Consider the following 72,089-nt stretch of genomic DNA (forward strand, 5'->3'; position numbering starts at 1 on the left):
AGATAAATTAAACAACAATGTACTATGTGTTTTTTATTACTTAGTTCAACCAGTTATCATCAATGTCAACATGTGACCAATTCGAATTCCCCCAGGTGAGGCACGTTGCAATTATAGCAATTTCAGTTATCATCAATGTCAACATGTGACCAATTCGAATTCCCCCAGGTGAGGCACGTTGCAATTATAGCAATTTTCAAATGTAGTGATTTATAACAAAGCACCCTCTTTATTGTATATTTTTATATCTAGTTAGACCTAATCACCCTCTTGGGATGTATGCCTTTATTATGTGGGCCCAAAATCACCTCTAAGGATGCCATGCCTCCCTTCTTCAAGAGATCAAGCTCTCATTTGTATCATCTCATCACAATGATTCATATCAATTGATTATTTGGCCTATGAGTACCATTGCTTGTGTTTATCTTATCTATGGATTCATCTTCTCTTCTCTTTATGATGGTGCTTTCATTCAACTTCTCTCGCTCTCATCTCAAGATAGTGCACTAGTCTATTTGTCAATGGTGCTTTCATTCAACTTCTCTCGCTCTCATCTCACTATCAAGATAGTGCACTAGTCTATTTGTCAATGGATTTACTAGAGATACCATCCACAAACACAAAAAGCATCCCTTGTGTTTACCTTTTTCTTCAATGAAAACCTCTGAATTCTCCATTTTCCTTAAAATATCCACATGTAAGATGGCTCGACCACTAGCCAAAATAGTGACCTATAACAAGACTAAACTCAACCAAACGTAAACAGAAGACTTGGAGACAATTTTAGTTTGAAATAGTACGTTCAAACCAATTAAACTTACTCACATGGCAAACTCATGCGCAAACATATAACCTAATCTGCAACACCATACCACCAAGCAAAACATAAATTTCTTAACAGTGATAGGTAATCTATATTCCATTCAATAGATGGATAAAGAATTAATAAGAGCGAAATCAAGGGTGAAATAATATCCTTTTTCCTCATTAGCATGTTACTTTATAGCAACTAAGAAATCATTTGTATTCATAATCACTATTATTACGCTCTAGGTGCTCATGAATAGTGTTATGATACATCGTACCACGATGTGAACTTAATGTTTTTAAAACGTGGATATTCAGCACATTAAAGGCACTTTAAAGCTAGCAAGAAGATAAATCTTTCAGGAGCTAATAAGAGACCATTTTGAACTCTGCTTCAAAAGGCAATTCAAACGATTTATCATGTACATATTACTAACTCAAATTGCCAATACTTGATGAAGCATAGTGAATTAGAGACACCTTTTGGAAATGTGGATTTTCCACTGCCTAAGTTATGAAAATCAAAAACAAGTATTCCCATGAAACTTCACGCCAATCGACCAGTGGTGGCAAAATTGATGCAAGTCAACTTTCCATGCCCACCCTGATTTTTTTACCGCATTTATGAGTAGCATATAGCAAGAAAATTGTTCACCTTCCGACCAAATTTGTATACAGATTGATCAATCTTTCAAATCCACCTTTCAAGAAAATTCTAATCTGTGCGCCTTTTATCAATTATTACTCGTCCAGATGATATAGTATTTTTTGGGACTGCAACTAATCCAATGTACGAAGGGCTTATTATATTTTGCAACGCAAATGAGCGGGTTTTTTCAGGACTACAATTAACCTGGCGTATGAAAGGTTCATTCTATTTTGCAACATTAGTTAGTAACTTAGTAGGCTAGGTTAGTTCCCTTTCCTAAATGTAAACATTGAATCCAACAAAAAAAACACACCTCAACGCTATTTATGTGCCCAACAAAAACCTTCTTAGAGAATCCTACACGAATAATACTTTCAATCACAATAAAAGTAGTGGTTAGGATGATGGTGAAATAGCAAAAATTAATTTGAAATGACCAAATCATCTGTTAATCGAACATATCCTACATGAGAGAAAAAGGGACTAACTACAAAAAAAATGGTATTGACTGTTTATTTATTCAAAGCCTCAATAGCTGAAGTCAACCTCCATGACAGGCTCTTTAAAATAAGAGCCAAAACTTGAGATTTAACACTGCTAGAAAAAGAGTCTAATACTGAACAAAATGGTTATGCTGAAGACAGTGGTGGATTTAAAACTGTGATCTCAGAAGTAACGTATAACATCAAAACAAAAGAAATTCAGCATACTCTAGTATACACAAGGATTGAAGCTGAGGGACAGACACTTTATGATTCTCTGCATCAGAAGAGCATAAATGCACAAACTCTGGTTCATCCATTGAGTTCATAGAATGTCAAAGATATGAAATCAAAAGGTGCAAATCAATGAATAATAATTGATTTGTTTGGCAATGACTGTACCTGAGAACTCCTTTCTAACACAAAATGAAATCAACCACAGTAGCTATGCAAGCATTTTACAATATTGTATGTATATTAAATCCATCATATCTGATGCAGCAAACTACACAAATATATGGACTTTCCATGTTTCATCCATGCTACTAAAGACACACGTCACATAAATATCACTAGGTATGGAATCATCATGAAGATTGTCAGCATTCCAAAGAATGCAGTTCAAAATTCCATCATAATTATCAAGTCTCATAGCATTTCCTGTGATTTCCTGACAATGCGACTGACCTTCTTCCTGAATTCATCTCTATGATCCCGCCATTCCTTCTAAAAAATGGGAAAACACCACATACAATTGTCAGTAGACTTAGGATTTACGAAAAGATGTGCATCTAACAAGTAGAAACGCCGACAGAAAATACAGCTTAACATTCAAGGAATAGTACTATATTCTTGTTCTAAAACTCCACTCTTTTATCTAAAGAAATCATGATGTTATGACCCCATAAGCCCCATGTAGGCACTCTACATGGCAAACCTACTATTACACACATTTCATCCCATATAAACCCCCATTAGGGCCATAACACGTGCAATTGGTCTAACATAATATAACTCAACTATCTACAGGATCACGATAAGAAACATTCCAAAAAGTACATTTTCATACACTTAAAACAATAAAAAAATCCATGCCCTGACCTAATCAAATTCATAGTTTAAGATATGGTTTATAATATCTGCAAGATAAGAAGTACATTATAGCTTTGTATGTCAAAATAAAACCAGAGTCGCAAATCTAAAGTAGCCATTACTGTTAATGTAAACAAAACACTAAATCCAGGCAACAGTAAGAAGCCAACAATCTTAACCTCCTGGCAAACTCTAGATACAAGTGAAGTTTTAAAAACCAGTCAATTTACTAAAAAACATAAAAAATGAGAACATATCAATGCTATCAGAACCAAACTATTGACCGAACCAGTCAACCCCAAACCGGGAACCAGTCAGAATCGAACCAGAACTGGTTAAAAAACTGGACAAAAAAACCGGTCAACCAAAAAATACATAAAATAATCAAATTTAAATAAAAATAAAAAACATATTTCATTTGCATCCATATAAATCAAAACCAATTATACACAAATATGAAAAAAGTTCTCATTTATATAGCATGCAAGGAACCATATAACCAAAATAGCAAAATCCATCTCTAAACCAAAGATACATCAACAAACAGGCTCTAACAGGCTCTAAATGGCCCCTAGCATCCAAAAAAATCATTCTACAACATTACAACGATGGAGATTACAACTAAATCACTAATGTAAATTCTTTACATGTTATTAGACATTAATCAACTCACTAATAAAAGACTCCTCACTTTAATACTTAACTTTGATTTAAAGTGAATTACAAAATAGAAAATACTTTTTTGAATGGCATCCACACCTTTGACACTAGATCTATGCAGAAGTTCTTGTCCGAAGCTACAAAGATCAACACTCCCCACTGAATGCTTCCTCTAGAGTCTTGTCCCCCAATTCCCCCAATATCCTCTGGGGACTCCTATTCTAAATATATATTTCCATATTACATGCCTCTACCCAAAGAAAAATAGGCAAATCTTGGTCATTTATCACAACGTTGGCCGCTCCGATGATGGACCTATTATTTTTCTCCGCAACCCCATTCTATTGTGGGTTGTATGATGGACCTACTTGGAGAAATCTTGGAGAAATCTTCCTTTATATCTGATTATATCTGATTATCCACCTAAGCCTTCAACTCCCAAAATTGACTAAAACCTCATCCTTAACTGAAGCCTTAAATTTTTGTTTTTCATTTTCATCCTTTTACTTAAATTTTTCACATTACCATTAATTGACTTAGGATGTTTGAGAGTGGTTCCAACCTCATTGGATTTCATATGGAGAAAGTAGAATTTTAGATCCTACTCAAAATCCAGCAGACTTTAAAGTTTTTAGGATTTCAGGATTTGAGAGATTGCAATGTTTCTACAACATTTTGTGATGTATGAGGGTATGGAACTAACATTTAATCAAGATCACCAAGCCCTCTATGTACCTTGATGTTGGTGGTATTGGCTGTTGAGCTCCTCTTTCATGACCCTAGTAAAGATATAAACTTCACTCAATTATCCATGACCCTAGTAAAAATGTAAACTTCACTCAAGCAAAATCATTGATTAGGATGTTAAGCTTTTGCTATCTTATTTTAATGTTCGTAGGGTGATCTTGATGAGGATGATCCCAATATAGGCAATGATTTTGGTGTTATGTAGCTATTTGTTGTAGCATTATTTTCTTTGGATTTCAGAGGCCATTTAGAGTCTCTCTAAATATCTTTGTTAATTCAGATATGGCTTGTACTTGATGATATTTTGATTAAATCTACCCTTGCTATATAGTATATACATGAGAAATTTTGCATATTGTGTATAATAATTTGGATTCATATGGATGCACATGAATTATATGTTCTTTTCAAAGTTTGAACATTTTATGTATTTTTTGGTTGACAAATCTTTTGGTCCAACTGAGGATGTTGTGACCATTTTCCATCAAGCAAACAAGGGGAGATCTGTTGTTTTCATTGCCATGATTCATCTCATGAGATACATTTATTTTTGTTTTGATGATTTTGTATCATTCTATTAGATCTTATGACTCAGGGCAAATATCATATTTCAATGTCGATGTCTAATGTAACACTTGACATCTTATATATTGATTTTATTTTCATATTTATGTAGCAATGTGTTTATTTGATGTTGATGTTGTTTTAGAAGTTAAAACATTGACCAAAAAAATATTATTTTTGTATTTTGTAAAGTTTTCCGATATTTTCCTTGATATTGTCGATAATTTATGATGAAAATAATAGCGAGAAAGGGTTCCCTGCCTTGTGCCTTCATCAAAGGAACCACAACGAGTTTTTCCTTGAGCGTGCACAATTTCCTATGAGTTAGGAGCTAATTCCTAAAAAGTAGGACGAGTTCCTAAAATTTAGGGCAAATTCCTAAAAGTTAGGAGTGCAAGAAGCAGTTGACTAGTGCTAATTAGTGGAAGGTCGAGTTTATTGTTCTCCAGTGTGAGTTATTTTGGGTAAAGGACAAGTTGATTGAGTCAGACTCCTAAATTATAGGAAGGACGAGTTAACACAACCAGTGAGCTTTTGTTAACTAGTCAATCAATAGTTTGAATTTCCTCAAATAGAACTTGCCAGTAATAGCCTAATCGAAGTGCTTATAAGGAGGAACGAAGGCACAATTTGATAATTGTCTTGTGAGCACGAGTTGGTGAGACATGACAATAGAGCTCACGGGTTTGTGAGAAGGTTGCACAGAGAAAGGGTGTGCAAGAGAAGCTTGTGCACAGATTGATAGAGGGCAGCAGACATCAGCAGTCTTGCAAGGGGTTCAAGCTTAGATCAAACAGGAAAGACAAGTGTGTTTTTCAAATTGAAACAATTGTATTTGTAAGAGATCAACTGCTCAGTTTCTATCAATAAAATTCTCAAGCAAGCAGAGTGTTTTCCCAATTGGGTTCCCTAAAAAAAATTGTGTTTTGAATTGTGTGACTATGATTTATGTATGTTCCTATTCCGCTGCAAATTTGAAGTTGAGAAATTCTGTCTTTTAGTGAGAAGAAACTAGTTTTCAGTTTTCAGATTGTTCACTATAGCAGATCAGAATTTCATGGCTTTTCTACATGGTATCAGAGTGTGGATCAGAATAAAGATAGCACATTCAAGAGAAAAATCGTCATAGTGAGTAGTCATATGGTCTGTGATAGCTGCAACACTTAAGGAGCTAGTTCAGGTGGAGTGGTGGAGCAATGTAGGGTGTCTTTTGAAGTTAGACAAGGCCGAGTTAAGGGCAGATTGTAGGCAGCATTTAAGGGCAGTTTTGTGCATGGTTTTTGGATATAAATCTGTGTGTATAGGCCGTAACAAGATCTGTGTGTCATCAAGAGAGGTTGAGTGTCTTCAAGTATTGTGCAGAAGAAAAAAGATCTAGCTAGAAGGAGGAACAACACAGTTCTGGAAGAGATTTGAAGGTTGGGTAGGTGGGTTGTAGCAACTGCTACAGGCAGCCCTAACTAGGGCCGAGATCCCAAAATATTAGTGCACTGGCCGAGAGTTTCAGACAGCTAGAAGGAGGAGTCTTAAAGAGGTATGTATGTCATTCTAAGTTGATGATTTTGCTAGGTGTTTGAGTCCAGATTTAGGACAGTTTTGGTGGACATCTTATGTATTATTTGGAGGGCAGTTAGAAGGTGTCTTTGGTGCCCTAAGTCCAGCATTTGAGAAGGACATCAAATCTGGTTGGAGCGGCAAAATTGTTGAAGCTCGGGGTTGATCCTTGAAGGGACAAAGGAAGCAACCAAGAGGGCTTAGTATTCAGCCCTAGTTCACTGTGTAGAGATGGACTTCTACAGTGAGAGTGGGCAGCCTCCATTACCCTAAGACTTGTCTTTTGTGGAGCAACAATGAGGCAAGTAGTGGGCAGGTTGAAGACCCTATGAGTTGGCATCCTTGATGGACAAAGGAGCAGCTAGAGGGAAAACTATTTTGGCCAAAGATCAGTGACCTAAAGGAGTTGCGTTCACTGGTAGTGGCAGATTTTGGAGCTGGAGATGCAAACTTTCAGAGGGAGCAGCCTTGAGCAGCAAGGAAGGAAATGCTCAGAATAGGGAAGTGATGGACTCACAGAGTATGGTGGGAAAGAACAAGTCTTCAAAACAGGTTCCACAGAAGAAAGCAAGGAAGCCTTCTAGTTGAGAGGGATTTGTTGCAGCAGCAGAGAACTTGGTGGTGTTGGAAACAAATCCAGGTGGACAAAGTTCTTCCAGGAACACCTTCCTTGCTAAGAGGGAGTGTTGAAAATAATAGAGAGAAAGGGTTCCTTGATTTGTGCCTTAATCAAAAGAACCACAACGAGTTTTTCCTTGAGCATGCACGAGTTCCTATGAGTTAGGAGCTAATTCCTAAAAAGTAGGACGAGTTCCTAAAATTTAGGGCAAATTCCTAAAAGTTAAAAGTGCAAGAAGCAGTTGACTAGTGGTAATTAGTGGAAGGTTGAGTTTATTGTCTTCTAGTTCGAGTTATTTTGGGTAAAGGACAAGTTGATTTAGTCGAGCTCCTAAATTATAGGAAGGACGATTTAACACAACCAGGGAGCTTTTGTTAACTAGTCAATCAACAGTTCGACTTTCCACAAATAGAACTTGCTAGTAATAGTCTAATTGAAGTAGAGAAATTTTGTGTTTTAGCGAAAAGAAACTAGTTTTCAGTTTTCAAATTGTTCACTATAGCAGATTAGAATTTCTTGGATTTTCTACAATTTAAATTTCGGACCCCCAGTGATAAATTGTTGATAACAATAAATGTAACATTGTCATAATCATGAATTTTCGATCCAATATCCACATCATGAGGGCTTCAAGTCAACACCAAGGAACTACTACATTCCAAAGATCGATATGACGAAGTTTGAGGCAATGATCCTACAACATGTATATTTCAGATGGAGCAATGTGTTGATCTACACCAAGTGGCATCCTTACAAAAGGTAAATATTGCATCCATATTTTAAGAACAAGACCAACATTTATTGTATCAGTGGCTTTGTGAAAGGAAAAGGATTATGTTATATCTTGGTCCATTTTTAAAGAGGAATTGATAGTTCATTATGGGGATATTAATAACAATATATTCCTTAGTCAATTGGTAAATCTTCAACAAAAAGGTCCAGTTACAGAGCACATTCAAAAAATTCCAAAAGTTGAGTTTCAAAGTAAAGAATATTTCAAAAGAATTTTTTAGACACATTTATGGGAACTTTAAAGGAAAGCATCCAAAATGAAGTACGTCCCTTTGAACCTCAAACTCTAGAGCATACTTTCAATCTCGAAAATGGAAGTTGAAGGTAAAAATATGACCACTAAAAACTCAATCACTAATAACTACAGGAAATATTATGCTCCCTCTCTTAAATCGACAAGGTTGACTCCTCAACAAATGGAAGAAAGAAGAACAAAGAGACTATGTTTTAACTATGACAACAAGTACAATAAAGGGAAAATTAAGAAGTGGAAACTTCACAAGATGTAGAGCTATAGGAGACTACTCCAAAACTCTCTTGCCATACATTGGTTGGCATTAATACTCCACAAACACTCAAGATAGAAGGATAAATCAAAAAAGAAAAAGTAAAGTGTTGATTAAACTGGGCACTACCCATAACTTCATCAATTACAAATTAGCAAAACTTCTCAATTGTTACGTATATCCAACACCAGAGTTTCAAGTAATGATTGCAAATGGAGGCACAATAAATTGTTCAAGGAAGTGCCACAGTATTAAGCTCAATATGGGGGAGTATTTGTTGGACAATCCCATGATTGCAATACAAATGGATGGTGTTGATGTTGTATTAGGGGTTCAATGGTTACAATCATTGGGAACATCTAATGGAATGACAAAATTACTCAAAAAAGGAAATCAAGGTGTAATGGCACAATTATGTTCACTAAATGTTCAAACCTATGTTGCAGGAAACACCTAAAACCGAACATCGGGACGGCCCAAAATGCCGAAACGGCTTTGAAATGGAGTCGAAATATCATTGGTCATACCATATGGTGTTTCTCAATTTCGAAACGTCGTACGGTAAGACCGGCGGCGTTTCAGCCGCTACAGGGTGTGTTTCGATGAACAAAAAGGCAAAAATACTATTTTTTTTTTACCTTTTTCGGCCAGCTCAAGGTGTGAAGAAGGGCGTGGGTGTTGATAAATCTAGGGCATCAAGATTAGGTGATCTCTATTAATGATAACTGCTTGTGAATTCTTTTTACTTCAATAGATTAGGATCTTCTCTTTAGTTAGATTATTATAGTATTCTTCTTCATCAAACAACTCCAATGCATTAACAATAAAGAGAGAAGAGACACAGAATATAGGCTTTCTTCCTCGTTCTCAGCGATCTTGAAGTGTTTCGATTCCTTGCTTCAGTACTGCAATTCTCGACCTTATTCCGGAAACCCTAGTTGCAGCACTTTGTTACCACTTCCCTTAAATGGGGATACTTCCTTCTATACTTCGACTTGATGGTTGCAATGTCTTCTCCTTGACTTGGCTTCTAGAGTGAACTTAGCAACCTCAACCCCTCCTTGCAGCAGACAGTAATACTCTCGGCCTTTCCTGCAACAGATGATGCCTCTCTTCTTCACACGTGTGACAAGAAATAACCCTAAAACAGATTTAAAGTAACACCAAAGACTTCGCACTTCTTTCCTTTCTCTTTGTTGGTCACGAGGCTCCTTCCCAAGTGATTCTCGCACTTCTTATTGCAGACTTGTCCTTGACCAAAAATATTTTATCTCCAAATGAGGGTCAAGTTGCCTATTTATAGCAATGTTTTAAGACTCCGACTCCGATTCCGACTCGGCCGAGGATCGACTCCGACTCCGACTCCGAAACGGTAATGACTCGGCCGGCTCGATTTCAATGATCGGTCGTTGTAAAAAATACATTAAATATTTATTTTTTTTATAAAAAAACATAATTTTAAAGATTTTAAACATAATTTTAGAGATTTTCATTCATGTTTCCAAACACACCTACAACTGGAGTCCTTGCTGGCTGTGAGACTGAGGATGGTGGATTGGGATCTGCATTTAACTGAACAGCATGTTCAAGTTCAATTGATGTCTCGATATCTAAATCTAAATCAAGATCCTCATCAAGATCAAACTCTGTTGGACGACTCTCCACTACCCAATCTCGTGTTGGATCAATGTCTTCCAACACAATGGGATCTGAATCAGGTCTTTTGTTCAACAAATGGTTTCGTCTGAGCCGCAGGTTGTATTGGACATAAACTAGATCACTTAACTGTTTTTGATCCAAACGGTTTCTCTTCTTTGTGTTACTTAGGAGCAGGAGCGAAAATGGGAGCGGGAGCGACATTTTTAGAAGCTCCTGGTTTGGGAGCGAATCCCAGAGGAGTTCGACAACCAATGTCACTAACATCAAGGTACATAGAGGGATTGGTGCTCTTGATTAAATAAGAGTTCCATACCCTCATACATAACAAAATTCAATGGAAACATTGCAATCCTCCAATCCTGAAATCCTGAAAAACTGATAAGTCTACTGGATTTTGAATGAAATCTAAAATTCTACTTTCTCCATATGAAATTCAATGAGGCCGAAACCACTCTCAAACATCCTGAGTCATTTCATGGTAATGTTAAAAATTTAAGTAAAAGGATGAAAATGAAGATTAAGGAGAATATCACTTTTACTTTAAGAATTTAACATTACCATGAAATTTGAATAGCATATCAATAGTAGAGAGAATTTGAGTGTGTTAAATAGGGTTTGGGAGGGGGAATGGACCCCAAATGACATTTAGCAAATTCATATAACACCTTGGAGTCCAAACCAATCAGAAATCACCTTAAAAATCCATTAAAAAAATATTAAATTGTTGTTTAACGTGTTCAGGGCTGGCTTTTTGTGACTCGGCCGAGTTGGCCGAGTCATGGCTGACTCGGCCAAACGTACCGTTTCAAAGGCCGAGTCATGGCTAAGGGTATCGGCTCGGATCAACTCGGCCGTTTCGGTACCGAAACGGCCGTTTTTTAAAACAATGATTTATAGTGGTTGCCCATGAAATAAGCCGACTTCTCCTTGCCCATAGGCCGACATGCCATTTGGTGTAGGTTTAATATTCCATCTTGAGGCCGACTTCTTGGAGGAGCTTGAGCTTGGTCTTGGAGGGGCCTTTTTACTCTTTCATTAACTCATACAAATGTAACATGCCCAAGAAGGGTCTTCCATACATGACATTGACTCAATAGACTTTCATGTCTTGATGACAATGTTGGACATTGGATAAACCAACGCTCTCGTGTGTTTCGTGAAATGGACTAACCGCCTTTCTTGGATCCTTATCTTTGGCGATGTGATCATTGACTACTACCTACGGGTTTTGGTCTAACGACAATCCTGATTCCCAACAAGTGGTATCAGAGTGTAGGTCACGAGTTTGATACACACCCGGCTCGTGTTGGGGGGAGATTGTTGGACATTGAATAAATCAACGCTCCCATGTGTTTCACGACATGGACTAACCACCTCTAACAACAATCGTGATTCCCAATAGACAAAACCTAAAGGCACACAATGGGAACCTTAACTAAAATAAAATTCCTTGATCATGAAACCCATGATTCAAGCATTACAAAAATAATTTTATTTTCTTCTTTACATCAATTACATAAAATCACAATTACACATGTCATTATGAAGACCGAACCTAGTTACACTTTTCAACACTCCCTCTTAACTAGGGAGGTATTCATAATCCATACAAGGTACTTGGACATTCTCAATCTAAAGAATTCTCATAAGAAGAGTTAGATTGGTAACCCATCTATATAGCATCATATCAACCAGCATTGTCACATAGCAAGGCCTTGACTAACAGCTCTATCTCTCCACAAGATATGAGCCCAATGTTGGCGAGACCAATGATGTATAAACACCCTAATCATTGTCTCTCTCGGAACATAGCCCACCTGGGTTCTCAGGGTGTGTTTCACCAGGACTATTCTTATCTTGGATTCTCAGTCCTCAAAGAATATCGTTCCTCTACGACTACTCTTAGCTTGGATGCCCTAACTCATCCTCAAAGATTATCGGATGCCAGATGTTTACCTAATCCTCCATTCTATCTTCCCAAGTGAAGACAAGAATGATGTGTCTATCTCTCCCTTTCAACTTAGGGAGGACATGCCTATTCCAATGAAGGAATGTACTCATTCCTAAGGAAGGAATGTACCTAATCTCCCTCTTGGCTTAGGAATTTGCTTTCAAGTTTCTACCAGGTTAGAAACTTGTTTCCAGACTCCTCTTCATTGGGGACCTACAACAACTCTCTAGGTGGAGATGATGGGATGGGACAACCAGTTGCTTGAAGAACTCCTCACGATGTCATGAGCTTATTTTCTTTATTTAGGAGTCTTCATGTTTTGGGACTTCTTCATAGGCACAAACCATCCATCACTTTCATCCATGAGTCGGTCATGTCATTATTCCTTTCATCCGAAAGTGATCCATCGGTTCATATCTGGCCTTCCTTCATGCCATGCTGCCTTCTTCATGCCATGTTTCCTTGAGGATCTTTCATCCTACTACATGGACATCATGGGTGGAAGATATCCATACATCTTCCCTTGGCAGCCCTACATAATCCCATCCATATATCATTCAAAAATAAAGGAATGAAAATTAAATAAAAATTACCTTAGTGATGGTCTTTCATCATGACATCTTCTAGTTCGCATCAACCTCCCACATACACATTGACACATCTCCAAAAGATATATGCTATCAAGGGTCTCTTTCTTTTTCAGACTTCATCATAGTCATCATATCTTTCATGGAGATATTCTAGTCAGATCTTTCAATTCTCGAATGTTGATTTCCTTCTTCATGGTTGCATATTTCCACGAACTCTTTCCTTCTTTCTTCACACATTTTTCTTCCCAGGAACTTTTAATCAGAGTTCCTCCCATCACTGTCAACCACCTCATATTTCATATGAGGACATATTATGTTGATTTCATCTAGACAATATGTGGCTCATGTCTTCCTGCATTCTTTCAAACGAGGAGATCCCTTTCTTTTGATCATGCTTCTCGAGATAGAGCATTTATCCATGATACCTACAATCATATGACATGACTTTACAATATCGAATACAAGCATACATACCTCATTTTCCTTTAGGTCATCTTATACTTCCTTTCAGTAGCTTCTTTGATTGAAAAAACTTCAATCCCTTGATCTGCTTCACCTCTTTTGTCATCATACCATCATCCTGTATTCCATAAGTTGGAATTCTTGGTGAAACCCTTGCTTCCTTTTGATTATTGAACCTTCCGATGAAGATTCCAATAGAGGATCTTGAGTATCCTCATCCAGCAAATGTTTCCTTTTGACTAATGTATGATGAGCTTTGTACTAGATGATTTTCCCATAAGTACCACTTATGTTTCTAATGAGGTTTCCAAGAGCTATATTTTTCCATAGGTGATTACCATAGACTTTAGCTATCTTTCATGCTTCTTTATGATGATGTCACGAGCTCTTGCTTTTAATGCTTTTGTGATGCCATGATGCATCCTATCATTTTCCTTAGTGATTCTTGATAGCTATATCTTACACCAAAAAACTTTGAAAACTAGGTGAGGAAGACTATCTCAATCATAGTAGAGATCTCCTACTTCCTCTTTCTTAAACTTCTTCTTTTTAGCTTCCTCCACTTCTTCATTGATATGGGCTTCTTCTCTACCTCTTTTGATATTGTCCTTTTTGAGCTTAGGACAATTTCTTTTGTAATGCCCATATTCTTAACATCCATAGCATTGAATCTTAGCCATGTTCCTTCTCTTTTTCTGAGGACCAAATTTTTCAAACTTTCCTCTTCTCTTTGCCATAGTAGCATATGCTTGATTTTGCTCACTGGATCCCACATCAATTTTATCCTTCAGCCTGGTTTCTTCAATCTTGCATAGTGACCATAGATCTTGGAATGGAGTAGCTTCTTTCTTCCCATAAATGCTTGAAGTAAAGTTACCCCATTCCTCTGGTAGTGCATTTAGTACTACAGTGGTCATCTCCCTGTCAAACATTCCTTCTCCCAGATCTTGAAGTTTATCCCTTATCTGAAATATCCTCAAAAAGTATGAGGCCATTCCTTCTTTCGATATCTTTAGTTTGTACAGTTCTTGCCTTAGAGAGATAACTTCTCCTGCAGTGCTTACAAAAAACAATTCTACCAGTTTGTCATATATTTCTTTTGAGGTGTCGAGTTTGGATACATATGGAATGAGGGGATCCTTGATGGATTCTATGATAATCCTTTGAGCCCCCATTTCTCCTTTCATAAACTTTACGAGTGTTTGAGCATCTTCTTTCACTGGTTTGGTGATAGATCCTTTGACATGATCCATAACCCCATTTTCAATGAGATTTAGATCCGTCATCTTCTTCCATGCAAGATAGTTTGAAGCCCCAACCAATTTGTTGCTTTCCTTGCAAAAAGACACTTTGACAGGTTCAGACCTTTGTTCTAAGGATGAACCACATTATAGTTGGTTTGAAACATCAACAAAATCTCAATAATGTGATTAATCCAAAAGACAGTCTTATTATCAATATGGATCAAAAAAGTCTAAGATCTAACATAAATATACTTACTTGAGAAGATGCTTCTTCCACTCGCTACCTCCTTGAATTTGTTGATAATATAGATGATAGAGAACTTCTCCTTGATGAGGATAGATCTCTTCAAGAGTGATCCTTGACTTCACAAAGAAGGAGATCACTTTAGATCCTTTGATGGAGATGCCCTTGTTGATGATGATCAATGATGACTTCTTGATGCTTCTTGGATGATCTTCTATAATGGTAAGGTCCTTGCTTCAACGAGAGGAAATTGCCTTAGAACTTCTGAAGATGATGACAACGTCCTTGATCTTGCTTCTCTAGAAAGAAACTTGATGTATAAGTCCTTCAACTTGAGTAGGGTCTTTGTGGTCTCTTGAGATGACTTGAGGATTCCAAGACTTCTTGCTGGTGTAGACTTTCTTCTTCGATCTAGGGTTTTGACACTTCTTTGTAGATCTTGACTCCAAGATGATCTTCTAGATTTGCTTTGATGCCTTTCTCAAGATTTGATCGTTGAGTGTCCCTTGATAAGATGTCCTTCCTTGACTTTGTCACCCTAGTTCTGATACCATGTTAAGAAATATAGGGCATCAAGATTAAGTGATTTCTCTATTAATGATAGTTGCTTGTGAATGACTTTTACTTCAATAGATTAGGATCTTCACTTTAGTTAGATTATTATAATATTCTTCTTCATCAAACAGCTACCAATGCATAAACAAAAAAGAGACGAGATAGAATATAGGCTATCATCCAGGGCCAAAACCTCTCCCACTTGAGAAGAAAACCCAAACAAATTCTTCTTCTTATAGAGACTTCAATTGACGAATACCAAGACCAAGACCCTTGACCTATTTGCCTCTCCAAAACCAAGACACAAGGCTTCCTCTTCTTCCTTGAGTCAACGATTGTCAAACTCCTTGTTTCTTCCTCCTCGGCTATCTTGAAGTGTTTTGGTTCCTTGCTTCAGTACTGCAATTCTCGGCCTTATTTCGAAAACCCTAGTTGCAACACTTTGTTACCATTCGCTTGAATGGGGATAATTCCTTCTATACTTCGGCTTGATGGTTGTAATGTCTTCTCCTTGACTTGACTTCTAGAGTGAAATCACTGACCTCAGCCCCTCCTTGCAGCAAACATCTCGGCCTTTACTATAACAGATGATGCCTCTCTTCTTTGCACGTGTGACAAGAAATAACCCTAAAACAGATCCAAAGTAACACGAAAGACTTCGCTCTTCCTTCCTTTCTCTTTGTTGGTCATGCGGCTCCTTCCCAAGTGATTCTCACACTTCTTATTGCAAACTTGTCATTGACCGAAAATCTTTTGTCTCCAAATGAGTGTCGAGTTGTCTATTTATAGTGGTTGCCCATGAAATAAGTCGACTTCATTTTGCCCATACGCTGACATGCCATTAGGTGTAGGTTTAATATTCCATCTTGAGGCCGACTTCTAGGAGGAGCTTGAGCTTGGCCTTGAAGGGGCCTTTTTACTCTTTCATTGACTCATGAAAGGTTCTTCCATACATGACATTGACTCAATATACTTTTATGACTTGATGACAAAACCTAAAGGCTCACAATGGGAACCTTAACTAAAATAAAATTCCTTGATCATGAAACCCATGATTCAAGCATTACAAAAATAATTTTATTTTCTTCTTTACATCAATTACATAAAATCACAATTACACATGTCATTATGAAGACCGAACCTAGTTACACTTTTCAACAGTGGGCCCCTTCTAACACCCAAAAGTCCAAATTTAGAGCTCTCTCTTTCTGCTCTTGATATTTGTGCCAGTGGTGGTGCAAGTGCAACTGGAAGTACTAGTAGAGTTGGCTCTTCTATTGAACAAGCATCTTGTTTTATCTTTGCTGATGAGGATGAGTTTTATTAGTAATGATATGTTAATGTAGCCATAATTGTCTTTAGCTCATGTTTTATTTCAATTTTAGCACATATAGCCTCACATATAAAGGTTGATTTTTTAGCCTTGGATGTATAGCCTCATCTAAAGGGTAATTTTGGATATTTGCATCATGTAATCATCTATTGGAGTTAATATAAATTTGGATTTCCTTCTAAAATGTCATTTATATGTCTCATTCTTTCTTTTCTTGGAAAATAATGTGTTATTTAATATTGACTATATATATATATGAAGTTTCAGTCGTGTTTCCAATTTTTGAGGGTCGCATTGTTGGAAAATGTGTAACTAGGTTCGGTCTTCATTAGTATGAAATGTATTCTTGTATATATAAAATGAAAAAGAAATTATTATTATTATTTAAGCATGGGTTTCATGCTCAAGTTCTTTTATTTATAGTTCAAGCACCCATTGAGTGCTTCTAGGGTTTGTCCTAGGTACAAGAGTTAAGAGAATTTACATATACATTGCCCTACTGAATTCTCAACACGTGTGCGTTTCAAGGCATCCCCGTTTCGGAAACTTCTAGACGTTTCGGCGTTTCGTGCAACTTAGGTTCAAGCCCCTAATTAAGCCCTAGATATTGAGCAGTTACATTTCTATTAATGTAGGCTAGAACCCCTCATGGTCGTATTTTATTATAATTGTACCCCTTGTCTCCTATATATATATATATATATATATATATATATATATGAGACATAGTCTCGAGTCATATATATATATATATATATATATATGAGACATAGTCTCGACTCTCAGGATCATCAAATATTGTTTCCCCATCAAGGACTATAATTATTGGTTTCTTATCATTTTTAAGGTGCAAGGATCATAACAGTCAAGGCTAAATTCTTTCAAATAAATGAGTGCTTGCCCTTTCTAAAACATAATGGAAAAACATATATCCTCCATAGCTGAGACTGAGAGTAGTTTCTTCCTACGTCCTAGAACATATAGCACGTCATGGCTTCCAATGAACCAACTAACTCCAGTTGGAACAAAATTGTCCTCATGCCTTTCATTGCATACTTGCCATAATTGCTAAGCTCCACATGAATACTTGAGTCATCCGACAGATTGCTAAGTAGCTCTCATGCTGCTATCTTGTGATGAAATGCACCATTGTCCATGTACCATGCACTACTAGTGATTGTGCTAGTAAAAAGGCAGGAAACTGGTAAGAAGTTCCTTTTTAGATTTCGCAATAAACTCATTCAACTAAGTTTTTGTTGATGTTGTTACCTGTTGTGATTTTCCCTTACCCTTCTTCTCCAAACATTGAGATGCATAATGTCCATTCTTGTGGCATATGAACACTTGACCTTGCTCAAGTCCTTCTCATTCCCCAATTGTGAGGATGACCCCTCACTTTTACCCTTTTTGTTGGAACCCTTTCCTCTGTCCTTTTTCACCTAACTGACAAGAGACAGGTTTTCGTCATCTCCTTGCTTGTTGGCTTAGGACTCATCCCAAATATTTTCATGGATGCAATCATTCCAAAGCCTTCCAAAAGTGGGATGTTTCTCCTGAGCACAAATACGCTTGACAATTGGTTCTTAGGGCTTTGAGAAACCATTCAATATTGTATTAACTAGCTTTGCATCAATCACCTTCTCCCCAACCATTGCAAGCTAATCAGGAATCTTGGTAATCCTCATGAGGTAACTGGTAACACTATTAGATCAAGACATCTCTACGAACCTAAGTTTATTTCTCAATATCATCGTCCTATTCATGCTGTCACTCTAAAAGAGGCCCACTAGAGCATTGAACATTTCCTAGGCCTGAATGCCATTTTTATAAACATAAATTTCGAGCAAGCTTATGACACAATGGAGTGCTCAATTATCTTGCCCATAATAAAAGCATTAGGTTTTGGGCATTTTCTCTAACAGATGTACAGATGATGTTTTTTCATGCCTCAACTTGCCTCGCCATTAATCAAGCTACAAATCAAAGGAAACCAACCCCTTTAGATCACTTGAGAAAGGATGTTTTTGGCTCCAACACATTACAAAGAAAGGATGAGAGGTGATTCTCCAACATATTACAAAGAAAAATAATAAGGGATTACCAAGCCTATGTATCTAGCAGCGAAATTTCAAATTTGTAATAAGGTTGCCATGCACATGGACTACTCTTCATGATGGATCTCATCTATCAACACTTATTAAGAAACTCCTTTTAGATTTCTTTGGGCCAACTCTCAAGGAATACAAGGAATTCACAAAGCCAATTGAAACATTTGTTACTTGCCTAAAGACTAGGGGGATGGGCATCATTGGGAAACATACACATGCTTGATGCTTAAGCACAATGGATAATCATAGATATTTAAGGACTAGAGGTTTAGAAAGTCCTTTACAACTAACCCTTTGGCGAAAAAACATTAGAGTAACCTAGAATTTTAAACTATTCTACTCAATACTTCTCATGTTAAGGCTAAGGGAGTATTTGTGGCCAAGAGCATTTGGAAGGCTTGAGAAAATATTAAACCCAAATTGGTCTAGGAAAATAACACCCAAGTCTAGTTTGTCTTTCAATGAGCACTATAACCGATGGTTAATGATGTCATACTAAGGAATGTCACTAGCTAAAACCTAAGTTACCGAAAACGCCTGGACTAAGGGCCTGAAATGTCGTTCTCCATTTCTAAAACAGAAATGGGTATGATCCTCTTCCAAAACGCCACGAAAATGTTTTCCTGTTTTTTCAACAATTTGGAAACTCCAATTCTGTGTGTGGATACGCATCTAGGGGCTTTTAAATTTTTTTGATCCGTTTCCGAAAATCCAAAAACAGATCCACGAAAATCGTAATCCGTTTCCGAATTTCCGAAAACGGATCCCCCTTTAATATGTGAAAAGTGTCAGGAACGAGATTTAGTTTTTAGGTTTCACTTTAACACCTTTACTTTAACGTTGGTTCCCTAATCGACTACATTCGAACTATTGTTGGAGCCTAGAGGAGTCATCGTTGTGATCATTGTCCTACCATCGCCATAGAGCCTCATTCCCTGTTGTTGGAGCCGCCATGACCACTGACCCGTCATCACCATAGACCAAGTGACGAGCACCTGAGCAGAGTCCAGAGTCCAAACTCAGAGAGCAACTGTGACACTGTCGCCATAGATCGAGCGATGAGCACATGAGCCCTCACTGGATCAGTCTAGAGTCAAAATCGTTGATTTGTTTTAAATTTTTAACTAGCTACCATCGTGTGCTATTATGAGGTGCTCTAAATTCTTAATAAATCGTTGTTTACAACTTTTGTGACTAGGGATGCCTATTACTATATTGCTATATGTATTCAAAAATAAAGGAATAGAATAGATCACATTTATGACACAAGATTAGGTCTTCAGATTGTTCACCTCTTTTCATACCTTTTGTAATTGCTTGACAACATTAGGCACATGGTTTACAACGTTTGGTTCTTATACTTTCTCCATCACCATTCACCAATTTATACTACTTTCTTCACAACTACTCATCTAATTGTAATTTTTAAAATGTTTATGAAGAACATAACTCTATTAATGATTACACTCAACACTGTGTTGCAAGTTGGCCTAAGAGTTGGTAGTCTTTCTTTCTTGGTGGTTTTACCTTACAGTTATTTAGTTAATTAGTAGCCTACATTCATTAGGTCTTTAGTAAACAGACTCCAGTCTCGGATATGTAAAAACTACACCTAAATTTCTAATATGACTAGTGTTTGAAAGAAAATTTAAATAACATATGTTACAGTACCTATAACGCCATCCTTAACAGCAAAAAAAAAAGAGTTTAAACTTTACTCTAAGTTTTAAGTTTTAACTAGAGCAATTTGTAATTATCAATTTTATTTTGCAGTTTCATTTACATCATCATGGGAAACTTCAAGTTCAACCATTTGTGAGGCATAGGAACAAGAAATTGAATCTATATCTAAAGTTGATCCGAAGTCACCACTTCGGAAATATGTAACTGTTGTAGGGAAGATCCAAGAAGGGGGGTCATTGGCATGGGTTTGCAATGTGTCAAAAGCACATTTACTCGGGCTAAGAGGGAATAAGATTCGAATATGCACTGGCCCACCTAAAGAGAATGGGGCAGAGGAAAAAGGTTTAAGCAATGAAAAACTTGTAAAATATCGAAAAGAACAAGATGCGGCAAATCTCGTCTCTCAATTCAAACAACCAACAATCTTGGGATCATCTTCATCAAAGCCTCCACTTCCCTCTTATGGAATTGGCAACCCTGGTTCAAAGCGGTCAAATTTGGGGTCGCTTGAAAAGAATTTTCATAATGATGCTCGAGAGACATTAGATGCAGCCATAGGTCAATGCATTTATGCAAATGGCCTTCCCCTTAACCTTGTACAATCTCCTTATTGGGAAAAGAGAATCAAAGCAGTGAATGAAGCCCCAAAAGGGTACAAGAGCCCAAAATATGAGAAGGTCCACACTACAATGTCGAGTGTTGAGAAGTTAGATTTGGAGGCTAAATTAAGCCCCATCCATAATTCATGGCTTTAGGGGTGTCCATCATTTCTGATGGATGGAAAGATTAAAGGAATAGGCCTTTGATCAATGTGATTGCTCTGAGCCCAAAGGGGGCAATGTTTTTGAAGGCAGTGGATTGTGAAGGGCAGCTGAAAGATTCCCAATTCATTGCTAACATCTTGATTGAAGCAATTGAATTGGTGGGGCCAGAAAATGTTGTTCAGGTAATAACTAACAATGCTATGGTGTGTAGAGTAGTAGGCCTAATTATTGAAGGCAAATATCAACACATCTTCTAGACCCCTTTTGTTGTACATTCATTGAACCTCATGTTGAGCAAGATGAGAAAGCAAATTGATTGGATTCAAATTATTTTTGAAGAGGCAAAAGAAATTCAAGCCTTCGTCACAAACCACCACATGTCCCAAAGCATCTACAAGGAATTTGCGAAGTTGAAGCTCCTTAAGATACCTAAACTTTAAAATTTATTTAATACATTCTAGTTTCTATCACTCTAAATTCAAATATGTAAATTGGATTTTCAAATGCAATGATTCGTGAATCATAATAGTTATTCAATCAAATTATGATTTTTAATTTATTGAAACATTAGCAATTTGGCACTTGCAAGTTGTCGAGACTCATTTTGCTTCTCACATCATAGTCTTAACAAGGCTTATGCAAGTATACAGTGATGTGTGGTGAGACGGTTGGTTTTGTTGGGTGAAACCCATGAGGTCAGGGTTCAAATCACATTGAGTATATCGTCCTACTATGGTGTGCCACTCAAGGAGTAGACTCCCCCCTAGCGTGAGTCTCGGCTCTTGCCAAAATCATAAGAAATTAGTATATCTGGCTTGCAGGTTGTTGGATGTACTCTTAGTATTATAGTGGCAGATACGAGAATTGATCCTGGGTCTGCCTTAGATTAGGTCTGGCAGTTACCGATTCACCACGTTGTTAAAAAAACAAGGCTTATGCAGGTGAAAGAAGCATTACAATCAATGGTATGCAGTGCTCTTTGGAATCAATGGAGGCAATCCCAATCTGAAAGAGCACAAACAGTGAAAAGGTTGGTTGTTGATGATGAATGGTGGGGTACGGTGGCGTACCTCTTGGCATTTACTAAGCCAATTGTGGATTTGCTTTCACTGTTTGACACTGATATGCCTAATTTGGGGGAGGTGTATGAGGCCATTGATTCCATGATAGAGAAGATAAGGGAGGTTATAAATGCCAAAGAGAAGGACCTAGATGAATTATTTTACAGAGAAGTAAAAGATATATTGACCAAAAGGTGGAAGAAGATGACCACCCCATTGCATCTTTTGGTCTATGCAATGAATCCAAAATATTATTCTGCAAAGTTGCTAAGTGATCCAAAAAGAATCGCACCAAACAAAGACCCAGAAGTCTCACAAGGGTTTAAAAAAGCTTTTAGAAAGCTTTTTGTAGATCTTCAAATTGGGATTCGGATTCGTTCAGAGTTTTTTCATTTTGTGGGATCAGAGGGTTGGAGTGTTGATATTGATTGCATGCAGGACAAAACTAGATTAAGTCCAATAGATTGGTGGAACTACTATGGTGGGGAACTTCCACATATCCAAAAATTGGCCATCAGGATCTTGTCACAAGTTGCTAATTCCTCTTCAGCGGAAAGGAACTGGAGTACATATGGCTTCATCCATTCGATGAAGCGAAAGTTCCAATGTTGCAAACATCGGCATCAGGGTAAAATCAGCAAGGTTCCAGAAAACCATAAAATCATAAAAATCGGGAAAATATTGGTAAAAATCGGAAAACAATGGAAAAATCAAGATACCATCAAAATATTGGTAAAAATTGGCAAACATCAGCTAGGCCAAAAAATCGTGATTTCGAGATAAAATCGAGATGTTATCAAGATGTTCACAACACTAAGCGAAACATATTGGGCTCCAAAAACGCTGAGGATCTAGTGTATGTTCATTTGAACTTTTGCCTTCTGTCACACAAGAGAGACGAATACAAATTTGGGCCCACCAAACTATGGGATGTGAAACCATAGTTGCCTAACTTGGATATGACATTGAATGTCAGGTCTCATATGACTTCGTTTGATGAGGAGGCACCAATTGGTGGATCTTCAAGTGGACATGGCAGCAATGCTCCCACTTTTGGGGAGGATGTGGTTCTTAATAGCGTGGATGAAGACATTTGATGATATGTAAATGTGATTTATGGTGTTTTAAACTTTTGAACAATGAACATTGAATAGCATAACATGTCATATGAATAATGATAGTAGAATGCAAGTCATAGTTCATTTTGTAATTTGTACTATCATCTATGTAGAGTGCATTTTTAATTTTGGTGATGATGTTGTCATGTTGATGATTGAAATTTGAAACAGAAACTTGATGATATGTTGAATCATGAATGTTATAATAATCATTAATGATGATGACAATGTTTATGCTGAATTGATGGTGATGATAATTGGTTATGTATTTTTAGATATAGAATTTAGATTCTAAAAGATGAATGGTAATATGAAATTCTTATTTATATGTGTGTGTGTGTGTGAGTCATTTCCTTATTGTATCGTATCCAGATTTTTTGAAAATTTGTCATATCCGTTTCAAACCCCATATCTATATCCATTCCCGTATATGTTTCAGTGCAAGTTAGGCTAAAACTACATGGTCCTCAACCAAGCAGTGATACAACAAAGGAATTTAGAAAGCTATTGTCATGTCCCTTCTCAAACACATTTGTAACAGGGTGCTGCTACACAATTTTGGCTAAGGAAGAGAACCCATCATTTTCAACTTAGGGACTTAGGAAGCAATTCGACTTAATTTGGTTGCTAGTGGAAAGTCGAATAGGTGGATGGAGGGGCCCACATGAGGCAAGGGAGGCCCAAAGAGTTATAAGGAAGGAGTAACTCTCATTTTGGGATTCATTCATACATCTTGCAAACAAAATCACTTGATCGTTCACTCTGCTGTTTAGCTGAGTCAACCAGCTGTTTAGCCACGAATCTCTCAAGCAAGAGATTTAACCTCTACTTTGGGGGACCATCCGTGCCCGCCCTAGAGAGGCAGTTCTACAAGGATTTTAGGAGTTTCGAGGCAGTGACATAGCACCACCAACCAACGCAGAGCAGGGAGTGTGTATTTCTAGGCAGCCAGAGAATACGTAGAGGGAGATAGAGGCCAGCACAGATCAGATTGTTTGTCGGAGAGTTAGAGAGCTGAGATAGCAGCAATAGTCCAGCATTTTTGTTGAGTTTTACAGCCAGCAAAACCAGCATTCCAGCAATTCGAATTGCTAGGCTGGGGGACAACACAGAGGCCACTCAGCAGTTTTTCGTGGAGCTTAGGAGCAGGGGTCTTAGGCCAAGAGCTCACCCAGGAAGTCAGGGATTGGATAGCAAGGGTCAACCCAGCATTTTGGGGGCATTTACGGGAGGATTTACAGGCAGTTTCCAGCAGGCCAAGTTTTGCAATTGCAACTAAGGTTGGGCTCCAAGGGGGTCGAATTTCAGAAGTCTAAACCAGCCAAAATCCTTTCTGGGTTTTTCTGGGTTTTTGACAAGGATCCCAAATATAAAGTTTCATAATTTTCTAAGCACCGGAGGTGGGGTTTTAAGCCATATCTTTGCAGTAGACAATGTAGAATTGTTGGGGATTGAATAGTGCCTTTGGGGGTCGATTTTGGGAAGTCCAAATTAGGCCAAACCATTTCTGGGTTTTTGTAGGTTTTGGCCAAAGAGTTTGTGGCTGAATTTCATCATTTTCTGAGCACCGAAGGAGGAGTTTCTTGCAGTCCCTTTCCAAGCAGCAATGTATTTTCTAGGCAGCGCAGAATTAGAGGAGCAGTAATTTCCAGCATTTGAGATCATTGTATTATCCCCTGGGTTTTGTGCTTGCCATTAAGGCAAGCCCAGCTGCATTTCTCCATACTATTGTACTTGCTGCATTGATTAATAAAATGGCTCAGTTGGTGCTTAATTCCAGAGTTTTTATGAGCATTTGTTGATTGTTTAACACTTTTGTGCTACAAATCGTTTTTGCTTTGCATATCACTATTTATTTAAGTTTGGAACATTACAGCTATTGATCTTTTTGACTCCCAAACTAGAGATTGGAAGGCTTGGCAAAATTTCACCTTTTGAATTCTAAGAATTTGATTTTGGGCTATGTTAAAAGTTTCATCCCTTATAATATTTTCTTAGAGATTGACCTCCAAGCCCCAGTGACCTAATGGAGAGACTAGGGATGGAATTGTGCCAAGATCTTTAAGAAATATCGCATAGCTAATGGTTATATATGCTCAAGTAAGATTGTCTTGGATCTCAATTAATGAGTTTTGGAGGCTAAAATATCTAAACAAAAGTCATGCCTCTATAGGTTTATGTTAATATGGAAACCATTTCTAGATCCCAAGAAAGCCTCCTTTGCCTAGTCTTTGATTTTATGTAGGTTATCTCTTGAGCAACAAATAAACTACGCCTCAACCAAAATTCCCCATTATGGTAAAAATGAAATTGTCAAACACCTCTTCTAGTACTAGGCCATTAAATTTAATGCAACATGACAGCTTATTAGGATTGAAAGTCTTTAATCAATTTGGAATGGATGTGTTTTCAAAAATGTGCATCACGAAGACGTGTACTTGATATGATGAGTCCCTAATATGTGTTGTTGATTTGGGGTAGCATCGGATGTGCTCTAGCCACGAAATTTGGTGGAGAGGTTGGGGCACATGAGATCTCCAATACCCAGGAAGGGTTTGGGCAGATTCTAAATAGATCAGGAGATATTAAAATAATTAATATTTTTAATGGAGTCCCCAAGTCTAAACTTAAGGAAAATAAAATATTAATGTGTATTAATATGAATTTATGTTAGAATGGTCCAAAAGACATGGATCAAGCAAGATCTAATCTTACTCGTTGATTAGGGACTTAACCTCGATCGTTGATATGTCAACAGGAAAAGTATAAGAGAAGGCTTGAGGGTCACTTGGAGAACACACCAGAGTAATCAATCATTCTATTCTCTAAAGCGGGGTTTGCTAGAATTAGTGATTGGGAGATGCAGTGGAGGGGCATTTGAGTACAAAGAGACAGGGAGGCAAAGATAGTGTCGGGAGAGCAGCGCAGTAGCCAAGGAGAGTGACGCAGAGCCAGTAAGGGCTCACGCAAGGCCACGTAGAGCCAGCCGGGAGCTGCGCAGAGCCTCAAAGAGGCCAGCGTTGCTGACACAGAGGGCCAAAGGGCTGACACAGGGCCTCCCAGGGCTGACGCAGACCCATTCGGGGTGACGCAGGGCCAGCGTGAGGCAGAGAGAGGCTGACGCAGTCCAGAGAGACGCTGACGCTGGGGTTTTGGGGGCAGATTTGTGTTGAGTATCTGCCGGAAGGATTATCCGAGGTTTCAGCCAAGAGATTTGTCAGAAACTGAGAGGTATTACTACCATGGAAATTCTCTGTTGGGTAGGCCAGTTTCAGCACCCAGATTGTACTTTGATATTGCTTAATAAGAAAACCCTCAAATTGCTGCACTGATTTTCCCACATTGGGTTTTTCCAGGGACATTAGTCCAAAAATAATGGTGTCATATGGTGTGTTTGTTTCTGTTTCTTTTAGTTGCTCATCTGTAATATGTTGAGCATGCACTAGTGTTTATTTTCAGTATTTACATTGTAAATAACTTGTTAAAGAAAATAACAAGTAGGTAGGAATAAATCAGATAAAGTGCATGGAGGGTTTCTAACTAAGTAAACTTAGAAACTTCAACATGTGCCAACCTCCATAAGCAAATTCAGGGCCAAGTCCGCAAAGGTGAAGATAGAAATGACCCATCTGATGCAATTACTAGAGCACTTAGGTAGTGCACCATGCATTGTGAGTAGGGACCACCTTGGAGCTTTACTCTTCCAACCATTCGGCCCAACTCAAACAATATTAGCAATGCCCTCACCATTGCATTGTCTAAGTAGTGAGTAAGCATCATGAATGACAGCAAAAAGAGCCTTCCCCCCTATTTCTAAGAATGATAAGTACCAATGCTTGCCCCTTGCCATTTCAGAGGCTAAAAGGCCTCATTATATTGCAGAGGCTGAATGGCCTCATTAAATTGCACATGAGGAGACAGATGGACAGAAGCAAATTTTGGTGGATTCAACACCTCTTGTTTAAGGCAGGGGCCCAACCCCAAGTATAAGGATGACCCCTGTATTGATGTCGGATCTTTACCTTTCTTTTCCAAGGAAAACCTCCCGAGGAAATCCAAGAGATGCTTACCCACATTCACAGATATTATCTATTTTTTTTCACGAAAAATCTTTTGGGATCCCCCACACATTCCCCAAAGCATCTAGATGGAGGGAAGCTCAACTGCCAACCACAATAGCAGTTGGTAACCCAGTGGGACTGAACAGAACCCAAACCTCAGCCAAACAAGAAGAAGAGAACTCAAGGCAAACTCTGCCTTGAAAAAATCTGTTTGAACCAATTCAACTAGTCCATTAGGCAAGGTGTATTAGCTCTTTTTGTGTGGTGCATGCTCTATGTAGCCCAATTTGTATAGAATGCTCTATACATATAGGTTTTATTCATAGATAAAAGGGTAAGAACTTTAACCAAAAAATGTATGACAAGACTGGAAACAGTGCCAATGTGCTGCCAAAAAATGTTTGGTAAGACTGGAAACAATGCCAATGTGATGTAACTAAAATGGGAAATTTTGAGTAGAGGTCTGTTAAAACAAAATTAATTTTAACGAACAAAAAGAAGAATCAAACACAAGAAAAGAGACCACGAGATAAATTTCCACTTGTTTTTCTGTTAGTGAAAAGTGCCAGCTATTAAATCTTCTTAAATTTAGTTTCTCAAGCCTACAAATAGAGCAGTAAAATTTTGGCATATATAAATCAAGAAATGTATATCATGCATCCTGTCTGGTAAATGATAAAAGTAACAAGTCTAAAGTCTTTTAAATACTGTTTTCCAAGTTTACACAGATACATATTGTGTAAGTAAACACTGTCAATTAACAATTGAAGATAAAAAACTAGCATATTCAAGTAATTTTTGTTACCGCTGCATCAATGTTGGCAGGCGATTCATCATTTGGACTAGAAAGCATTGATATGATGCTCAAGAGAATGGTTTCAACCTGCAATAAAGATCCATCCATGAGTCTAAGGATGTAAAATAACTCCATAAACACCAAATACCAAGACAGCCAACAGACTATTTTAGTCAGTTGTATTTACCGTGTGGACAGGCATCCACCGTTCACTTGCCAATTCATAGCCATTTGGATCATCACCAGGTGGGTGAAGGATAGAAATGCAAACACGTCCATCTGGATAAACTGCAAACAACAAAACATGTTACCAGAGATTGCTAAAAATATCACAGGTAGACAGCCCAAAAAACAGACTCAGAGACAGAAGAACTGTAACACTAAAAAATTAGAATAGAAACTGAAAAGTATACTCTGATCAAGAAAGATTACAGGAAGTTACATTTGACCAGACCAATTATTTCAGATGAATGGGAGCCATTGTGGGGTTTGAATCATAATCATGCTTGTGAAACTAAACTCTGTCTAATGGAACTTGGGAGAGAATCGAACCATTTGGATGCCACATTTCTGATGTAAACCTGACTGTTGGTGGACTGTTTGGGTAGTTAGGTGGAAAAGTCATGATCGCGTTATAATATCCACCTTCACTGTAAACAGAGACCAGAAAACATAGTTAGAAACATACATGCATGTGCAAAACGGCTTCTCACATTCACCTAACCATGTTAAGAATAGTGAAAAGTGTGTGTTAATATCAAAAGACTTTGCCTGTCAGAATTTGCAACATCACCCAGAATTAGAAAACATTCCGAATAAAACAGGGTGTCAATGTGCATCATTTGTACTTGAGGTGCAAATCTGATACACATTTCATTAAAACTGTAATGAACATGATTAATATAATATTATATATAATTAATTAATAGGTCAACTTCCACCTCAAAGGTCATGTCTATTCAACGCGTGACTATCAATGTGTATATATAACATCACATGTCAATGTAATATCATCTCATCTCATCGTCATTCATATACTATCAGTTATTACTTTTTAGCCTTCATGGATTCCAATATTTTATCCTATTTATTTTGGATATTAGAGTTAATGGGCCAGCTGGTTCTTAACATAAATAACCATGTGCAATAAATTGCGATCAAATGTTTTCACCTTACTGTAAACGTAACCTTCCTTTACATTCCTGCTAAAAATCAATCTGCACTAGTTTAGGATTGTAGTGTTAAAGATTCTTCACTTGTTGCAAAAATGAATCATGCTTAAGATGCATTTTAAGAAAACAAGGAGAATATTTGAACTTTGAAGAGACAAAGAGATGGAAATCAGAGATAGTATTATATCATTGTGCTTAAAAATGACATATAAATGTGTTATACATATATCAAGCAAGTTCCGTTTTGTGGAAATTTCAGAAATCGGTTGCTCAATGCAAATTCAAAAATTTCACATTAACCTTGAAGTTTCCCAGATCTAATTCTTATGAACTTTCAAGCTTAGGGCTGAATTTGAAATATTAATTTACAGCAGCAAATACTTCTCTGTTCAACCCATATCCAAGTGTACTTCAATGCAACGATGTTTCAGCCCTTAGGGCACATTTCCCAAGAAAATTACAGATCTGAAATGACAAATTATCACAGATAATGACAGAACTAAATCTTCCCTTTTGGCTTCTAGATGATTGTTAAATCACTTAACAAGTTCTGTTCAATGTTTTGTCAAATCAGTGAGCATAAACAGTACTAGAAAATGCTCAATCATCAGCATAACATAAGATGAAATTCAATCTGCAAGTACACAAAATTTGGACTGCGGGAACACTTCATATATACATAAAAGTACATGTAACATACCAACAACTTAACACACGCCAGTACAAGTCAAGCTTTCCAAACCCTGCCTACGGAAACACTATGCCCTAGCCACCAACTCCTAGCTAGGAATCACTCCTCACCATGACTGATCCACCAAAGATCATCCTTGCCACATACACTTGCATCCCACTAATGTACAAGATCATCTCCTCCACTCTTCTTCCACAACAAGCAAACCAGGTAGCTATAGGGTTTGCAAATACCACAAAAGCATAGCCCTCTTCTCTCACAAGAGCTACAAGATCAAATGAATATTTTGCTCCTCCAGATTTTCTCCCAAATCCTAGTCTTCATTGTCTACTTATGAAAAAAACCCTACTCTAGTCTTTCCTTGAATTTTGTCCAAGAACCATAGCACTCAAGACAAAGAGAGAAAATACACATGAAGAACAAGAATACAAGTTTGCCCCAATTTCACATCTCTAACTCAAGTATTTGATTACATGAATGTGTAGGATCTAGTTATGAAAAGACTCTCCTCCCTTTATTGATATGAAAGGTGAGAGAGGCCAACAATCACAATGTGGATCAAGTTGAAAACAAGTAACCTATCTAATCACTAAATAGACACATGGAATGCTTCAACTCTAAGTGACACATGTCAAGCTCCAAGAGAAGCACCTCCAACAAGCAAGGCTTCAAGGCTAAACGTTCCACGAGATATGTCCAACGCTGAACTTCCAAAGGTTTCCCATGTTTCAACATTTCCCCTAAAACATGTGTACCTCGAGGTCCACCACAACCACATGATCACTCTTCAACCCAAGCATCATCAAATCAAATACAAGCCTCCGTGCAAGCAACCAAGTGTCCAATGAAAACTAGGGCTCAATGTCCTCCTCCAAGATGCCCAACACTCCTTCAAGGCAAGTCATCTTCCCACGCAACCAACCAAACTCTGTGTTTGTGCCCATGTAGAAAACCATTAGCCACATATGTCTCTAATACCAAGGAAAGGAGCCACATGAGCATCAAGACAAGGTCTAGCAATCAATGAGTGAGCTAACTCCAACACTAACACTGCTTTACAGGGAAGTGTTTTCAATAACACTAATCAAATCCCTCTACAACTGCATCAAACCTATGTACCACGATTGCTCGGTGTAAAAACAAAGGTCAGTGTAACTCATGTACTACGATTGCCCAAATGTGGGCTTCCCTCATCATGGCTACCCTTGTACTGTGGCATGTGGCTTGGAGCCTTCCCTTGAAGTCCCACTATGTTCCATCATTATATCACATGACACTTGCCACTTAAGGGATGTACCATGGACCTGTCACTCCCTTAGAGGTTGAAACCACTTAATAGGGTTTGTGATTAACCTCCTTCTTGAACTTGGAGACACTTGTACATTCTAAAGCCCATTATGGAAGGGCATGCCACTATGAAGTGTCCACTTAGTTCCATGATTTGTAAGCTCATTTACTCAATTGCATTGATGATTTGTTGTACTGGAAGGTGAGGAGACGCATTGGATCTTATACAGCATTGCAGGTGGGTCTTCATCTTGGGGTTTGGTCTCCCTATACAGGTCCAAGCCCTCTAAAGGGTTATATTGGCATTTGTACGATGAGCGTAGAGGGCCATGGGCCTCCACTATAGCAGAGAGCAAATAGCCACATCATGGGATCCTTCAGCTCCACTCAATGCTCACTCATGTTCAATTTATTTGACGATGATGATGTACCTGGACCACCTTGCCCAACCGGCTACACACTTGGCAATTGTTCCAGGGCCCAGATGAGGATGTGTCTCACCATGGGAGACAAAGGGAGGGTGTGCAAATTCCAAAACTAAAATCCTATTGCAACAACTGGAATTTATTTTTCTAATTGTTAATTATTTTAACAATTTATCTACTACGGCAAATATCAAATAAATCACGCTGCAACCTTCACAAATAAAACATTGCCGAGATGATGGCACTGGAAACTGAGAAAATCTAGCACACACAATGAAATGACATTGTTATTTTTGGACAAATGTGCTCGAAAAAACCCAACTTGGGAAAACCGGTGCAGCAACTAAGGGTTTTTATTATTAAGAAGCAATGAAATATGAGTACAATAATCTGGATGTCGAATCTAGCAATCCTACAAAGAAAAATACTAGCAAAAATCTAGTGAGGAATTTTCCTCAGCCCACAGGAAACTCAGCACTGAAAACTGGCCTCTAAAACCCTCTATGAATTTCCCTGCGTCATCCTCTACGTGGGTTCTGCGCAGGCTCTAATTCGTACAGTCTAGATCTCAAACTGGGCAGCTTCTTTTGTTTGTCACTGACTCTAGAAACGCTTCTCCCGGCCTCTGCAAAATTCTTCTGCCACCAGAACACTGAAACAACTTCCCGAATCTGCAAATTGAACTGCCTTTAGAGGCTACTGCGTAGTCCCTGCATCAACCTCACTGTGGCTCTTCTGCCTCTCTGCAAATGCACTCACTAGATCTGGAAATCTTCCTCCAGCCTCACTGTCCCTGCCCCTCACTGTCTCTGCTTCCTCACTGAAGCTCGAACTCTCTAGCAACTGATTGTTGCTACTCTGGAAAATCGAATTCTCCAAGTGACTCTGGTGTATTCTCCATCACCGTGTTGATCCCTTCTTATATCTTCCTGTTGGGACTCCAACGGCCAAGATTAAATCTTAATCGATGGTTCAGAGCATTTCTGGATCGATCCATGTGAGTTTCTAGAGAATTCTCACCTTGACTTAATTAATTCTGATTAATTAACCAGTTTTCCTAAGTTTAGACTTAGGAAACATTAAAAAATTGGTTAATAATCTAATTAAGTCTTCCAAAAACGATTTCTGGGTTTTGGAGATCTCATGTATTCTAGCCTCTCCACCAAATTTCGTGGCTAGAACACATCCGATGCTACATAAACTAACACTTGCATAATTGTTCCAGCCCTTACAAATGGGATATAGGCTTGTTCAATCCACATGGAGACCCATGAGGATATTTTTGTGCCCCCCGAGCCACTTGGGGGGCACCACAAGTCATTTGCTTGGAGATCAAGCGGCCACCCCCTTCATCACTATTTTTGGAGCCCTTCCATCCATTTTGGCATATGTTGGACTTCACTAGGCATTCCAACAACCCTCCTAGCTATTGTATTATCATTTTGGCCCTCCTGAGAGACTTATTTTTCATGTTATGGAGTTATTTGGTGGGCTTGTCACCAATTAGGGAGTTATTTTGCACATTAGAGACACTTTTAGGGGTTTGTTAGGCGAATTAGACCCATTGAACTATTAGAGGCTCATATAAATACAAGTGAGGCCTCATTTGTAACTCATCATCACTTGGAATTGGATCATTGTTTCTGCTGGAATTTCGTTATAGCTATTGAAGGATAAATTGGAGATTCTTTAATGCATTTTGATGTTTGGGTTAATGTTATTCTATTTTGGAGCTTCTCTCATGCAAATGTAATGGATGGATTTACTTCTTCTGCCATGTAAGTTTCACTTTTATGTGAAATTTTCATTATATGTTTAATGCATGGGATATTGCATCATGATGTTGCCTATGCTCTAAATTATGCGAAAATCTTGAATCACTTTGGTAGTCTTGATCTATTGCATGCGTTATTCATTGGGCAAGAAAAAGTGAATGTTCCTAGGGGTTGTCTTTGAAAACCTAACCCTAAAACTCCATTATTTGACAAGTCGAAGTATAAATCCTTGTTGTAGCTGGGTAGTTGCTTCATTAGGGCATGTGAAGCTGCAATTAGGCTCCTTGATAGAACAAAACCCTAAATCAATCTCATTCTTGACTCCATTCTCCCAATAGACTAGGCACTAGTCCTAGATCCTTGGTGATCACATTAACTTAACAAAATATCATTCTTTCACCTCTTTTCTTCCTCTTTTCTTCGTCCCCTAAGGATAAGGAGATTTTCTAGGGCTTGGTGTGAAATTTTAGGGAGGAGGAATTTTAGGATTTCGTCCGAACAAGCTTCTTCATTTGTCTCCTCTAGGCATCCTCCAGTTTTCAACGAATTCCAACAGTGGAATTTCAAATACATTGATACCTTAACTATCACACCAAGAGGGAACCCTTGAAACTCCTTTGACTTAAGGATTTCTTGAAGGTTTGCACTTTGTAGTTCATCATTCAAAACCTTTTCTCTTAACAATAGTTGATCATTGGTTGAGCCTTTACCACGGTATATCTCTCAACCCTTAGTCTCTTATAGTATTTCCCTCAAGGGGTTTTTCGTGGAAATTCACTCTAGCTTCTCCCAAAACTCGCACTTTAATTGAATTTTTCCATTGAATGAGCCATCCTTGCCTCACTTTGAACTCTAGTATAAACCCATCAATCACAAGTGAGGGATTTTGGAAGTTTTGATCTTAGGCATTCATCATTTTTTTGAATATTCCTAAACTCAAGGTCATCCTTCCCTCGAGCCTTTCTTGGAAAGCCCTTCTTTTGCTTCTAAAACAAACAACCTATTATATGAGCCTCTCCTTTGAATGGGCATTGGAAATCATATTGTACATCATTATTGACCTCCTCCCATCAGTGAAAGTTTGAAAAGAGCAGGGGACATTGACTGAGATGACAGTGGGCCCTTGTCCCATTGTTGCCACTTGATCTAGTAGCAGTCCCTTTGGAACCCCTCCTAGGAACCCTACTAAATTAAGCGGTAACAAGTCCCATTGGTCAAGCATGAAAGGCCACCCAAAGTCTCACAGATTTGTTGGTTGATGTGGTGCTATTGTATGCATACCTCTTGATATCTCTATATGCTAGAAGCATCAAAAAGAAAGCTATAACGACTGAAGAAGGTCTGGTTTGGGTTGGGTGGGAAAAGTGAACAAGATCTAGGTCCAAAAGCTTGCTTCATGTAAAGTGCCAAGTAACTCTAATCCAATAAGAGAAAGAAAGTGGATAGAGAATTCTAAGAATCCTTGAAAAGACAAAAAATGTGACTTTCAACTCATAGTAGATAGGGCACTTGAAGGTCTCATGAAGATAGTTCCTCTTACTCCATCTCTGTCTCATGAAGATGATAGAGTTGGAAAATCAAATCTCCTTAGCTGATGTGGTGGTTGGTTTCAAAATGAAGAAGATGAGAACCAATCCAAAACTATGATCCCAATCAACGAGGTGTTTGCAAATTGCCAAGCCTGGTGCAAAAGGGAAACCAAGCCAAATATGATTTTAATCCTTAGGGGGTGCTACAAACTCGGCTTCAATAATGGACTAGGGAACTATCCTCTTACATTTGATGATGTGAATCAAAAAAGTCTGAACTCTTTATATCATAGCCTAGTCAAACTCCAGTAAACTAAGTCCCCATAAGCCCAAACCATAAATAGGCATTTCCCTAATAACGTTGTAAATGAGATTCATCTTGCATTGAATGTCCTATAAACGGTTTTGAAAACAGTAGCACTCAAAAAGAGTGAGGTAGCCATAACCCTTGTTGATATAAGGCTAGAGGGCTTTCCTTAAACCAAAACAAGGCCCAAAACTAAGGGCTTGCCTTATCTTATCTTATTGACTATGTATAACCTAATGAATATGTACATTATTTCAAGTGATTTCAAATCCTATCCTTCTAATTATTTGACAACTCACACATTGCAAAGATATCTATTGGAAATCAAGGTGAGACATGAAGAATGCATGAGACCACCAATAATTTGTATCTTTCTATATGTTGGATGGGATTTATTCACTTCTATTTTTCCTCTTGCACAATCTATTTGAGTCAAGGAAAGTATTCTAGCATGAAAATATTTGTAACCGATGCAATACATTTAAAATATCTCCTAGGAGATGCCCACGGGGCTTTGGATTGACAATGAATGGGTGCACTATTAAGGCACTCCTTGAGATAGGTCACTGGTTCAAATCCCCCGTGGGTGCTTATCTACCAAAAAAAAAAAAAAACCTCCTAGGAGGTATACTCAGTTGCACTAAACATATGGGCATTCCCCCATATTTCTATGCATCCAATAATATCTTAGTAAGCGATATTGACTTCTTGCACCTCAAAGTAGAAGGTGAGGACATATCCATCCCCAATCTCACCTCATCCACGCCAAAATCCAACGCTAATCTATCTCTATATCAACCTCTAGAATAGCAACTTCTTAACTCCCTCTAATCACTAAGGGAGATATATATGAACTAGAAGACCTCACAACCTCAATAAACTTCACATCTCAACTAAACACAATCTTCTATCTTTTGGTAAGTGATGGAGGCTCCATGATCGATAGCGGGTGAGAGGAAAAATGGCGGCTCTGGCGATTTCCTGCTTCATGCTCATCTGACCTGCTTCCCCCAGCGCGTCTGCGCCTGGCAGCGCTGCTGCTGGGCCCGTGCTCCTCCTCTGCTGATCCTCTCTTTGCCTGGGGCCTCCTGCCCTTCTGACCCGTTCTTTGTCTGGGGCCTCCTGCCCCTCTGACCTGCCATCGGGTCTCTGATCTCTCCCTCCTCCGGGGCCTCCCCCGGCTCCCCTTCTGAACCCCTCGACTCCCCTTCGAATGCCTGGAATGGATCCTTCGTTTCAGGATCCGCCCGATCTGGAGAAATCTTTCGCTGCTCTCATCCCTGAGAATGCAGCAGACAAAATCCGCCCCACTGCTTCTAAGTTCATCAAGAAGTTAGACGAAATTCCGGAAGTCTCGCTCCCTCCTTCCCTTCCGAGGAGAGCAGCAGTCGCCCTAGCAGAAAGAGGCCTGGTTGGCCAGTTCACGGGATTGTGGCCTTCTCCTCGATCAGTCCAAAAATGGGTCGAGAGAAACTGGAACTCGATAGTGCAAGGGAAAATAGCAATCAGGTTCTGTGGAAGGGGGTTTTTCACCTTCCTTTTTGAAACAATGGAGGATCGCAACCTCATCTTCAGAAATGGCCCCTATTTCATGGACTCTCGGGGCCTTTATCTGAATAGATGGACCCCTGATTTCGACCCAGAGATGGACGTTCCCAGCGCTGTCCCCGTCTGGGTTCGCCTGCCCCATTTGCCGCTACATTGCTGGGGGGATGAATCAGTGAAAGCCATAGGGAATGCCGTCGGAAAATATATTGACAGGTCTGAACCAAAGGAGAACATGCATGCCTGTGCGCGGATATGCGTAGAAGTAGATCTTGGTAAGGGACTGCCGGAAGCAATCAAGCTCAAAGTGGATCAGTGGACGCACATACAGCAAGTGGACTACGAGCAGCTGCCGTTCAAGTGCAAGGTATGTCACGAATATGGGCATTTCGCCAATAGATGTAGCAAATCTAAATCAAATGTATCTGAAGGCAACGTAGAAGCCCCTGAAGAAGCTTGGGAAATTGTTAAAAAGAAAAAATCGAATCCCCCTCCTGGCCCATCCTCTAAGCCCCTCCTTGAAGATCCCCTCCCCCCCTCTCAACCCTCCGGATCGGGCCCTTCCTTCCCCTCCTCCTCCAACCCTTTTGAATCCTTGTCTGCAGAGGAACCCCCATCCCCTCCTCCATCCCCGCGAGGCCCCTCGGTAACCCCCTCCAATATCTCCCCCCCCCAACCCTCCCCTCCCCCGACAGTGGAAAGAATCTTAACTAGGAACAAGACGAAGGAAAACAACCTCTCCACCGACCCTCCCAGAAAAGTTGGAAGGAAGTCAAACAAAGAGATAAGGGATGAAAACGCTGCAAAAGAAATGGCCACAGGGACTCAACAACCAATGGATACATTTCTAGATAAAACCAAAGGAAGTGGGGAAAAAATGAAAGAGAAAAGCGGGGCTCACAGCAAACAAGGTAAATGATGATATTGGTCTCCTGGAATTGTAGGGGGATGGGCTCCTCCCTAAAATCAAACGCAGTCCGAGATCTTCTCAAAGCTGAACATCCAGACATTCTCCTTCTTCAGGAGACCAAAATCATTGACCAGGAATTTCAAAATAGCATAAAAAGAAACAGAAGTTATGAAGGGATAGCACTGAGTGCAGTAGGCGCCTCAGGGGGAATAGGGACAATCTGGGACAAAAATAAATGGAAACTCAAAGACCAAATGCAGAACAGATGGTGGATAAGATCAGACTTACAAAACATAGCCTCGAAAGAGGTATTCTCAATTTACAACATCTACGCCCCCAATCATTACAGAGACAAAGCCTCTTGTTGGGACTCAATCACCTCCGATCTTTTGATTGATCAGGGAAGGAATTTTTTCCTAGGCGGAGATTTAAATCTCATAAGGAATGCTGACGAGAAGCTAGGAGGAAACTTCTTCGCGGATCCCTCAAGAGATTCCCTAGAAGATATCATTCAAACTCATAACTTAGTGGACATTCCGCCGCAAAATGGGCGTTTTACTTGGTCAAATAAAAGAACAGGCAGCAATAACATAAAAGAGAGGTTAGATCGAATTCTCGTCCAAGAGAGAATAGTGACAAGATTCCCAAATATCCAAAGCAAAATAATTCAAGGCTATTTCTCAGATCACAAACCTGTGGCTTTAATTCTTGACAAAGGAAAGAACATGGGACCGATTCCATTTAAATATAATAAGGCCTGGGACAGTAGCGATGAATTCAGGGATCTGATCAAGGAACAATGGGTAAAAGAAGTTGTGGGCTCCCCTCATTACATCTGGGAAACTAAGCTCAAGTCTCTCAGGAACACCATTAAGCATTGGGCAAAAAATCACGCAACAGAGGAAGGGAAAAAAAGAATGGAACTTCAGGCAAAGCTGGAACAGTGGAGCAAACAAAAAGAAAGAAGTCAGGACACCGAAGAAGATCAAAACAAAGAAAACGAAATGTATAAAGAGCTGTATAAACAGAACAGAAAAGAGGAAGAAGAGCAAAGGCAGAAATCTCGCTGTCTTTGGCTCAAGGCGGGAGATAAAAATACCTCCTTTTTTCATAATTGCCTTAAGCTCAGGCGGGCAGGGAATCAAATAGAGAAAATTACGATGGAAGGAAGGGAACTCAGAGAACAAGAGGAGATAAAGGAGGCAGCGTCCCGGCATTTCTGTGACCTTCTAACATCTGATCCTCAGGTTTTTGAAAACTCTGATTTCCTTAGCATAATTGAAAACAAAATTTCAGAAGCCCAAAATGTCGAGTTGGAGAAAGAAATCACAGTAGAGGAAATTGAGTGGTCTATATTTAGCATGGCTATGGACAAGGCTCCGGGCCCGGATGGGTTCACTGTGGCCTTCTACAGAAATCATTGGGAAGTTATCAAAAAGGACTATATCAGAATGGCTAAGAATTTCTTCTCGAAATGCAAAATGGGCAGCAGCATCAAATCCTCCCATATAGCCCTCATTCCCAAAGACCCTAATCCCCAAACTTTTGATAGATTCCGGCCTATATCCTTGTGCAATGTCTCCTACAAAATCATCACCAAAATCCTAGCTAACAGGTTAAAAAAGATTCTCCCTTCCCTTATCTCTGAGAATCAAGGAGGTTTTGTTCCTGGAAGACAAATAACGGACAATGTTCTTATTATCCAGGAGGCAATACACAGCAGCATAAACAGGAAGGAAAGGGGCATGATCATCAAGCTAGATATGGCGAATGCCTTTGACCGGGTTAACCACCAATTCCTTCAGGCGGTCCTAAAGAAATTTGGCATTTCCGAGATCTTCATCAGCAGGGTCATGGAATGCATCTCATTTACCTGGACAGCCCCCCTCATTAATGGCAGGCCCTGTAATGCATTTAAAAGTTCAAGGGGTTTGAGGCAAGGATGCCCGCTCTCCCCCTTCCTCTACATCATCATGGCTGAAACTCTAAGCATACACCTGGAGAATTTGCGCAGGCTAAAAGAAATAACAGGGGTCACCATAGTTCGGGGAACCAAGGGAATAAACCATTCCCTCTTCGCTGATGATACTCTTCTAATTGGAGGAGCTTCCAGCCTCATGGCTAGGAGATTCAAGAATGCGCTGGATCTCTTTCTTCAAGCTTCTGGAGGCAAGCTAAACAATAACAAGTGCATGATCTACACTTGGAATGTACCCAGGCATATCATCCAAAGAATCTCCACAATCTTGGAAATCCCGGCTCAAAGGAACTGGACACATTTCACTTATTTGGGGTTACCCCTAGCCAAGGAAAAGGTCAAAACTGAAATCTGGGTCAAGTTAATTGAGAAGCTGAGAGGGAAGCTTCAGAGCTGGGGGGTGTCTTGGCTCAACCTAGCAGGAAGGACAATTCTCATCAAAGCCATTCTTACAGCCCTCCCAATCTACCAGTTTGCAACCATTCTTGCCCCGGCCAGCATTCATAAACATATGGAACTTATCATCCGAAGCTTCTTGTGGCAAGGAGGTAGGCAGGAATCAAAAAAGTTCAGCTTAGTAAAGTGGGACCAGGTCATCTTACCCTTCGAGAAAGGAGGGCTAGGAATTAGAATCCCAAGATTAGCAAACTTGGCCATGGGATTCAAATTGATATGGAGAATTCTCAATGAAAACGGAGCTTGGTGGGCAGAGGTCATCAAAAAGAAATACATGAATGGGGCAAATTCCAACATCCTCTCCGAATCCATCATTGATAGACAATGTACCCCGGTTTGGAAGCTTATTAAAAAATCCCTCCCCCATTTCAAAGCAGGTATCTCAAGAGTCCCGGGCAATGGTAGAAACATTAATATATGGGAGGACAGAATAATGGGCACAGAAGCTAGGATTGCCTTCACAAACTTCAGGCCCCTGCAAAGGTGGATGACAGAGAGAAACCTAAAGACCCTCTTCGATATCTCCTCCTGGGATCAAAACAGTTGGGCAGGCTGGAAAGCTATCTCCCCTCCTAATGATCTCAAGAAACTGTGGTGTGATCTCAAGCTTTCACTCATAGGATCAGCTCCCCTGAATAGAATGTCAGAAGACAAATATGTTTGGGACTCCAACGGTGGAAGCTACACAGTCAAAGAGGGTTACAAAGTCCTTCTAAGCGCCTCATCAATAAATAACTGGCCTCTCCACAAGGTGGCTTGGAAAATTGAATGCCTTCCAAAGGTAAAAATTTTCAACTGGACCCTCCTCAACAGTAAAATACTTACAGCGGAAAATCTAAGGAAAAAGGGTATCCATGGTCCCTCAATATGCTGCCTGTGTAGGGCAGCGGAAGAAAGCTGTAACCATCTTTTTCTAGAATGCTCCTTTGCGAGGACTTGCTGGAAGCTCATCACTAGCCCGTTGAGCACAGACGGCCTCCCCACTCAGCTGACTCTCCTACAGAAAAACTGGGGCAAGAGCTATCCCCTTCCCAAAAAAGGCAAGACCCTGGCTAAAAGGCTGTGGAACAGTATTCCCTCAAATCTATGCTGGCAGATTTGGAACGCCAGAAATAAGAGCATTTTCAATAATAAGGCTCCCAGCATCTCCAACACAATAGCAAAAACAATAGCGCTCATCTCAGAAACCATTGAGGCGAATGGAATAGCCCAGGTGGATTCGAATCCGGGAGACCCAAGAGAAGCAGAGTGGATGAGCAAATTCAGTTGTGAAGCTCGAACCCAAAAAACAGTTGGTGCAGGTAAAGGAAATGCTGATTGGAAGTTGAGAGGGACCAAAGAAGAAGTTAGAGATTGGATTCAAAAGCAAAGAAGGCCCTCATTATTCTTTGACGGAGCCTCAAAAAATAATCCGGGCCAAGCTGGAGCTGGAGGAATCATTAAAGACCCCCAAGGCAAAACAATAGCAACCTATGAATGGGGATTGGGAGCAATGTCGAATAACAAGGCAGAGGCCTATAGCCTCCTCCTGGGGACCACAATCGCAAGGAAACTAGAACTCCAAAACCTGTTAATTATGGGGGATTCAGCTATAGTCATAGCGGCCATGGTATCGGGAAAGGACTTTAATCAAAGGGCATTAAACAGCATCAAATACAGGGTGATGGAAAATATCAAGGAAATCCGCGGGGTCGTCTTCAAGCATGTTCTAAGGGGAAACAATGTGGAGGCCGATGAACAGGCCAACAAAGCAATCAGTAGGCAGACAGGTCAGGTCAGGGAAAACGATGATGTCTATGACAAAGCCATCCCGTAAGCTCCTCCATCCGAGTCATCTCAGACCTCGCACTCCTCGAAACTGGTATCTTATCGAATCTTCATATCCCCTGCACTATCCCCTCGACTGCACAAATCGGTACTACATAAATCAGATCCGCCCCCCAACTCCGATCCACACCACATCAATCAGCCACTCCCACGAGTCTCAGACACCCTCTGCAGATATTTTTTGCCTTGACTCTCTGGTTCATCACCTTTGTATCCATTCCGCACGCAGCAAGATCTTCTCTGAGGATCTCAGTCATATCAAGAGCCGATCTCCTCAGAATTGGTCCAAGCACCGGAGGAACTCTCATCATCCTATTTATAGTAGCTCGGGCCAAAGCGATCCTTCACTATTCAGCGTTGCATGGAATCCTCAGTGCGCTCTTTTCAGGCGTAGACTCCCTCCTGAAGGCAATCATCGGGAGCTTGATCCGCGCTCCCTGAATGTGGTAATCTCAGATTTTCTCACTGTTGTTTTAAAGTTTTCTAACTGGTGGATTTCTGGTTGCAGCAGAGACCTTCGTGTCCCTCTGATCCCCTCCCTTCTCGTCCCTCCCTGTGCTGCTTCGCCCCCTTCTTCTCTGACTTATCCCCTCCCTCATATCGCTTCCCTCCCTGGTAATTTCCCCCTCCCTGATATTGGCCCGCTTCCTCAATTACAAGACCCTCATCTTCAGGTAGCTTGGATGGCGGATCAGCAGGACCAGCCAAATGCCCAGGAGCAGGCCAGCAATCCTTTAGACAAGATCTTCAACAACAATGAGTGCACCATGTGCAAAACTCATACTTTCATGATCAATCGATTTGTTAAACATTTCAATGAACTGAAGGATGACTACCAGGCTGATAGTAGATCGAAACGGAAGAAGTTGGAGAAAAGAAAGGCAGAGATAGAGGCGCTGAAGGAGAGGTGCAGCCATCTGGAGGAAGCCATCGAGCACATCCGCTCCCTCACTCAGAGCTTTCAAGCGGAGGCTTCAACTAAAGCCAGCATCAGGAAAGACCCTCTTCCTGATGATTCGGTCACTCAGAAACTCCCATAGAGGCTATGGAATGTAAATTTTGTTGGATTGGTGGCTCTTTTGTACGGCAATATAGCCGTTTCTACTTTGCTTTCAGTTATACTAATAGTAGCAATGAGGAAACTGGGTCTGCGAACCCGTTTTTGATCCTCAGCTCTCAGATCTACTATACTTATGTACTAGAACTCTGTTTCTGTTGGTTTTTATAATACACAAGTATCCGATTCTGTTAAAAAAAAAAAAAACTAAACACAATCTTCTTTTGTGTTTGAATACAGATCTTGTAAGTTGTGGAGGTCCCACAATATCCAACAACACAAGCTATTATCACAACATCTCAAACATCCAACAAGCACTAACCACTTAAAGGCAACATCATGGGCCAAAATCTTTGGACACCACATAATGAGATACTCACATCTCCATACAAGACCAAGACAAATAGAACAACTCTACCAAAATCACAAGGATAGACAATTACATAAATCCCATCCATCTTGAAATGCCACACTCATGGCACAAGCAACAACCCACACAAGGATATCAACAACCTATAATCAATGGCATATTTCCCATGCACCTCAAAACCTCTAGCAATTGAAGCAATAAGCTCAACAAGGCCACCTCCCACTTTTTGATGGAAATCTAAAGCAAGACTAACATCAACGTCAACCCTTCTCCCTAAGAGAAGCCAATAACCCCATCCTCATTCTCTACAACACTCCCATTAGCTTCAAGTTTGGAATCAACCATTAATCCTACAATAATATTTGAACCTATCTCCATGGCATCCTACCATACATACTCTATATATGCCACAAACTGAACAGCCAACCTATAATGACCACCAACTCACATACCTCTAGCCAAAGTCCTCAATTTTTTCTAGACCACAATCATTAACAATGTATTGTTGTCCTTCAAATGCAACCCTTCGCTTGAGCTATGCCATACAAGCTATGTCACAAGGATCAAGTTCAAGTTCAAGTTCGAAATGATTAGGTTCGATTCAAATTCAAATTTTTCAATAAGGTTCAGTTGAGGTCCGCCATTAGGATCATGTGTGTGTGTGTAAAGCTAATTGGGCTTATCTAGGTGGTTGGACAAAATGATTATTATCCTCCCCACCCAAGTTCAAATCCCTGCTAGTGACGTGTTGAGATTTAATACCTTAATGAATATTGTTGTAATGGCTTGGAGCCTGACAAAAGCATCTCTCCTAATACTATGTGCGATTGCATGCCATAAATTGTACATTTGGACCTTATACCAAGATGAGTTTAATAAGACTGGTCAATCCACTCTTGTAATGCACCATATATTTTTGTTACTCTAATAAATCAACCAAAGCATCATATATCAACTCACTAATCATATTGAGGAGTGAAATGATCCTCCACCAAATTAAGAATGATTTTCTCTGCCCTTCATTAACATGAGCAACCAACTTTGTTGGATATGTAAGTGCAATGATGTCCTTATCAACATGCTCCTAAAGCTCAATGTCATCCAAAAGCATTTATAGCCTACTTCCAAGGTATGATATTATAAGCACCCTCCAACCTATTAAACTCTCTAAAAGATGAAGAGCAATCACCAATCAAGTGTACTTTTAATGCAACAAAGTTTCAACCCTACTGCACACTTCCCAAGCTAATTATAGATCTAAAAATGTCTTACAATTGGAACACTTCTCATATATATAAAAGTACACATACATAATCTTACAAGTATACAAGATAATCCCACAAGTATACAAGATAATATGCTCCTCTCTTCTTCACAACAAAGACAACAAGTAGCACCAAGGTTTCCAAATGCCAAAAAACCCTAGTGTTTGTCCCTCGTGAGAGCTACACGATCCAATGATTCTTTTGCTCCTATAGGGTTTATCCCAAACCCTGAATCTTCTATCTCTTGGAAAAATTCTAACCTTAGTCTTCCCATCAAAATTACTCCAAGAACACTAGGCACAAGATAGAGAACAAATACACATTAAGAAGAGTACAAGAAGATAATTTTGCGCTAGTCTCACATCTTTAACTCGAGCATGTAATTACATGAGTGAATAAGATCAAGTGATAAAAAGACTCTCTCCTCCCTTTATATTTATGAACAATGAGGGAGGCCTGCAATCATAAATTGGATCAATTCCACAAGAAGCAACCTATCTAATCACTAAATAGGCCCACAAATGGAGCACTCCAACTCAAAGTGACACATGTCAAGATCCAAAGCAAGGCTCCAAGGTTGAACACCCCACAAGATGTGTCCAACACTCCTCCAAACAACTCAAATGCTCTCTCCTAAGCCATGTGTACCTTTAAGCACACCACACCTGTACGATCACTCAATGCAAGCATCCCTCAATTGATGTACAAGCCTCCATGGAAGCAACCAATTGTCCCCATGCCATCTAGTGTTCAACACCCTCATCTAAGATGCCCAATGCTCCTTCAAGACAACTCATCTTCCCAAGTAACCAACCAACCTCCATCTACAGAACCATTGAAGAAAGGCAATAGCCACATAGGCCTCCAATGCTAAAAGGAAATAAGCCACCTAAACATGACAACAAGGTCTAGCAATTAATGACCAAGATAACTCCAATGTGTATGTTCATCGTATTCACCGAGGATTATCAAGTTTCAACAAACCATGCACCCCACATCACATGAAGCACCCTCAAGCATGGTGCAAACACTTGTAGACTAACCCCAAAAGCAAACACATTATTCTCGTACCACTCACTAAATCTCTTTATTATACTAATTCTTTGTTTTGGACCTATTCTCTAATGTAGTGATGAACCCCTACATGTTTCATTTTTTAATGTAACATTGGATTCTTTCCTATCTTGATTGCACTTTGGTTGTCACATTGTAGAATTGTTGATTGCATCTATTGAAGTTTCAAATCACATAAAAGCCTACATAACCAACTACCTCACAAGTTGCTCCAACCGTTGCTTTGTACTTTGCTCTTGTTGATAAAAGGCCCATCAAAGTTTGATTTTTATTTGCCCATGAAATCACTCCACCACCAAGATTAAAGACATAACTTGTCACGCACTTTCTTCCATCAACATCACCTGCCTAGTGTGCATCAGAAAAACCAGTCAACCTGAAGATTTCATTCTTCTCAAGTATAAAACAAACATATAATGTACCTTTGATATACCTAAGCACTCTTTTAGCTACATTCCAATATATCTCCTTGGAACAATTTAATAACCTTGACAACATAGTAACATACCAATAGCAAGTTTGCCTAGTCTGGTTGTTGTGAGATCTATCAAATTGCCTACATGCTAATGATATAATGGGTCACTAACACCTGAATTGGTATTTTGTTAAAATTACAATCTTCTAATTTTAACAATTCTAAAGTGTACTTTGTGAAATGAAAGTGAGTGTTCTGTTGCTAGAGTTCAATTCCCAAATGGTGATTTAACAGTACCAAGTCCATCATATCAAACGCTTTATCAAAATTAGTTTTTTATTCAATAATTTACTTGGTACTATTTCCTATATTTATTAAATAATCAACATATACAACCATAAAGATAATATCATCTCCTTTTAATTTGATGTGCAAGTTAAGATCAAAATTACTTCTCCTGACACCACTTGTTTTAATCCGTACAAGACCGTTTTTTGGAAAGTACATCTTATATTGCATAGGAAAAATTTACATAGCAATTGAAAAGAAAAAACCAAAAAGAAAAATAAAGGGTATATACAATGTGTAGAAATTCCACGAAATTCTGCAACTGCTAATATGAACAATCTAAAAGCTACTTTTTTTTCATAGACGCAGAATTTCTCTACTAAATTTTGCAGTGGAATAGGAACAGATATAAATACACAATCCCACAAAAAAACAACACAATTTTCTTAGGGAACCCAACTCGGAAAACCCTCTACTTGATTGAGATTATTATTGAAGAAGAATGGGCAATAGATCTCTTACAAACAATCTTTGTTTCACTAGAGAATGTTGAAGAACGTAACTAGTGTCGGTCTTCATGGTTGTATTTGAATTATGATGTAATGTATTTATCAAAAGAAAGAAAGAGAAAAATTACAAAAAGAAAAATTATTATTAAGCATGGGTTTCATGCTTTATTTATTTGTTTCTAGGTCAAAGCCTCCATTGAAGGCTTCTAGGTTTATGTTTTAAGTCAAAGTCAAAGTCATAGACCCTTCTTGAGCTTTGTATGTCAAGAAATGAAATTATTTTGTTGTAATTGAGTCATCAGTTCCTCCACCATCAAGTCGGTCTCCCCACAATACAAGTCGGCCTAATAAAAGAGCTTCAAACAACTATAAATAGCAATGAATTCAACCTATTTGAGATACCAATAAGACAAGTTCGATCTGCAATTTGAATAGAAGAAAAAGAAAGTGCAAAGAAGTCAAGGAGGCTTTTATCATCACAATGAAGGGCTAATCACAACAAAGAAGGAAGAGACCTTTGAAAGTCAAAATTTTCTATGTTTCTGCCACACATGTGAAGGAGACTGAGATAATTGCAGGGCCGAAGATGTAGGCCAAGCTTCAGGACTGCAGGAACCCTTGTTGTCTTATGTGAAGCGTTGATTGATGTTTTAACTAAAGTTTGACTTGGAGGCTGACTTGGTGGATGGAGGAGAATCCTTGTTTTGGTCAAAAAGGTCTTGGTTGTCTCAATTTGATTTGAATCTACTAGTGGAAGAGTTTGACTAGGTTTTCCCCTTCAGAGGGATTTTTTCCTGGCTAAGTGCCTACATCTTGTGTTCTCCTATTGTCTTTGTGATCTTCATAGTTTTGGCAATTGTCTCGATGATGAAAATATAATAACAAGGAAAAATAAGTAATAACTAATCACAAGAAATTGTCAAGTAAAAGAGAAATCAAATGAATAAGAAACCCTAATGTCGCCCTAATGGATTTCTCAACAAAGAATACAATGGTTGTCACTGCCTTAGACCAAGCTTGAAACACTTGCTTGATCCCTAATCTTGCCTCCCATTTTTATGCGCACTAGTAGCCCTTATTAAATAGGAAATCCTGCTACTTCTATGTGCACTTACTTGACGAATTGCTTTCCTCTCCAACAATTCACACAAGATCTCTTGGCACCTTTCTCTCACAAGTTCACACAAACTCGTGCTCAATTATGATAAAAATTGTGCCTTTGTTCCTCCTTTTAAAGGAATTTGAATGGCTAAAGCTAGCAAGTCTTATTTTTATGAATTGAACTAGTGATTGAGTGGCTCATGCAACTCGTCCTAAGTCTCGATCTAGAATTAAAGACTTTCACTCATCCTTTTCAAAGTTAACTCGAACTAGAAGACAATGAATTTGACCTTCTACCTTAACACGTTAGTTAACTGCTACATAGCTCATCCTATTTTTTAAGAAATCTCCTATTTTTTAGGAAATTGGGCATGCCAAAGAAGAAACTCAATTTGACTCCTTGAATTAAGGCACAAATCAAGGAATCAATTTCTTGCTACTATTTTCAACACTCCCTCTTAGCGAGGAAGGGATTTTGTACAACTCCCAACTTATCCCTGTGATGAACAAAAATGCTTCTTGCCAATGCCTTGGTCAAGATGTTTGTTGTTTGCTCCCCTATTGGAATGTACGGCAACTTCACTATCCCTTTCTGCACACAATCTTTGAGATGGCGGTACCTGATCTCGATATGATTTGAGCAATCATGAACCATTGGGTTCTCATAGAGCTTGATGCAACTTTGGTTATCACCATGTATCATGGTAGGCTCCATCCTCTATCTCAAAAGTCCCACAAGCAACTTCCTCATCCAAATAGCCTCACATGTTGCCAAACTAGTAGCCATGTACTCGGCCTCTACTAAACTGAGTGCAACTGATGTTTGCTTCCTGCTATACCAATAAGCAATTGTTGACCCAATGTTGAAGACGCCACCTCAAGTACTCTTCCTGTCTATGGAGCACCCTACCCAATCTGCATTTGTGAAGCCCTCAAGCCTCATTCCATCAACCTGTCTATCCCACAATCCATAATTCGTTTTGCCTCTGAGATATCTCAACATATGCTTTGCAGCAACCCAATGAACTTTGGTTGATTCCACCATCAACTGACTCAATTGGTTGACTGCAAAATAGATATCAGGTCATGTGTTGACCAAGTACATCAACGACCCGATGAGCTGCCTATATACTATAGGATCCACTAGCTCTCCTCTACTAGCTCCTCTAGTTTGTAACTAGAGGTGTGGCCATGGGTTTGCAATCCTACATATGAAATCTCCAGAGAATCTTTGTAGTGTACTTCCCCTATCCCACGAAGATCTCACCATCACCTTGCCAAACCTCCAAGCCAAGGAAATAGTGCATAAGCCCCATATCCTTCATCTCAAACTCCCTTGCAAGGTCCTCCTTGCAATCCTGGATAAAGTTGTCATCTCCAGTCAATATAAGGTCATCAACATAAAGCACTAGAATGAGCGGAAGCCCTCCAACCATGATGTACTATAAGTTGACATTTGCCTCACTCTTAGTGAAGACCAATCCTCGAAGGTCGCTGTCAATACGAGTGTACCATGCTCTCAAAGCCTGCTTGAGCCCATAAAGAGCTCTCTTTAGCCTGCACACATGTGTCTCTATTGAACTGCTCAAACCTCTCTGGCTGCTCCATATAAATATCCTCCTCAACCACTCCATTGAGGAATGTTGTCTTCATGTCCATCTGGTGGATCTTCCACCCCATCTGTGTTGCAAGTGCCAGAATAGTCCTAATGGATGAATATCGTGTTACTGGGGCAAGAGTCTCATCATAGTCTATGCCCTCAATCTATGAGAAGCCCTTGGCCACAAAATTGGCCTTGTACTTCTGCACACTCCCATCTACACCATGCTTCACCTTTTACACCCATCTTGATCCAACTATTGAGTTGCCCTCGAGTCGAGGCACAATCTCCCAAACATCATTCTTTATGACGGAGGAATATTCCTCCACCATGGCATCCTACCAAACCTACTAAGAAGTTGCCTCCTTGTAAGAAGAAGGTTGTGTCCAACTCTATCATCGATGCCAAATAACCTATGTACCTCTATGGTTGCCTACTCTGCTTGAACATGGTGTTAAGAGCTTCAACTGCTCTTGGGCCTCCTAAATCAACCTCTTAGCCCACTTTTCCTTCTTCCTCCTTGTGCCAGGAGTCTCCATCTCAGTAGTTGCCTGCTCTTGTCCTGGTCTCTTCTCCTCATCATCCTACTTTGCATCTTGTTATGCGAACCTTTTTCCACCTATTTGAGACTATGTTTGTGCTCCTGCCTGAGGCTCCTCCTTAAGAGCGAGTAGCTCTTCCATCTGAGGTATTATTGTATGCACCCTCTCAAGCGACTCCCTCAAGGCTCTGTCCTCCTTGAGCCTCACATCCCACCTCAAGACTGTCTTCTTGAGTCCTGGTAGATACACTCTGTATGCCTGAGTTGTCTCACTATACCCCACGAAAATACCCTTTTTTGTTGTTGGCTCCAACTTCTTCCTGCTATCTTTGGACACATGGCAATAAACCCTTGTGCCAAAGATCCGAAAGTGTGAAACATCAGGCTTCTTTCCTGCGAAAGCCTCCTCTAGTGTAACTCGTCCAGGAACCCTGTGCGGACTCCTATTCTACAGTGTTGTATGCCTCTGCCCACAAGAACACAGTCCATGATCATGCAACATGCCCCTGGCTAGTCCGACAATACTGCGGTTCTTCCTCTCAACCACCCCATTCTACTGAGGGTTATGGGGTGCAATCAGCTCCTTCCTAATGCCCCCTTTTGCACACAACTCCTTGAAGGCATTAGAGACATATTCTCCCCCATTGTCACTTCTCACCAACTTGATCTTCTTTCCTATCTGATTTTCTATTAAAGCCTTAAACTCCAAGAACTTGGTTAAGACTTCATCTTTCTTTTTCATGAAATAAAGCCAAACTTTACGAGAATAATCATCAATGAAAGTAACATAATACATGTGTCTCATAAGAGAAGGAGAGGAGAAGGGTCCACATACATCTGAATGCACCAGCTCCAAAATACCTTTGGCTCTGTTATCTCGGCCCTGAAAAGAAGTCTTGGCATACTTGCCAAGCGTGCATCCCTTGCACACTCCATTCTTGTCAAAGTTGCATGTTGGTAATCCTATGGATATTTGTTGAAGAATCTTCAACGCCCCATGATGCAAGTGTCCCATGCGCCTGTGCCAAAGTATCTCTACTCTACTCACCCTCTACCTTGTTGCTCAAGGCTACACAAGTCTCCAACTGCAGCCTATAAAGGTTCTTCAAATTCACACCTATCTGCTTCACTGATCCGGAAGCTAGATGCTTGAGGTATGCCTTACCTCTGTTGAAGATGACATCATATCCCTCGTCATTAAGGGTAGCTACTAAAACCAGATTCTTCTTCAGCCATGGAACGTAGAGAACATCCCTGAGATGGAGAAAGCTCCCAGACTCCCTCTCAAAGTTGATAGTACCAACCCCCTTATTTGTATACTTGTCATTATCTCCAAGCTCAATATGCACCTGCAAATCCTTCTCCTCCAACTTGCTAAAGTACTCCTTGTTTCCAGTCATATGGAAAGAGGTTCCTGAATCAATAAACCACGTGTTGCTCCCTACTGAGCTTGCCATGCAAGCTATCAATGAGAAATCCTTCTCAAACTGAATGGCAAATCCATCTACCTCAATTGATGCACCTACATGCTCCTTATTCGACCCCTTCTTCTTCCAATTAGGACACTTATTAGCATAGTGTCCAAAATCATGACAATGGAAGCCTTTGATCTTACTTAGATCCTTCTTCTTGTCACCCTTTTAACTGGGCTCGCCCTTCCCTTTGCCTTTCTGTCCCTTGGCTTTCCCTAGAAGAGAAAAATTCTCCTCATCCTTGGTGTTGACTGATCTCCCTTCTAAGGTTCCTCTTTGGATCTCTTCCTGTATGCAATCAACCCAAAACCTTTCCCAATTGGGAAAGTTCTCTCTCCCACTAACAGCATCCTGGAACCCTTCGCAAGATTTGTGAAGTCCAAGTAAGGCAAAACTCATAAGGTCATGATCAAATACAACTACTCCCGCACCACCTAGCTCTTCTCAAATAAGTGAATCTAGTAAGATATTGGACTCACCTTGTTTCATCCAGATACTCCTTAGCTTCTCCTTAACAGCAAGCTTCCTTGTATCATTAGTACTCTGATATAGCTTCAAGATGGTATAGTACATCTCATAAGTTGTCTTCTTCTCATGGATATGAGGCACTATATGATGTTTAACCCCTTCTAGAATAATCCTCCTAGCCTTGACATCATTCTTAGTATGTTGGGCCAATTGTTGGGGATCTTGAGGCATTGGAACAGCCTGCTTCATGAATTCTCCCACGCCATTATCCTCCAACACTATCATAATCCTCCCTTTCCAAGAGATTAAATTTGATGCTCCCTCTAGACAATGATCAGTTCTCAGTCCTTGGTATGTTATGCTGCCTGTCCAAGGAACTTATCTTGACAAACTAGTTTCTGTTGTCAAACAATAAACTGATTTCCCTCTTGCTAGTGTTTATTCCGTTCACTGCTCCGATACCATGTAGAAATTCCATGACATTCTGCAACTGCTAATATGAACAGTCTGAAAGCTACTTTCATTTCATTACACAGAATTTCCCTACTAAATTTTGCAGTGGAATAGGAAACACTTACTTGATCCCTGATCTTCCCTCCAATTTCTATTCGCACTAGTAGCCCCTATTAAATAGGAAATCCTCCTATTTCTATGCACACTTCCTTGAGGAATTGCTTTCCTCTCCAACAATTCGCACAAGAACTCTTGGCACCTTTCTCTCACAAGCTCACACAAACCCATGCTCAATTATGATACAATGAGTGCCTTCGTTCCTCCTTTTAAAGGCAATTCGAATGGCTAAAGTTAGCAAGTCTTATTTTTAGGAATCGAACTGGTGATTGAGTGGCTCATGCAACTCGTCCTAAGTCTCGATCTAGAATTAGAGACTTTTACTCGTCCTTTTCCAAGTCAACTCACACTAGAAGACAATGAACTTGGCCTTCTACTTTAACACATTAGTTAATTGCTACATAGTTCGTCCTAATTTTTAGGAAATCTCCTATTTTTTAGGAAATCGAGCATGCCAAAGAAGAAACTCAATTTGACTCCTTGAATTAAGGCACAAATCAAGGAATCAATTTCTCGCTACTATTTTCAACAAAATGTGTATTCATATCCTCTTCCTAGGAACAACTAACGCAGCAATAAACTCAGAGTAAACTACAACACCAAACTCTTTGGCATCCTTAGTAAGGAGGTAGAAAAATAGTTGCATACACACCTCTTCTCACCACGAGTGACAAAGAATTGACAAGACAGACCTCATTTTAAAAAAAATAACACACTGGGAATGCAGCCTCCAGAATGTAAGTAGAGCTGACAGCATAATACAGTCCCAAACTCCCAAGACGTGGGGCAAAATCAGGGACCCTGAGTCCCCAAGAAGAGTTACATGCCAATGAAGTCAACCAAGAAGCAGAATAAAGTGACAGTCCTACACCACTCCTCAGCATGATCTAGCAAAGCTACAGTCCTATAAAATATGCTTCAAAGATTCCGATAGATGACAAAAGGGGCATAACCCATCTAAGAACCTGATTTTGGGAAGGTGAGCTTTGGAATGCAGCCCCTAATGAGCAACCAAGCAACCAAAGACCCAAAGCTCATAGCTCAAATGGAGATACCAGATACTATGAAACAATACAACGAACCTCATGGTCAAAAAACACTCGTTTATCATTGAGAACAGAGATAAAGGGAGTCTCTAATGAAGAAGAGAGCAGAGATTCTAGGAGTCACATTGTTAAGAAGTTTCCCAAAGATCCCTCCAAAAGAAGACATCTTTCTTGCTTAGCCTACCAGCCTGAAATCTAGCACCATCTATGATACACTACCCTTGATCAATTCAACTCCAAAATAGGCCTCCACCCCAAGTCCCATTCTGCTCTACTTCTAGAAAAGTTCCATCTACCCAAAGGCACCGCAAACCTCCAAGCCTACCAATACTCTAGCAAATGACAGAACCAGACAACTTAAAAAGTTAAGGTGACAAATTGATATCACACAGCCCAAAGGCACATCAAATCAGAAGAAGATTCTGAGCTTACTGAAACAGATATCACAGTAGAATTTTCCATCAAACATGGATTTGTTGCACTTAACGGGGGTTCCACCCTGAAAGTAGGCTTCAGGTGGAAAACTGTAAGACCAAAATGTGAATTGCGGAAGACCCACAATGTTAAGTAGAAGGGAGATAAGACCCACGAGGTATAGTTGTGAAAAGACAATCTCTGCACAAGAATAGGCTGTGGATAACAAATTATGCAAAACTGCAAATCAGGGTTGCAGCAAAATCGAAGATTGGCAAAAGATGCTCCGCAGAAAAATAACTTGCAGAACTTCAAGAGAGTTGCAGGTTTGCAACTGCAGAAAAATAATGCAAGTGCAGTTTTGTGAGAAGGATCAGCAAATGGAAGCAAAGCTAAGATGTCAAATTTAACACAAGCAGAAGCTGGAGCACTGGAAGATGAATCAATTGAAAATTTGAAACAATTCGAGAAACTCGATTGTTATAATGCCTGAATCAATATGAAAGGGATGGTGGAGATCATATTAGAGTCAGAAAACTGAGAATTAGGAATTAAGAGTAGGAGAGACAGTGGGTTAAAGGGTCTTACTATTCTTAGACAGGAATTAACAGAAGAAGAGAATGAGATAGAGGGTTGAGCAGTCTTAGGCAGTTTTTGACAATCAACTACATCACCTTACATCCAATGCTATCATTTGCTACATTCAACAGCATCAGATGCTAGAAGCGCCTTGCCTTGGCATATGCCATAAGCTTAATACTGCCCTTTTCAAATCTTCCTATTAATTAATACTCTCTACCATACACTTGCTTCAACAGAATTGGATTTCATAAACACTTTTACCAATTGCCCACCACTGCAACCATTAAGGAGGCACATGCCTAAGCTAGCATGCTGCTTTCTCTTGTTTTTATCTTTCATTAAATACAGCAGTTTATTGTGTGGACTCACCCTTCAAGGCCTTAAATCTGGAGAGCCCTGGGCCAACTTTGTGTTTTGTAAGAACTAGATGAGTATCGTATATTAAATTACACCAAAATTTGCTCCTTGGTGGTAGCCTCATAGCCTATCTGTCACCCTTTCTTTTTTAATACCCAATATGCTTTGTACATTTTAATTTGTAAATAAAAATAAAAGGATATTCAAAAAAGAAGAACTGATGCCCTGAATAAACATAGTATAAACTTAAGAAAGAAAAATGTCTAATGCCTGCTACCAGCAAAACCAAATACCTATAGAAAACAAAGACTCACTAGATTGTATCCGGAGGTCCAATAATTGTCACATTCCATTCAAAAACATTGGAGTCGTCTACAAGTCCAGCTGAGAAACCGTCCAATGGATGCCTCGACAGTTCTGCATAAATCAGCAAAAAACAAATAAACTACCTCCATACACTGATAAAGAAGCAGAACAGTATGCACGATATGCTGTTAACATGGCCCTGAAAAATAGGAAAGCAAAAAATCCTAAACTCTTAGGATCCATTCCATCAAATGTCAACCAATAAAAATTAGGGGCAGAATATCAGATTCGTGGTTATTAATCTAATCTAACAGAGCCATGAACATTTTCCATACATAACATTATACACCCGCTAACCATAAAACCAAATATATCACACCGATATGCATATGGACTGCAGTCACAGGCACACTAATGAGCTTTTACCTTTACTGCCTCCCACCTATATTAAATTGTTTTGAAAAGGGTGACTTGGAGAGTGCCACCGGCCAGAACCGCTATGAAGAATATCATAAGCAAATAGATCATGATGATCTAACATTAATAAGCAAATATATATTGTATGCATGTGGATTACAGGCAGAGGCCGGCAAATGAGTTTTAACTATTCACACCTGACTTTACTGGATTCTTTTGAAAAGGGTAATTTGGAAAGTCCACTGTGCAAGAAAAATACCATAAGCAGATAGACCGTGATGATCAAAAACCAGTTAACAGATGATATACACATTTCTGAGCCATGGTGAAACGAAGGGTGCCTAATAAGCACGGAGTTAAATTTGAAGACAGAGCACCACTCAAACAACAATAAGCATAATCAACTAATTAGATGCAGGCTATTAGACATCCAAAACATATCACAGCAAATCATAGCAGCACCCAGCACAAAAAATACCAACACCAAGCCTTGGACAGAAAAAAAACCTTACCTTTGAGCTGTCTTCTCAGCAGAAGATTTGCTTGGCAATCTCCCATTCTGGACATCCCACCCTTTTCCGTCCTCTAAATCCTTGAATTCCACGAAAAAGTTCCTTTGTTCAGGGGAGCGATATCTATCTCCAGACAAAACAGAGGAGAAATCGCTAAAATGGCACAGAGACAGGACTGCTGGTATGCAAAATCTTCTTGGGGCACCTCCAATTGACAGACCTGAGCTCCCCCAGTCCCTCAATTCTCTCTTTTGGTCACCTGAAAGAATTTTATCAGGAACGAAACGTGAGAATTGAAGCGAAGGGAAGAGAATAGAATCGGGCACGGAGAGCCAGATCGAATGCAATTAAATAATAGGAATCATATTCGAATATATAATGATATTTAAGAATATATAAGGATTACGAAACGACAATCCCATCTGCGCAGAATATGGTGTCTTTTATTACCTTTGTCCTTTTGAAAAATATATATCTATAATTGATTGGGTATTTTAAAATGGAATTTAAACAATTGATCCCCTATTTTAAAATGGAATTTAAACAATTTAGGAATGAATTGGTATTATTAGCGTTTGTTTTTTTGCTTTTTGCAATTCAATCTTTTTATTGTTTAAATTGATAATGAGTTGACTTAATTTTCTAACACTTCCTTCACTGAAAAGACAATGTCAATGGACCGATACTAACATATTGCCATAATTATCTTTGATGTCACTGAAAGCATCACATTCGAAAATGAAATGTTTTTTTGATTCCAATGCCCCAGAAGTGCAAAAAGTACGGGTTCTTGCTTCTTTAGGTCCTTTCCATTGTTTGGTTTCACACCGAAGTTGATGCGAGTTAGTTTTTAATTGAGCAATAAGAATCTTTGCTCTCTATAGAATGCTAGCTCCATTGTACTCTTTTTGTTGGAGATCACAAGTGGGGTTGAATTTCACACGGAAGTTGATGCAAGTTAGTTTTTAATTGAGCAATAAGAATCTTTGCTCTCTATAGAATGCTAGCTCCAATGTACTCTTTTTGTTGGAGATCACAAGTGGGGTTGAATTCTTGAACATAGTACTTCTTCTTTCTACCCAACTCTTTTCCCCATAAATGTTTATGGAACTTCTTCACAACAAAATTCTTTAACTCTTTGCTATTTGTGGGACAGGCATTGAGGTACATATCCCATTTTTGAATGCATTTGTTGTTTTGTCTCATCCATGATTTCTTTCTTTCACTCATGCCTTCATTGAAGATAACTTTAGGTCATCTACCTACTCCCATTTGCTCAATTCTTTTTAAGTACCTTATGAGACGCATTTGTGAGTTGTTCCTATTTCACTCAACATTTGGATTTTCTCAATTTGTTTCCATGATTTCTTTCTTTCGCTCATGCCTTCATTGAAGATAACTTTAGGTCATCTACCTACTCAGATTTGCTCAATTCTTTTAAAGTACCTTATGAGGCTCATCATATCAATTGCTTCGATGGGAGTTGCTTTTATTTCACTCAACATTATCTCATAAGGAACCGAACTTTTTTTTTTTGAACTTGCTCATGATCATACGTTTTTGGATTTTCTCAATTTGTTTCCATGTTGAGACAAGGGTGTTGCTAGCCCACAATTCACACCCATATAATATCACTGGACAAACTAGGAATTCAAAGGGCACTTTAATAATGATACAATTTATGGTAAATTCGTAAATTTCTATTATATAAATTGTAATTTTAGTGAAAAAATAATTTTTGGAGAAAAACTAGGTGAAAAGGAGTTAAAATGTCCGAAATTTTATCAAGGTAATTTTCCATTATATAAATTGTGTTCTTATTTATCCCAATTCGTAAATTTCTATTATATAAATTGTAATTTTAGTGAAAAAGTAGTTTTGGAGAAAAACTGAGTTAAAATGTCTGAAATTTTATCAAGGTAATTTTCCATTATATAAATTGTGTTCTTAATGAAGTAGTATTTGGAGAGAAATTGTGTGAAAAGGAGTTGAAACCTGGACTTTTTGGGTGAACACTTCACCCGTCATCAACAAGATATTTTTAATGAAGTAGTTTTTGAAGAAAATTTGTGTGAAAAGGAGTTGAAATATCTCATGTTTCGGGTGAACATTTTACCCATCATCGAAGACAAGAAGCAAAATGGTTAAGTGAAGAGGAAAAGTGACCTAACCATTTTATGAAAAGAAAGAGAGCTATGAAATTATTAAAATAAAGAAAGAGAGGATCAGTGGAATAAATAAGCAAAATCCTTAAATGAAGAGGGTGACCTAACCATTTTATGAAAAGAAAGAGAGTTAGGAAATAATTAAAATAAAGAAAGAGAGGATCAATCGAAAAAATAAGGAGCAAGTATTATATTGAAAAATTAAAAATATTATTTCAAAATAATAATAATAATAATTATTATTATTATTATTGAAGATTATAATAATAATATTGTTATTATTTTGTTTAAATATTTCTGGATCCAACACATTGAATTTTTGGATTTGGATTCCAAAAATTTTGTGTGATGGATCCAGAGATATTTGATTCCAAAAATTCAGTGTGATGGATCAGAAATATTTAAGCAAAATGATTCACATCACAGAAGCTTGAACTTTGAAAAAAATGTTATTATTATTAATATTAATGTGAAGAAGTAGTTTTTGAGAAAAACTATGTGAAAGGGAGTTGAAATGTTTGAAGTTTGGGATGAACGAAGGGAAGGGAAGTTAGTTAATGTATAAGTTAGTTAGATAAGTTTAACATTTTGAAAAAAAATGAAGGCATTTAACTTTTACAGACATAATAACTTTGATCTACAATTCCAACAAATTCTTCCAATATTTAAGGTAAAATTGATCCCAAAAAGCTTTTCAAAAAGGGCCAATAGGGAACACTACATTTCGTCTACCAAGGCATCAATTTCACCTAGATGACCAAAAGTGGTGAGTCTGACCACTTTTTCTCCAAAATTTATGAGAAGAGGAGTGCTTGAATCATGTTTTTTTATGGTGGAAATGGATTCAACACCATCAAAAACCCTTGGAGCACCCAAAATCTTGAAACTTGAAAGTTGAAATAGGGATTTCCAAAATTTTCCGCTAGATTTTATCAAAATCATGTTGGAATTTCCATTGTTTTTGGGCTAAAACAAGCCGTGTTAAAGTACAATATTTTTTATGAATGATATTGTGATGTTTGAGCTGTGTTAAAGTACAATATTTTTAATGAATGATATTGTGATATTTGAGCGGCACTCTACAGCCCAATATAGGAGAGATGTGGAGGTGTAATGTAAGAATGTAAACATTTTTAAATGTCAACTGATTTAAAGAATAATAAGTGTAAGCATTTGAATGTTGGCTCAATTAATAATAAAAAGTTAAAAGTAAGCCTAATATAGGAGAGATGTGGAGGTGTAATGTAAGAATGTAAACATTATTGAGTTGAGGCTTCTGTCACATCGTGATATATTTGTCGACACGTTTCGAACCAACAAGTGCGGTTCATTGTCAAGACAAGTTGAAGAACCAAACTAAGGCAGCAAAAGAGCAGATCATCCAACGGCTATATTGGACGAGGAACGAGTATATTTGACCATGAAGTGGCTAAGTTTGACCAGGAAACTGTACTTGGACCTGGACCGAGGGATAGGGATAATAAGTGTAAGCATTTGAATGTTGGCTCAATTAATAATAAAAAGTTAAAAGTAATAAAAACCACATAGATTCATTTAACTCCGGATCTAGAGATCAATTTTTTTTCAACCTATGCTAGTTTGCATATCAAAATATTTGATCCCTCTCGAGGCTTAGTAGATCTGCTGGTTTAATTTCCTCCTTTAAGTAGGCTACATTCCACATAAATACCATGGGTCAATACCATGGGTTATCTTTATTTTTATTAATATTAATATTATGGTTAATAATTTTTTTTGCACGGTATTAATAATAATTTGGCCCATGGTATTTGTCCCATAACCTTCACCTAAATAAAACCTCTTTTTTGAATGTTCGTAAATATAAAGTCGATTATGAAGTAAATATATATATATATATATATATATATATATATATATATATACCATACCTCTGGTTTATTTATATTTGTATTTTTATTTACCATGGTATTTGGCCCATGGTATTTTTTATCTAGGCTGCATCTAGGAGTTTAAATGTTGATTTCTAATCCTACTTGACATATTTGTATTTATTTTCCATACCCCTTTTGGGGTTGTCTTTAGTGCGACTTTTTGGACTTTCCGGTGTCGGAATCCGGTGGAAAAATTTGAGGTGAAATCTTGATTTGTGTTATTTAAACTAGTTTTTTCACTGTATATATGGATTCAGCACGTTGGAAAACCCCCTAGGGCACTTCGATTGCACAGGATTACCCATCAAGCTTGTGATTTCAATAAATTCCTGGCGGGTTTTAGAGAAATTAGACCGGAAAAAACTACCATGAAAGCTTCCAAAAAGTCGCACTAAAGACAACTCCTACCTCTTTATACCTCTTTTATATTTATTTATTTTATTTTTTTTAGTTTTTTTAAATATAAAGAGGTTTATGGAGTAAATATAAAAAGAGGTTTTATTCATTTACCATACCTCTCGAGCAAATATAAAAAGAGGTTTTATTTATTTACCATCCCTCCAATTTATTTATATTTTTATTTATTTACCATACTTATTTTTTTAGTGTTCATAAACCTTTTTATATTTTAAATTTATATTGTGTTTATACATAATAATAATTAGATTGATTTTTAAATAGAGTCGACATTAGATTAAAAATGTTAAATGTTAAACATTACATGTTAAATATTTACGTTTACATTTACTTTTAAGTTTACACTTACGTTTACATGTTTACGTGGGATCTACCCGACACTGGGTTGTAGAGCGCATTAAAATTCAATTTGTTATATTCTGATTTTGTTCTTATTAATAAAATTACCAACAAATTTTTAAATAAAAGAAAATTATAATATACATATCATGTTTAAAAATATAACATATAAGTAGTAGCTATAAATTAAAATTACCTTATAAATTAAAATAATGATTCCATAACCATATTTAAATTTAATTAATAAGCACATAAAAACTTAATATTTACAATAAACTTACATTATGACAAAATTCTTAACCATGTATATTCACCCCACTTTACCATGGATATGATTAACTTGTAAATAGGCTTTGTTACAATACCATGGCTTATCAATACTGCATCTCAAAAAACCATAACTTATTTCACAATCAAAATATTTTATAGATATTTTAATTTAATTTAATTTTATAACATTTTTTTAATTAAATCTAAAAGAAATATCCCCACAGAAATTAAATCAAGGTTTTAATCAAAATTAAAAATGAGAATACTTTTATATATAGAAATGTGAAATTTATATAAATAAAATAATATTATTAATAACCAACATATATCCATCTTAACTAAAGATCCAAGCTATGAGAGCAAGCAAAGTGACTCACAATGATCGAGGAAAGATAACTCATTATTCTTTTAATTTTTTCATTGTTATATTTTCTTTAACACGATTGATCCAAAATATAGGTTTAATATTTTACAACCAATTGAATACACATACTTTGTTTAAATACAATACCATGGGATCAAATTTAAGGGGGGGAAGATAATGATAGATCTCGAGGGCGGAGAGAGAGAGAGAGAGTGATGGGGGGGAGAGAGAAAGAGAGAGTGATGGGGGGGGGGAGAGAGAGAAGGAGGGAGAAAGAGATAGATATGAAGAGAGTGTGTGTATGTGTGTTTATTTAGGGAGGTGAGATGGAGATATAAAGAAGGAGAGATGGAGTGATATATAAATATAGATGGTGAAGGGACAGAGGGAAAAAGAGAGACATAGAGAGGGTGGGATAGGCAAAGAGGGAGAGAAAGAGAGACATAGAGAGAGTGGGATAGGCGAAGAGAGAGAGAGAGATGGGGGGGAGAGGGAGTGCAGGGGAGAGAGGAAGAGAGGAAGGGAGATAAACACAGAGATGAAGGTGGGAGAGAGAGGGAATAAGAAAGAGACAAATAGATATAAACATAAATATTATATAACATTATATAACCAACCTAGATTCATCTCAACCCGAGATCTATCAAACACTAAGAGGGATCAAATCTCTCAAGGTGCAAACCTTTCCTCAAGTTTTGCACTCAAAAAAGAGGTTTGTACCTTGAGATATTTTATCCCTCTCGGTGCTTGATAGATCCAAGGTTAAGATGGATCTAGGTTGGTTCATTATTTAAAATGTGTTTTGAATGCATAAATAGATTTTGTTGCCTCAAAACCCCTCATAAACTTGGATTATACAAACTATACAACTCAAACTTGTGATTCTAATGTGAGGTGAAATTTATGGAAAAAATATACCCAGAAAAAACCAAAACATAAAAAATTAAACCTATAACTTATTTAGATAATATTATACATATTTTGTTATTATCATATAGGTCTATTTTTATCTTTTATTCCAAATCAATACTAATTCTTTTATGTATCTTCTTTATTATATTTTTATTCATCCTTGGAGGTGCGGGCATATCAGAAACATTAAAATATCTAGCATATTATAATTGGCATTTTTTAGGATTTGTATGACAACATCATTAGGATATAAATCACTTTCATTAAGAAGTATTTATTCTAAATTTGTTAGAAGAGAACCAATGGTAAGAATATAATTAATAGTTGTGTGACATCAGAATGATTGTATACAACTCGATGGTGCATATTGGTTTGATATAATTGAGGATATAAATCACTTTCATATTCTCTTTGAGGCTCGTTACTCTTTAATTAAATGAATTATAACTTGATGAAAAGTATTTAGGTATTTATTTCACGAATTAACATTAAAATGTGATATTTCCCAATTTGTGGTGTTTCGGAATAATTTAATTATAAAATTTTGTTGATTCATATTTTACGAAATAAAATTGGCCCAAAACTTTGAAGTGACGAAATAAAATTGGCCCAAAACTTTGAAGTGACAAATAGGACAAGTCATAACTTTGATGTTTTCATGGTTCTTACTTACTAGTGTTGTCACTCGAAAGATTTAGGAGCAATTCATTTTTTGTAGATTAGTTTTTCATAATCATTGTATCAATAAAAATGTCTACAAAGATGTGGCCCCACTATCAGCATACTTGTTCATTAGTTTCAAAGTAGTTATACTTGTGTTTTTACCTTCCCCTCTCTCTAGTATATATCATTTGTTAATGTTAACAATGACATAAATAATAATTATGAAATATATTTATCTTGTAATGTCTTCTTATAACTCCTACCACTATAAAATTCTCCAAGGAAATAATTACTTTATATTATTTGTCTAACCTAATGTCATTTATTTTAATATTTTCAATTCTAACATGTAAGTATAATTCTCTTTAAGTTATGACATGAATAAAAACCTAGGATAAAGCATAAAGGGGATTAAGCTTCAACATATGTAAATCAAAACAATTTCTATATTTTAAGATAATTTGCACTTGGATAATATTCACTTAGACATTGACTTACACATTTATCAATATCTTTTATTAAATAGATTCTATTCTATATTTGTTGATTAATGTAGATATTTAAATTTACAAAAACACCAAAATGCAAATAATGGCATACTATTAAGATTGTACTTTTTAATACTTATAGTTCAATTTGTAAATAGTGATTAGAAATTTCAAAAATTTGCACTTTAAAACATTTAAGAAATTTCACCTCATATACTTGAGGGTCATGTCAAGTACCTAGTTGCCTTTCATAGCCATTGTGACACCATGTAGTGAATTCCTTATTTAATTAACAAATTATTAAGTTAATTTGACACTCCGATAGTAATACCAATTGGAATTCATATACATAAACAAACGGCAATGGAAATAACCACTCATATTTCAAATTTGTTCATTATTCATTTAGTTCCATAAATTCACACAACAAACTACAACTATAAAGCATTCCATACAAATGTTTAAGGAAGATCTTTCATTTCTTTGCTCCATATTTCCTTAAGGATATTCTTCCCTCCTAGTGCAATTATAGGGAGTCCAACACTATCGGTTTCCTACTTTGAATGACCTACATGAGAAACACTTTAGCCAAACCAAACAATGAGCAACACCAACATTATTGCAATTTTATGGTGTTTTTCCAGCTATAATGGGCATTCCAACCATGAATTACCCTCAAAATCATCCCATCTCCTCTTCATAATATCACAACAAGTCCTTAACCTCCCCAAGCTCTTATTAGCCATAATTCCATGTGGTCCTCTAACCAAATGTAAGAATAGCATCCATGGGTTTACACAAGTTCTTATATGAACAAGGACAAGAATAACAATTGAGTGGGAGAATGGAGATTGCTTGCGAGTGAGGGATGCTCCCAATTTGAATGGAAGAGAGTAATGATAATCAATGAGGGTGAATAATAGCTCCCCCCCACCCCCCCCACCCAAGAGTTTATGTAAGACAAGTGTGCCTTTCCAAGGAAGCATGGGGAAACATTCAAAGCATCACCTGAGCCAAATATTGACGGGAAATGTTTGTAAGGAAATATAGGTAAGAAAGGTTATACCTTCAAAGGACAAGAGTCAAAATCATATCACCCATGCATCCTCTTTCCTCTTCCCCTCTTGTGGTATCATGGTCCTCTTGTTGCTTATTAACCAACCTTTTTGGTGGACATTACATTATTATATGTTTACATTTATTCATGCTTTTGTGTACATAAGCTCACCATGGAAAACATAAAAATCACACCATCATCCTAGCCCATCATTGAGACTCATACACATTCATCAGTTGGGCCTTGACCTCGAGCTTCAAACTAAGAATATTTACAATGTGACTACCTTATTTACATGTAGGGTCATTTAACTTAGCCAACATAGCTTCACTCCATCATATAACCTTGTCATTTAGATAATACATGATTAATGTATTATACTTTGAGGGTCAAAAATACATTATTCCAATTCTTTAGATCTATTTCATAGAAATTTCATCCATATGGTTGAAATTGATTAGTTATTACAACAACAAATATTTCACGAGACAGACTCAAGAAGACAGAAGTTGAAAATATACTTGAAAGAAGGATATATATATATATATATATATATATATATATATATACAATCTCCACTAACACACATATATAAACATTACCTTTATAACAACAAAATTGTGACACATGGCACATAAAGGAACGCAATAATGATCAAAAAAAAAATGTCAGCGGCCCTTCATAGAGGGATTTCATGCAGAATAATGATTTTATTTCATCTACCTTCTTCAATTATCTATATGCAAAATGCACATAACAAATTGTTTTTTTTTTGCTATCATAGGATTGATTATAATCCTTTACTATGTATTTATCATGGACGTTTTTGTTGATGATGTATATATGGGGACAGTAGTCCAAGTACATGTATATTTTGTCACAAACATAGGTGGCTGGTTTTTTGTTTCATGAGTACTATATAGGCACATATTGATGGAAACCATGCATAGATAGTCTTTTTGGTAAGTGGTTGGTTTTTTCTTGAGTGTTATCCAGGCACATACAGAATGTAATTTTCAGCTTTAATGAATGTTACGATTTTTTCTTTCAAAAAAAATACAAACAAACAAACAATAGAATTGTGACAATAATAATTCTAATTGCTAGTTTCATATAGACATGGTAAAACACATAACATTCAACCAACTATTCGAACAAAAATAATAATTAAAAGAACCATAAAATTATCTGTAAGAATTAAAAACGAAGGTTTAATTTTCAAAAACATGTAAATTTTGGATAATAATAATATATTTTGTAAATTTCACAAATGAAGATAAAGCACAATACCTCATCTCATCTAAAATTGGCAAAAACAAGTCCCTTCGTCTCATCCCAAAGAAAGACTCTTCAGTTGCTTCTTAAACCTTGGCTAGTGCATCCAACATCAATAACAGAACCTAACCAACAATACAAAGGCCTAGCAAGGAATCCCACCAAGTTATCTAGCCACACAATAGGTTCAATAATAAGCTAGCATCAACACTAACAATTCCACCCTTAAATATCTTAATTACATCCTACAAACTATTAAGGAGATTTCCAAATTATGCACCATGCCAAGTCCACTTGCATCAAAGTGCTTCAAATATTTCTTGGTGTTTCATCCCATAAAACCTGAGTCTATTGTTGGAAAAACTGAGAGGGGAGATGAATAAGTATTTCACCATTTTCTTACAATTTAGTATCGGAAACATCAAGCATTAACATCAAATCGAAGGAACACAAGATATATGTGTATAATTTATTTATATTACAAGGGAAGCTACAACTTTTGGTTCACCACCTACAATGGGAAGGGTTACAAATCCCCAAATTTACCAGCTACCATGTGATAACCTCTTGAAGGAAGCTACAACTTCCTTCCCTAGCACCACCCTACCACCCTATAAAATAAAAGATAAAGCTAAAATTATTAGGCTCTCGTACCAGGGACATTGACCCAATTACAATACATTCAAACACTCCAAAAGTAAGCCATTCATACGTCATATCATCAATACCATAGATGCCCTTACTTTGTCCTTTAACTCAACAAATTTATCACAACTTGCTCCGAGACTTCAACAAAGGTTGCTTCTTGCTTCAAGGCTCCTTCAAAACTAATATCAAGGTCTGCTTCAAAATATGTATAGAAGCACCAAAGGTTTGCTACAAAGACAAATATCAAATTATGCTCTAGAATGTCAAAGGTCCACTACAAATCAAAGTCTGCTCCAGAATATGTTGACATGTACCAAAATAATGCTTCATACTTATTCAAATCTTGCATCAAGGTCCTTATATTAGATTCAACCTTAAACTCGGCCTAGGTCATCAGAAACATGCCTCAAGATTACAAGTTTAGATGTATCAAACTCTGCATAAATTCGTCTTGTTTGAGGTTGTAGCGAAGATTCGGACCTGTGGTAGAAGATACCTCAGAAAGGTCGAAACAATGCCTCAGAGGGAGGCCGAAAAGGGTCTCAAATCAGACCTCCTTTTACTTGAAAAAAAAGGACCTTGGAGCTTGGATATGCCACATATGCAAGTTTCCTCAATGAAGCTGAAATTAGTCTCATATATCTTCCTTAGATCTCCTCAGCATCAGGACTTGAACTTCTTCAGGATATGTTAAATAAACCTCAGAAAGTCAGGCCTCAGGGTCCGAATTGGTTCTCTGGATAGGGCCTTAGAATAAGCCTGTTTTTGCACTCTTTTTGCCACATGACTTTTCCTAACCAGTGAGAGTATGACTCAAATTCACCCTTTAAATAATGTTGAACACCATGCCCGTCCATAAACTTATCTTTAGGAAACTCAAGAAGAGTATGCTTATCTAGAACTCATAAAAACATCAGAACTTAAAAATTCATCTCCTCCAAAACTATGTTATATATTGCCCAAATTTCTCCTTTTGTTGGCCTTAGATAACACTGTGAGATCAAAGATACTTTATTCCTCATATTGTTGCACAAATTGTATCTTTTGAGGCTCCCCAGTTGGGATATATATAGTGTTGGAGGGGGGCCTATATTAGGTTCGACCTGACTCAAAGAAATGAATATTTTCATTAAAATACATGTCTTTTTACAGGAGTCAGCATGAACCAATCAAGGCTAACTTGGAGTAGGAGGCTTGTGCCACTCAAAAAGTAACTTTCATTAACCTCCTTTCAAAGCAGTCTTAGACACATGGATTTATGATAATTTGAATTACATTTTTTTTACCTCCTTCTAGGACAGCAATGAAGTATTAAGGCGATAACTTTATAGGACGAAAGTTGGTGCTACACCCATCCATTTGGGGCATCAAACTTTAAGCAACAATATATTTCCAACCAAGAGGACCCATAAGGTGTGCCACCTATCAAATGAAATGTTGTGACAAGGGCTATCAATCTAGAGGGTCCTTGTATCTAAATTCACTAATTTGTGCATGAAAATCACCAAACAAATGTTGGCCCATTCACTCTTTGACATCGATGACAATTTATTCCAATAAACCCCCCTTTGTCATTGATGTCAACACTCATGCCCCCCCTCTAATCATGCTCTCCTTGTCTCCATGCTTCACATCCTTTGTCTCCATGCTACAATTCCTTTTCGCTCCCACTTTGACATCAATGGCAAAGGGTGACTTACTTCTTTGGGGTTGCTTCCCTTAAACATATGGCACCCAACAAGACTTTTGTCTTCTTATCTTTCTCTTCTTTGTCGTCCTTATGTCTCTCTTGATTGGATACAATTTTCTTCCGCTGTGACTGATCTATATGTATATGTTGTTTGGTCTTCTTTTGGTTGTTGCAACCAATCTTTCTAAGCCTTCTTCTCTAATTTTGCATTCCGAGAGTTAAACAAGAGATTATACCCTTAATCACACATTTTGTGAACACTGAGATGATACAACTTCTGCTTCAAGCTTCTTACAATCTTCTTCTTTCTTCTTCATTACTTCCTCAATTATTTTTGCTTCTTCAAGTTGGACCTTGAAGGAGATCATTTCTTTATCATGCTTTTCAATTCTCTATTTTTGTTTATGAGCCTAACATTTTCCTTTTCATTATTCTTCATTTTTTCTTTAAGACCTTCATCTTCTTATTTGGTCTCTAAATCATTTCTAAGTCCCTAGAAAGGGTCTATTCTCATATTTGGTTCTTCTTCACCCTCTTTGTCACCATGATCATTATCTTGATTTTCTAGGTTTATGAACATAACTTATCTTGCATCCCCTTCTTCTGTATCACTTTCTTCTTAGCACAATGACCTATTTTGCCACAATTGAAACATTTAAAAAGTAACTTACCTATGTGTATTTAGGATCCTCTTTTGAGCTTCCTGGTGAAATTTACTTCTTCTACATTTGATTCATCACCTTGTGTATCTTTTGGCTTGAGTTATTTGTTTCTTGTCTTCTTTATGGCTTTAAAGGTCGCTTCTCTAATTGGTTATCCATATTTTGTATCTATTCTCATTTCGTAGTGTTATGCAATTCTTCCATTATCATTTTGGTCAAGTCCTTGGATTCTTCTATGGCAGATACCTTGGCATCGTATCTAAAGGGAAGCGATCTCAATACCTTTTGTACTATAGATGGATCTTTACTTTCTTCTCATAATCCTTTAATGGAATTGACAACTTCATCTACTCTGAGTAAGTAGGTTGCAATATCTTCTTTTTCATTCATTTTCAAATTTTCAAACTGAGCTCTATATTTTTGAAGTTTGACCTACTTGACCTTATCATCACCTTAATTGAGAGTTTTAAACTTATCCCAAATATCTTTGGTTGTGGTGCAGGTCATTACCCTGGTCTTAATAGTTCTTGATAATCCACTTGTGATGGCATGAAGAGCTTTCGAATTGTAGTTGAACAACTTCTTCTCGTCAAAACAGTTGGAGGATTTTTAGGAACTTTGTAGCCATTTACGATGGAGAGACAAACATCCACTCATATAGCCTCTAAGTAGGTTCCATATAATTTCTCCACAGTGGATAATCATTTCAATAAAATATTGGAATTGTCCTCGAAGAGATGCCTTCCATATGATAAATGCTTGTTTATGATCTCTCCTCTAGTGATTAGACTGTTAGAATATAACACCCTCCTCCCACATTTAACCAAGTTAATAGATCTGTTGGGGTAAACATGTGACGAGAGGCTACTACAATCTGATTCAACCTCCTAGGTCACCTTAAGGAAGTGGAACTGACACAACACAACCAATCTAACCTTCTGCACATATCACAGAACCTACAGGAGCCAACCAACCCTTCCAAGTGATCAACCTCTGCAACAACTTGACACTTCACTGCCCTAGAGCCTCAGTCGCTCCCATGGCATGGGCATGCATGCAACTAGGGCCCTCTAGTAACTCTCACAGCATGGGCATGCAAGAGACTGGGGTATTTTTCAATTTGTTCTAAGCCCGTGACCCCATATTCTATGCCACTTTTAAGGGTCAGGACTTAGGCCATTGCCCAGAACTTCATGAGACTTTTAAGAATGAAAAATAGCATCGAAATAATGATACAAATGTAGTTACTTGAACAAAGAATTGGCTAGACCCCTACGATCCATGACAAATATTTCATCATAAATGTCACAAATATGCATTCTATGGGTCATAATCAACAGATCTAAGCATATGTGTCTCATACTTAACTAAGAATCGCTAAGAAGAATTAATGCCTTATCACATTAGCTACATTTTCATCTATTAGGTCATATATTCATTGTACATTCATTTACAAATCAAAACATGATGAGAGCCATACATCATCATTGTCATAAATCATGCTCATAACCAGCATATAACCAACAGAAATAACAAGGATACATCAGCCATAAATGCCTCATATGAACCAATATATTTTATCATAAAATACTAAGGAGAAATAGCTCTCATTAATGTTTGCAAAAGCCAACCAGATATGCGACTACCACGTTCCACTTGACCGTAGATTGATTGAGCAAAATTCTTCAACCAATCACCCTCACGCCATATTCCAAGCATGAATGTGGGACTCATCACCAAAATCAACCAGGGCTTCCCGAGACTACACCACCTAACCCTCAACAATAGAACTAGGCTTTACAGCAATCCCCACTGAATCTCTAGACCATAAAAAATAAACATACAATACCAGGATTTACTGTAGTCCTCACTGGATCACTAGGCCAAAAGAAGCATGGATGTCACCGGATCTCTCCACCTACACCGTGAGGAATTTGTCTGTCCCAACTTCTCGGATTTACTGTGTATCCTGCCATTACCGGTCAAGGGATTCCTAGGCCTACAAGGTCTCCACCATATGGGCTTTACTGTGTATCCCATCCCAAGATTCTTATGCCCAATCAAGGGTACTCACCTATAAGCTTTACCATGTATCTCACCATTACCAGTCAAGGGATTCCTAGGCTCAATCGAGGTGTTCACATTCATGCTTTATATTGTATCCCATCTCGAGATTCCTAGGCCCTGTGAATACGGGGATTACCCCACTCAGCTTCGAGTCAATCCAACAATCCAGCTCAACCACATACAAAAGAACCATCACGCCATGGCTATCTAGAAATGGCAAGGCTAGGTTGAAAAACATTGTCACACCTGGAAAAACTAATTCCCATGACAACAAGAGAACCAAGAACACACACGCAAAACCATGCATGCCAAATCTAGCAAGGAAATCACACATGCAAATTGATACCTGCAAATAATCTCTTTGTAGCTGCTAGATCCTGCTCTTCCTTGTTTCATCTTTGCTTCCTCTTGTCTTCTTTGCCTCTCTTGATCCAATGCTAAAGTGTTCCAAGAAAAATCTAAGTGTCCAAGAGTGTGAGAGAGAGAGTAGAAAGAGAACTCCAAAACTGAACTAACCAAAAGCCATGAATTGATCCTCATAAGCCTTTTTATTAATGTGGCCTCTATTTTCTTCAATTTTCCATTATTTTCCTTCATTTTCCTCGTCGCATGCAACCTGTGACCTTTCACCTTCCTTTTCTCCTAGTTTCCTTTATTTTTATAAATAAAATGCCAATTAATGTTACTTTTCCTTTCCAAAGCCTTAGCCATTTCCTTTGCTAGTTTCCTTAGCCATAATAACCGAAATGAACACCCACACTAGGATGTCTTTCCCAACATTTAGCTTGGAAT

The 72,089-nt window shown here is 38.1% G+C and overlaps 1 protein-coding gene across 1 annotated transcript; it reads right to left on the reverse strand.

Moving 5' to 3' along the window:
- Window positions 1–2,235: 2,235 nt before the first annotated feature.
- Window positions 2,236–56,723, reverse strand: LOC149165036 (ubiquitin-conjugating enzyme E2 7-like). Its single transcript, XM_089432222.1, has 6 exons — window positions 56,368–56,723; window positions 55,447–55,549; window positions 28,654–28,751; window positions 28,289–28,389; window positions 28,111–28,188; window positions 2,236–2,664 (listed from the first exon to the last, which is right to left on the reverse strand). The coding sequence occupies exons 1-6, from the start codon at window positions 56,420–56,422 to the stop codon at window positions 2,587–2,589; spliced, it is 513 nt and encodes a 170-aa protein (XP_089288348.1). The 5' UTR covers window positions 56,423–56,723; the 3' UTR covers window positions 2,236–2,586.
- Between the last annotated feature and the right edge of the window lie 15,366 nt (window positions 56,724–72,089).

This window comes from Pinus tabuliformis, chromosome 5_1 (genome assembly GCF_031772625.1).
Source record: "Pinus tabuliformis cultivar Carrire ecotype Pingquan chromosome 5_1, CPIR1, whole genome shotgun sequence".
Taxonomy (NCBI): Eukaryota; Viridiplantae; Streptophyta; class Pinopsida; order Pinales; family Pinaceae; genus Pinus; species Pinus tabuliformis.

What these genes read in the sequence shown, in the direction of transcription:
- LOC149165036 (XM_089432222.1), bottom strand. Translation starts at nt 56,422, where the DNA reads ATGTCCAGAATGGGAGATTGCCAAGCAAATCTTCTGCTGAGAAGACAG. An exon ending in GCTGAGAAGACAGCTCAAAG is followed by an intron (nt 55,550 to 56,367) that starts GTAAGGTTTTTT and finishes TGATTTATGCAG; the next exon opens with AACTGTCGAGGCATCCATTG. An exon ending in GGACCTCCGGATACAATCTA is followed by an intron (nt 28,752 to 55,446) that starts GTGAGTCTTTGT and finishes CTCTGTTTACAG; the next exon opens with TGAAGGTGGATATTATAACG.